The following is a 72,089-nucleotide window of genomic DNA, read 5'->3' as shown; positions in this document are numbered from 1 at the left end:
CGCCATTACTTCCACCATGTTGAACCAAAAAGAAGAGTTGAGAACGAAAATCAATATTTCATAAAAAATAATATGTTATAATATATAAATATATAACATGATATGAGTATATAATGTGACATACAAAATATAGATAAAATTCTATAGTAATTCTTTCTTTAGAAATAATTTTTTTTATTGATGCACTAAGAAATAAAATGTACATAGAACAATGTTTCTTTGGTATTGTAGTAGGGGTATTGAAACAATGGGCGTGTACAACTATTGTGGTTCTAATAGATCAAATAGCATAAAATATTAAAAAATAAATAAATAGAAATAAAGTATTTTGAGTGTCTTAATGCCATATGAATCATTACTCCATAACGCAGCCACAAACCAAAGATTATTAACAAAATGCTATGGTATAAAATATAAGAGAAGTAAGCAAGAAGAAATCATCCTAATATAATATTTGAAATAAAAAAGTTGTTACAACCAATGAAATCATGAATTCTTATAATTTATAAACTTGTAGAATAGTTTTATTCTTAGATACCTCCATATCTTTAGTTAAGCAAACTATATTATGTACACCATTAGATATTCATACATATTTTTTTTTTAATTTTAAAAATTGAACGAATATTTCTTATTTTGTTATTTCATGAGATAAATGTAGGGATTGGCAAGTGTAATTATTTATGCTTAAAATGAGAATTGTCATAAATTTACTATATCTTTTATAAAAGGAGAAGGAAAAAGTTCTCAAAATATGTATTATGACATCATAAATTTTTTTAGAGTGATTTAAAAATTTATATCATTTATTTAGATCACACCGCAAAAACTAGAGAAACGGACTCTAAGGCAGGGTTCCCATGGATGGGGCTTAAGATCTGTTTTTAAGGAAGAGGTGATCCCATGGAAAATATATTTTTTGGCTACGAGATTATTTGGAATCTTTTCCAAAAAAATAGAGCCCCTACTTTTTAGCCTTGAAAATCTAAGCTGATGAAAATGGGGTGGGGCTAGAAATTGCTCCACTAGCTTAGGAATTTATTATATTATTTGTCAGTCATTTAATTTTAGAAAAAAAAAACTAAATTTATTTAACACCAATTTACTTAAATTTAGGAGTTCAAGGTTAAGTTGTTTTGGAGTACAAAGTTAATGACATCTTTAAATTTAGGAGCTTAAATTTTTAAGTTGAAGTGCAAAACAAAATTCGTCAGACCACCAACTTAAAAATATTCCTAAAAAATCTCAATAGCTCTAGCTCTATTTTTTAGGAACCCCCCTCCATGGGACCCCAACCTAAGTGGTCTCTAGCTACAGAGAAAACTCCTCGAAAAAGTTTTGGTTCAAAATAGCTAAGCTCTTGAATGACACATAAATCATATATTTTGGAAGTTTTTTGTCCAACCATGATAAGAACTCCACTTCCTCTGCCCAAAATCTTGTTCTCATTGTACCAATTGTCCTTTTAGATTGGGCATAAAGAAATTGTGATCTATGGAATAGACTCTATGTTCTTTTGCCAAGGATATGTGAATTGGGATTTCTAGTTAAAAAATGGAATAACTCTTTTGTGCTTTCAAGAAATCTAAGGCTCATTAGGTTATGGAATTCCTAATCTTTGCTTCCTGTAAGTAGCCATGAAAACCAGCTAGAATAGATTTGGGACGTCGAGGGAGCATATTTAACCATAAGATGTTTTGTAGGTGAACCTACCACCAAGATCATATGCAAATCAGTATCCTTGGAAGAAGATTTCTTATAAGAGTACCTACTACAAATACAACACAATAAATTATAGGACTTTTATTATTGGATGTTATTATTTTGAAGGAAATAAGAGTTGGAGCATGATAGAAGGTAGGGTATGAGTTACTAAAACCTTTCCATATATATTTGGTTTTTATTATAGATTTATTTTTAATGTTTTACTGAACATAGTTTTTCACTACACATCAAGTTCTCTATTTTATACAAGTGAAAAAATAGTAAATTACGGATTATTTTTTTTAACAATATCTATGCATTAGGTATTGATGTCTTTGTTTCAATAAAAAAAATTGAATTTCAATACACAAATTATTTTATGCATAACAACATGTACACCTATGTCTATATTATAATTAATTTAAATTAAAAAATTAATTAAAACAATGCAATAAAGCATTATGAAACAAAATGAAAAGCACTAAATATTGGTGTCAAAAATATACATTTAAAAAATTAAAATTTTATCCCTTTTATAAGAAATTTATGCATGGTGACATTAATATCATTTTAAAAAAAAATTATTTACTTTTAAAAATAAGTTATTGAAATATATGTTAAAAAAATTAATATTGTTTACTATAAAAAAACAAATTATTAAAATTTTTGTGAAAAATATTATAATTTAATTTCAAATTTAAAAAAAGTATACATGTTTAGAATCTATAGAGAAAATCCCATAAAACCAAACATCTTCAAATTTTTAACAGTTTAGCTACTATATGTGTTAGAAAGTGAAGATTTAGTTGAGAATGTTGATTTCAATTTCCTATTTCAACCAAAAAGTGGGACTCACTATTGTGTGATTACCCTCTATCAACCTATCCCAAAAATACATTTTGAAAGGGTACAATTTTTGTAATAATATGACATCCCTTCTCATTTCATAGTTTAAAATATCCAAATGAACAATCTAAACTCTTGAGTAAGGAAATATAATTAGGCAATGAGAAAGTTAAAAAACTGAATGATTCAAGTCTTCTACAACAATTGTGATCAAGTATGCTATGGTATTCCATGTTGCAAGAATACACTAACATGTTGTATGACTTCTTGAGCATCACATCAAGATTTGTGTGAGATTCTTTCAAAAGATTTCATACTTGAGATAATATCTCGTCATTTTAGCATTTTGTCATTTGTTTAGTCTTTGTCCTTATAAGGCCATGCATCCTATCACATTGCCAAAAATTATGGATGTGAGAGAACTAACATAGGGTTTGATATAGGCAAGCCTCTATCAACATAACCCTTTTCCCTATTTTATATTTGTGTAGTTGTAGATCCAATATTAAGAAAGTTACAAGTGAGTAGAGTAGACAATAACAAATAGTGCCAGAGTATAAAATATCAGTTCTTAAGGTAGCAAGGGAGGTCTAAGGATGGGCAAAACAACCAAAATGAAAAAACTTGGGAGCTCTCTCTGACTGTCTCTCATGGCAGCATTTTGCTAGCTGCTTTTGGCCAGACGTTCCTCGTGTGTTGCTTGTCTCCCTCTAGTTTTCCTATGGCTGAAGCTGGGGGCGAGGGGGGGCTTTACAGGCTTCCCAACTGGTTGGGTCCCATATCGTTGTTGCACATGACTGCCATGCTTTTCAAGAGAACCCTCTGATGGCAAATTATTCCTATTTCCCTTCTTCTCCTTAGTACCGTTTTGACCTTTTCGCAGAACTTGAATCTTTGACTTATGCGAGGAAACTCCAGGGTGGAAGCCCTACAAAGATGGGGAAATCTTCTGGCAGTCTTGCTCCTCAGGATAAATGTGTGGTTAGTGCACATCAAGTGGAGGTACCTGATGTGTTAGTTAACTCAACCATTGTTGAACTTAGCCTCTCCTTGGTTGGGAATTTCTGGGCATTTCGTCCTTGATGCAAGGACTTCGCGGGGTCATAACTTTTGACTTGGTTGTCTGATTGGGCTGAAATTTTACATGGACATAAATCTTGAGGAGTTGATTGGATTGTCGATCTTTTCAAAAAGGTATTATCATTGGAATTTCGATGGTCGAATCTAATGCTATGGTCACTGGTCTTTTTAGTGGTGGTGCTGGTGGTTTTTAAGGATCCTTTTAGTTTCTATTGCTATCTTGGTGGGCCTAAGGCCAAAACTTGGTATTTCTGTGATTTTTGAATAAATCTTTACCTCTTTGTAAAAAAAGATTCTATAAAATTATGTTGTCCTTTCAATGAAACTAATCAATAAAATTTGCAAGAAAAATATTTTGAAACCCTAACAAGGGATTATTTTAATAGAAATTAGATAAATAAAAACCTATCTTCCTCTAGTTGTTATTGAAGAAACAATTGCCTACAATGAAAATGATCCCTGCCATGTTTTCTTTTATAAATGTATGCAAAATGTGTTTGTGTAGACAAGCCACATGAAATTGGGAAAAACCATCCTACAACCATAGATATTTTGCAAACGACACCTATATGTTTGTGTCAAGAGAAAGTTTAATGGTTTAACCAAAAAATAATTGCCATAAGAATCTTAGGGTATACACCTTATAATGCATCTCTTGTGATTTTATTGGACAATTGTTCACTCTTCCTTTTTTATATGAAAAAACAAAGCTATCTTCTTACTAGAGCACAAGTTTAATTGAAATGAGAGGAACCAATACCTATCTTCCTATAGTTCTTGAAGGCATAGTTGCCTACTATAAAAAGGATTCCTTGCGTGTTTTTTATTACAAATGTATGCAAAATGTGTATGTTTAAACAAGCCACGTAAAATAAGGAACTGCCTTCCTACTGCCGCAAATATTTTATAGAAGACACCTATATGTTTGTGTGTCACAATAACATTTCATGATGTAACGAATAAAAATAATGTCATTAAAAACATAAGATATACATCTTATATTACATTTCACATAATGTTATTAAATAAATATTTTTTTTTAATGAAAACCAGAACTATCCACAGCAAAAACACCAACAAACAATCATTGTTTTTTTCATCCATATTTAACAATTTACAAAATTAATTAAAACGAGAAACATTAGGCTTCACCTTTCATATTTCAACAAGAACTAATGACAAAATTGCTTAACCGAAAAGATTAGTTCCCCACCTTATGAGCAGGAACTTAAAAATGTAGTGATATTAAATAAAGTAATTATTTAATATGCATGGAAGAAGTAGAGCTGGTCACGTTCACTTGTTGAAAAAATTACTTATAGAAGGACGGTGAAGCAACAATTCAGATCACACCTCAATTGTGACTACGCCAAGTTTATTTACTGAGGACTTTAAACAGCGGAGTATTGGGAAATCAATCACGCTAAACAGTGACTTATATTGGGATGAAAAAGCAAGAATTCAGGTCACACTTTAATTGCGACTATGACAGGTCTATTTGCTGAGGACTTGATGACGGTAAACACTGACTAATCAAGTGTTTTTCATGGCATTTACGAACTTTCTGAAGTTGATATTAGACGACCCCCCTTCTCTCACAGCAGTCCTTACCATATTCTTCAGCGTACTCATTTTTTCACTTATCTCAGCACCTTCCTTACTATCTAATAACCTCTCGACTATCTCCTGGACCTCACGTTTCTCTATAATCCCTTTCATGTTTGCATTCAAAGTCAGCCCGACTCTCCACTCTTCTAATATAAAGGAGCTGTCTATAAACTGGTCTGCAAAATAAGGCCAACAGATCATTGGAACACCCATGGTGATGCTCTCAAGAGTTGAATTCCACCCGCAGTGCGTGACGAAGCAGGCTACAGAAGGATGGGACAAGACTCTTAGCTGTGGAGACCAGGACACAAAGCAGCCAAGATGTTTTGTGCGTTCCATGAATCCTGACGGCAGCACTGCAGGCTCTCCATTAAGTAGATCACACCGCAGAACCCACAGAAATGGTCTCTGAGTGGCCTCCAGCCCCAGGGCAAACTCCTCCAACTGTGTTTGGTTCAAAATAGCTACGCTTCCGAATGCAACATAAATCACAGATTTCGGAAGCTGTTTGTCCAGCCATGAGAGGCACTCAACTTCCTCTGTCCAGAAGCCCGTGCTCATTGTACCCATTGTCCTTTCCGATTGGGCATCAAGAAATTGTGAAGGAATTAAGGGACCTATGGAATAAACTTGATCTTCTTTTGCAAAGGATTTGTGAATTGGGATTTCTAGTTCATTTACAGTATTGGTAAAATGGAATAGCCCTTTTGCGCTTTCAATACATCTAAGGGTCATCAGGAAAAGAAAGTCCTGATCTTCGCTTCCTGGAAGGAGCCATGGAAACTGACTAGAATGGATTTGGGGCGCCCAAGGAACGTATTCGACCATACGATGATCAGTAGGTGTACCTGCTACAACAAAATCAGAAGTAAAAGGTTGAACAATATTCCTTTTAAAGAGTACTACAAATATAATACACGAAATCAGTGGTTTCTTACCTTCGGAAGTTATAATTCCGGAAGAGATAAGAGTTGGAGCATGATAGAAGGTGGAGTATGAGGCAGTAAGCCCTGTCCAAAAGACAGCTCTTGATATATCCAAGTGCTGGGTTGCCTCTAATACCCAGTAGGCTGAAATTAAGTCTACAATCAAGCAGGTAACAGCCAGTCCCTCCTCCTCTTGGATCTCATCAACCAGTTTACAAAGTAAAGGCCCACAGGTGGCCTCCATTGATCTCACCATCTTCGAAAACTGATTTCGACTTTCATGAGGACCTAATCCATCAGAGATCGACAATAATCGAATACCGATTTCTTGAGCCTCTCTGACTAAGCTCGACTCTTTGTTACTATTAGCTCCTACCATGCGTTCGTGTTGATAGTCGGTGTTAACAAACATAACAGCAAATCCCTCCTCGACTGCAAGCTTCTTCGCTAGCTGAAACATGGGATTTATGTGGCCTTGTGCAGGAAACGGGACCATAACAGCAAGGAGCTTCTTGTTTAGAGTACGACCCATTTGCTGTTTCACCTCAGAAAACTAGAATTAAGAAGAAATTGCAAGTAAATATGAGCACTAACAGTACTAATTGGAGAATAGAATGCGGGATGCTGCTCTATATAAGGCTTTCAGCACAGTATAAAACAAAAGCATATAAAAGATACTTCGGGACGCACTAGAAAGGGCATCTTGAGGGGTCGCTGAATAATATTTTAAGCGCTTGAATTTCAGAAGGATTTTTGGAAAATTCTAAATTATTAAGACAAATGGATGCCTCGTTGAAATGAGACACGACATCTAGGGATATTCGAAGAAATGTGTACCGGTATTGCAGGCTGAATACCGTAAGCAGCCAAAATTCTTGATAATTCTGGAGAGTATAGATTATAAAATCTTTTAGGGTAAGATTCTCGTTACTTACTAAGTAATCATAGAGCAATGATTTGTGTTGATATTCATCTAAACGCATTGAAAATATCAAATAGCTAAAAACATTCGGGTGACGTCCACTTATGTCCCAGGTAGAGTTATTCGAGAGTTGTCTTAGTTTTAGCTCTTGTCCTTTCAAACTTTAATATAATAACGTATAGATCGAGTTTTGGCATCGTCTTTTATTGTTATATATAATAATTGATTTTATGATAATCTTCGTCGCCTTTTGTTTTCTCATTTATGATGAGTAATTAAAGTTAAAAAGTTTGCATATGAACAAATATGTACAGACACATTTTATTAAAACAAGAGGAGATGATGGTGGGAGATCATATGGAATTGTAGGGAACAAAACTTATATGTTTAATTAATTTAATATATAGATGTTAATCAATATATGATTTTAGTGTCTAGTTAAGTATTTTTCTGTAAATTTATTTATCTGAAATTTAAATTTATAAGTTTTTATTATAAATTAGTTATTTCACAATATTGTTAAGATTGTTTGTTATTTATTTTACAGTCTATTATAATTTAATTGCATGTAGATGGTAGAATAATTATTAATTTTTCACATCCAAATAAAATTAGATCTAGAGTAAGGTTGTATTAGGTCTCATTTAATTAGATGATTCATGCACATAATTTATTTACTCCATTTTATTTTACTAGATATCAAAATTTTGAAAAAGTGGATTGCACAAATATAAAAGAAATTGTTGTTGCACACATGCTTAGATATTTTTCCATGACTAGATATGCATCTAAACCATTGACAAAGTTATCTCTACCCACAATCAAGACATAAATCTAATATCTACCATATGCCATAACTCTATTAGGGATACTTGAATTGCACATGGATGATTTGAGTTCTTATAATACCTCCTTTCTCCTCTATTTCTTTAATTTTTCATTTATCTATAATTTTTTTTAATAGTCTTCTCTTTTACTCTATTCATGACGTAATGAAATTTATTGCCTATGTTAGGAATCACTAATAGCATCATAAAGGACCCTTCATGAAACATAAGGCTTGTTTTCTTAGAATAATAATGAGTCAGTAAAACAAACTAGATTGCATGTTGTGAAATTGGTTTCTATTCAGTAAATAATTGGTAATGCATACTTCATAGTATTGAAATAATATAGATAGTCATAAAAAACAAGTTAAGAAGTGGTTTAATATCTCTTGTCTATATAATAAAAAGGTAGACTAATAAAATTAATCGATGATTCCCAAAAATACACAGTAAGGTTTCTTGAGAACACAACAACTACATGCAAGATTCAATAGAAAAGAGAGAGATCAAAATGGATAGAAAATAAAATAAAGATAAAACAAAATAGGTAGTTTGACACATGATAAATAATAGAATAAAGTAGCCTAAATTAATTGTGCACTATGCATGGGAGGACCTAGAAATGCTTGTTTTAATGTTATTCTGCTTCTACCTTTTATAAAGGTTCAATGATCATAAAGTTAATTAAACTATTTGAAGGTAGGTAGAAATAAAATTCATTTAAAAGGGGATATATTTTCTAAGAAGGATAAAATTGAAGATATTAATATGTAAGAGTGGACCAATGATCACTAGACTTTTTACATAAATATAAATTAATCCCTAAATTATTATATCAAGAGGTAAGAATAATGCCCCTTTTTTTTAATGGAAGCATGAGATTTGGTCTTTGGCCATGGTCTAGATCAATATACCCTACATAACCATCAAAAAAATTGGGATGTGACCAAAATATTGATGTCTTATCCTAATGCTGGGAAAATGGAAGATAATATAGAAATAAAATAGTGCATGGAAGAGTAAATACTAAATACATACATTCTTAGAACCAATGTAGAGCTTAGAAGCTTACAATACCATAATAAAAAAAATGTACACACATAATAGTATAATAATAAGGAAATAATTAAATTATAAAACCATTGGACAACAACTACTTACATTAAGTGCATTGGCCACTCAACTGATATTACACATATATAATATCCTTTTGAAAAATTATATAGACTCCCCATATATCAATAAGGAGGTCAAGATAAATATCTAAAGATAGGTTCAAAATATAAAGTTCTAGTTACCCAACTTGAGAGTTAGAGTTTACCTTAAGCTCAATACTGCCACTATTAGAAACTACATCTAAACTATGAATGTGCATGAAAATGAGTATTTAAATTTAAATAATAACCATAATGATGTACATTGCCCCCAAAAGAAAAATTTAAGGATATATTAATAATTTGGTAAGTCTAGTGCTAATTTTTTTTATCTTATTGATTGTTGGTGTCCATTTTATAGCCTATTTGTATAACTTCATTTTTCCTTGTAGTATAAAACCTTTTATCAATAGCTCAGTAGACTTTTATTCAATACATCATGTAAGATAAAAGTTAATGGCATTAAATATTATACAGGTTCTCAATAAAGCTTCAAATTTTAAGGTAATACTGATCCTACAAAAATTTAGAACTATTTTTTTTGAACTTGAATCATTTCTTGATGATATCATGTTACATCCTTAAAAAATCTAAGATTTAGTGCTCTAGCACAAAGGAGGCCATAAAATATTCAATTTTCTTATACAATGGGTTATTTATGAAGATCTAAATAGTTTGAACCATCTTGTTGAAAAAAATTCTCTTTGTTTTTGCCTTGTAATGACTTTATTTCTTCTTTAGTTGACTCTATTTTTGTTTCCAAGTTATTTTTCACTTCATTAGACTATTTATTAGTTGATCTTAGGTTTATATTTAGGTTTCTAACCATCGCAATAAAATATATTGGCTAACCATTTTTTTCATGAATATTATTATATTACTAAAGTCAACAACATTTATTTTTATCTGATGGGTTGTGGCTTCAGTTCTTCTAAATTATTTTATAATACTTCAATGATTACCTGATCTACATCTATATTAGTCCTAGTAGTTATGAGAAAATATTTAAGTTGCACGACCGTAAATTTAACACCAATCAATTTTTTCTTGAATTTGTTAGTTTGGAAGTCATTTATTTATATGGCACTATGTACTACCTCTACCACTTAGCTTTCTAGTGCTTTCATATTCACCTACACAATTTTTTTGGTTATTTTGATAAAACCTTATCGACTCTAGATGCAAGAGAGTTAGGACCAATCAATCAAACTACATGCTCAATGGGAGAAAAAGGTGAGAACTCATATAACTGTGATGCATGCTCAACACTACCAACTGTAATAAGCTCTCTACTATGCAAATATTTGATGAGAAATAATTCAAGGGTGAGCTCAACATTCTTACTCATTACACTATCAATAATTTAGTAAATGAAAAAGAGGTTGTAAGATAATGAAGGGAGACAAAGGACATTATTTAATGTACCACCATCAACTTTAATAGAACCATTCCTAGAAACACTCATGTAATTATTATTACCGATCAAAATGTGTATAAATGTGCCATCCTCGAAAGAGGAGAAAATACCCTCAGATGATGCCATATGATGAGAGGCTCCCAAATCAAGAAGCCACTTGCTAGACTAAAGGTGAATTTATGTAAAGAGAGCATGGAATTTTATCTAGTATTCACCTCATGCCATAGAAGGACCCAGAATCTCAAGGTCATGAAGGGGTAGAAGAGGATGCACTAGATAAAGGCGAATGAATATGATTCTTTTGAAGAATATATTTTAACTCATATACCTACTTTGTAGAACAATGATGTTCATCATGTCCTATCCTAGTGCAATAGGCATACTTAGGCTTGTACTTCTTAGATGAAGACCTCTTGGAAGAGGAGAAATAATTTAAAACTTATGCATGAGACTCTGAATCTAGTTGGGTAGAGCGTAAACCTAAATGATTCTTCTTCCATTTTTTCCTCATAGATGTCTAAGAAACCAAAACCTATGATATGGACCCAGATACTAAATCAAGTTATGTCAACTTTGCCTATTACTGTGTCAGGTGCTCACAAAACACCTCAAATGAAGGCATAGTGAAAGTGGTAACCAAATAATCCATGGTGGGATACAATGACAAAGAATTGAAAGAGTCCTCAAAGCTTTGGAAAAATCATAAAAGATGCACTCTTTGTGAACCTTGTCGTTCCCACGACCTTGTAAAAGTGGTCTGATCATTAATTTGAAATTCTCCAAAAATTCCTCAATGGAGAGGAATGAATTATGTACCAATTATGTCATATCTCTCTTGAGTTGAAGATCACATAACTAATTAATACCCTCAAAAATCTCCTCAAATTTAAGCCACCTAGCCCTACAAGTGTTGCATGAATCAATATGGAACTAGAGACAATTTAAAACACGGATGCCTATCAAACCCATAGCCTCATCCATCTTGTCCCTATGCTAAAGGATCTCAAATGGAATTGTCTAATTTGGTTGGGTCTCATCTAAACATGACCATAAACCCCTAGATCAAAGAAAATAGTCACCTTGGTCTTCTAGTTATGATAGTTATGGGGTGCATGTTTCTCAATATAGGGTTGTACAATTGGAATTGGTTTTAAAATTAGGAAAAAGGTAGGATAGTATGTGAATCTAAAAGATGATGATTCTACCCCTCCATAGAAAAAAAAAAAAAAAACCCTTTTACAAATTTTAAGCTAATAAATGATGAAGTAATAAATAAATCTTAACTGTATGGGTACTTGATGAAAAACTCTAGAAAAATGGACCTAAGATATATGTAAAGGAATCCACCAAATTTCCAATATCTATTCGTTTGCAAAAAAAAGGAGTCTAGATGTACAAGATATGGCCCCATCAGTGAAAAACTAAAGATCTAAATTCATAGGACTATTACAAAAAATTGGAGAAGAATAAATAAGAGAAGCCTATACCATTAAGTTAGTGCTAGAATCAATTTTCTAATGATATCTCGTTTGCACAAGTTCAAGCCTGTATGCCAACATTATGGCCAAAAATCCACATGCGGGTCAAAATGCAAGAGATAGGGCTTGAAGAGGCCTATTTGGCATTGGAATTGCTAACATTGACATGATGTCAACAAAAAGATGTCAAGATATTCCATTTGACCTTCTAATTTGGTGGCTAACATGGTGCTTACTCAATGAGTTGACTAGACACAAATGATGATGACATGGGGATGACGTGTGATGATGTGGCATAATTTAGAATATTTTAAATAAAATATTTCTTGTACAAACATAAGGCTACATGCATAGACATACAAAATGTAAGGAGACTACTGTAAAAAAATTCATGCCCATTTTAAAAAAATATTTATTTTTTAATTTTGTTGAAAAAACTGATTTTTATTTTGCATGATTTTGTAGATTGGGAAAAAGTAAGCCACATTGAAAGGCCTTTAGAAACCTCTTGGGGAATCACTCTATCTACCTCTCCATTCAAGATAAGAATAAAGTACACTAGTTGTTAAGTAACAGTAGATCACACGTTTTTAAATATAGAATAAAAAAAGGTACATCATACAAATATTCTAGTGACCTTTCTTAACTCTCTACCTGAGGACACACATGAAAGTTGTGGATGATAGTGCAATGCACTCACATCTCATATAGACAAAGTACAAAGCTTGTTTCTCCAGAATACAAAGCAATTAGATATAAGTTTTAATATGTTTTGAGTGAAATAAATAATTAACAGAGAATAAAATAGCTATAAATGAGATATAAAATACAAATGAAAATAAGAAGATGATACAATGTGTCCACAAATGAAGCCTCTAACAAAGATAACACTTTCTTTAGCAACCTATATAGAAAATAGAGAGACAAAAATGTTGTGGTTGTGCTTTAGAGATCTACCATAGTTAGAACCCCTTCTTGAAAGTGTAAACACAAGGAGATTATGCAGTCTAAGCCAATGTATGCTGATAGTCAATGAGTGTGGAAAAAATATTGGTGAAATTTGAAAAATAATTAAGAGACAACTTCTCCCTTAGTGTGGGCTGCATATTTTTGATAAACATCCTTTGTAATTCACTATCTTGTAGGGTAGAGGGGATCTTTATAGATATTTATTAATATAAAGAGATAAAATTTATAATCCTTTTGTTCTGATTTTGCTTGTAGTGAACAAGGTCTTCTATAGTAATCTTGCTTCCAAGTTTTTCCTGAATCGACTTGCAAGAGGCATTCATAAGTTGATCAAATAATTTGATAGAATAATTCTGGTAATGAACTATACCACTCAAGTGTGGTTTCATGAAGGGATCGAGAGAATAGTTTCAACAATACAAAATACAAGTTATGATAATCACTACAAATAGTCATGAAAGAATCAATATGAACATTAGGATCTAGTGTAGGAGCACCCACCTATGAAGGCATGGACCAAGAAAAAGATGATTTTCTATTAGATATAATAAATTTAATAAGACACTATGGGTCATTTTTTTTTGTAACTCAATGTCCTAGGAGTGTGACAAGTTTTCCCATGTTGGGTCAAATTGTCATCTAGGGTCGGGTAGAGAAAATTGAGTCAATAATGGTCACAATGGTCTAAATTGAGGGATCAAGTGACCACAAATCTATTTGAGTCATTTTTTATGTTTTAGAATCAAATGTAATCATTTTGGGGGACTATGATAGTCTAGAGTCTAAGTTGGTTGAATTATGTAAAAGTTGTCATATTGTCAATTTGTTGTCATGACAATTTTGCACTTTTTGTAAGTTGTGATTCTCCAACGGTCAGTCATTTTGAAAAAAAGTGGAGGAGGTTGTGGTCATTTGGGAAACACCTTTAAAGGCCCCAAACACTGAATAATTTATGTTGGTTGAGCTGGTTGATTTGGAAAGAAATTGAAGCATCAAGAACTGTTGGAAACTCAGAAAAATCATCTAATTTCTGTTGATTGCATATTGAAGGTGGATTGGAAATAATTCTCATGGCACAGATCCTGTAACTAGTTTGTTTTACCTTTGTTTCTCATTTGGTGTGAATTCATGAAGGGATCTTGTCCCCATTCTACAAGAAAATCTCTATCAGATAGCCTAAAACCCTTAAACCCTTGGGGTTTGACTACAATAATGGGTTTTGGCCTATCAATCCTTAACTAAAAAATTTTTCATTATAGGAGATGATAGGCCACTGTATCATATGTAAGTACCAAAATCCATTAAGAGGATACAATAGGGAGAAGAGGATGGAGAACTAACCCTAGGTCTACCATCTCTATGTGACAGACTGGTTTGATGAGTGCAGTGCGTGAGAATTGAGTGGTAGAGCACTGGAAAAGGGTTTCAATATGGTAGAAGAGTACTTTTGAGGTTTACATAACATTTCAAGGTCAGCGATGGTCACCCTTTAGGATAACCAAACACGTTTGTGAAAGGCGTTCAGTCAAATAGGTCTAATAGCCCTATTAGGTATGTTAGTGTAGTACTGGTTGGAATATCTGCAAGTTGGTTCGATACCGAAAACTGAGATATTTTTGATAAATCCCAAAAGGGTATCTGAAAATATAACTTGTTTTCTCATATCCTAAGGGTGTCAAAATTTATCACCTGATTCCTTCACATGGAGGCCTAATTGTAATTGGTTCTAGTTGTGGGCAAGTGAGACAAATTGATGTTCTGGTGAGTCTAAGCCGTGAAATCCTATTTAATTTGTGTTAATGTGTTGTGACAACACCCCTCCAAGGATCCTTGTGTTGAATTGGTCTAGTGGGCCATTCAAACCCTTAAGCCTAGTAATAGCCCACTCATTGTATATATGCAAAGTTGTGTGTAGTCACACAAGAACTTGAGAAGTCTTAGCTATTTGTAAGTGGACATAGTGCAGCCTTTGGATCTCCCCAGGTGTTTTTTGGTAATATTGAGCCATTGCTTGACTTGGTGTTATGTAAGGATCTTTGGAATCAGGGATTACCGGTTGAGTCTGTGAGCCTTAGAATTTGGTTGGTTCAAGGTTACCCTCCTTCTCCATTATATTGGTCAAATTTAAATGCCCAATCCCCCTTTAGGGATAATAGTGTTCAAGATACTCAATTCAAGTGAACTACAACAATACTAAGAAAGAAGCAATGATTGGGTGGCAACAAATGTAGTAGTGGTAATCCTAGTTCTACAATTGTCCCATATTCTACAAGATAGTGTTTAAAATAGAATTGTTAAGTGGGAGAGGCAAAGGCATGACAATTAGTACTGTGCTTCTAGCACGAGTGCTAGGTTTAGTACCAACACCTGCATCAACACTGGTGAAAGTAGCCTATGTAGTGGAAATAGAAGTAGTAGAAGTATTAACCATGTCAATATATCAGAAGAGAATCTGAGAAACATTAGTTCCAAATATAGTGCCACCTGATGATGAATCAATAGTAGGCCTAGTATTTATCATGTACAGTAACACTCTAGGGATAGCAACACAAATCTATGTGCTAGTGGTATTAGATTGACTATCTATGGTGCTAGCCTCAACAAGCGGTACATGAGAACACATGATCATAAATAGAGCCCCTAAGAACTCCAGGACCTTTATATCTAAGATAATAATACCTCGAAAACTATTAAGCATAGAGTCATCTTGGAGAGGAACTTCTCTTCATTTAGGAACCCTTTGAAGTCCCTCGGGCTCTCCTCCAAAGAATTAATATTATCAAAAAAAATTGTAAGAGGAAAATCTTGATCGATAGCAGGAGAAGATGGAAGAGGTGTATTTGTTGGGGTATTATTCTAAGAGTTTGGTTGCAATCCAGATGTAGAAGATCCCCCTATGGTTATTCTCTTAACAGGATACGAAGAAAATAAATCATTAGGATCAGGTACCTAGGAACATCATGCCATGATAAGTGGGACTATCACAATTTAGTTGAATACTCAGTGTAGAAGTTCTCCTCACAACAAGTATAAAGGTAGTTTGGATCATAAAGCTCATAGATGAACTCTACAACACTTTGACAACTTCAAATGACTGTAAGGGAGAAACCCAACATGAGTAATAAAATGTTTATGTAACTAAGAAAATGTTAAAGTACTTTGAAACTAATTAAACTAAATACAAACAATCATGTTGGGTTCAACGAAATGTAGAGGGGCAGGTGCAAGATCATGATGGGCCAATTAGGCTCTTAAGTGGCAATGAAAATCAGAAAAAACAAAGTTAAGCAACTTGACGTAAAAAGTTGAATAAGTTACCAACATTATTTCAAAAATATATAGCAATAGAATTTGTAGAAAATTAAATATAGTTTCAAAGATACTAGTTATTTTCTGAAGAAAAAAAATCTATTTGACAAAGAATTGAAATTTGAATGCAGTGGTACTAAAATTTTGGGAAAAAGATAAGAAGTAGGTGTCCTAACCACAGTGAAATCATAATTAGTTTTTTATAAGATTTAAGATATAAGTAGAAGACTGATGTCTTGATGTGACACATTTTTTTTTGTATATTTTTGGAAATAAATAATTAATTATTATTTTTTATAACTTTTTAATAATATAAAAAAGTTGTATGTCTAACCACCATAACTTGGTTAAAACTTTATGAAATTCAATTTATTTATTCAATCCTATAGTATACAAAGTATAAAATGTGATGCATGTTTCAAATTCAAAAAAATGTGATGTCATTTGAAAGTTTAGATATTTTTTAATTAGCCTATCAATCAAGACTTTAGTTAGAGTATCGCCACATGTTGTCCATTCATGATCCTGCACATACCTAGAGGGGGAAAAATTGAACCACACTAAAAGGCCTTTGGTAACCTCTCGAGGAATCACTCAAGCTACCTCTCCACTCAAGATAAGCACAAAGGATGATAACTATCAAGTACTAGTAGATCACAAGGTTTTAATTACAAAATTTGAAAAGGTACGTCATAGAGATCATTTGGAGTCCTTCATTAACTCACTATATAAGGACACACAAGTAGATCATGGATAATGTGCAATGCACTGTCATCCCACGTAAATAGAGCATAGAGTTTTGTGTCAAAGAATACAAAGCGACTGGATGTAAGTTTTAATGTTTTATGAAAGTTAAATATTTAATAGAGATTAAACTAACTATATATATGAAATAAAAGACAAGGTAAAGGAAGAAGATGATACAACGGGCCCATAAATGTAGCCTCCAACAATTATATCCCTTCCTTTAGAAAGATACACATAAAACAAAGAGACAAAAAAAATATTAGGGTCATGTTTTAGAGCTTTGCCATAGTCAAACCCACATTTTAGTGTTTCCGCCTCCAAAGATAGGCAAGATAGATTTAATGGATAAACCAACATGAATGAGATACAACATAAATGAGATACTAGATATACTATGGAGATAGATAAGATGATAAATAGAAAGACAAAAGGTAGGAAACTCCCCTTCAACACCTAAAAAGTGGATCTAGATTTCTAGAGAGAAGAAGCATTTAACCCTCTTGAAACACAACTTAGTGATTACAATGGTGATGGAGTCTCAAGCACAAAGTAATTAAGAGAACCAAGAGAAAGATTCAAGATGTGAGAGAGAAAAAAGACATGTGAGAATGCTTCTAAGATTAATTAGATTGCTAGAGAGATTAATTTGAATGCTAGAGAGATTAATTTGAATGTTAGAGAAATTAATGTGAGTGCTAGAGAGATTAATTTGAATGATAGAGAGCCCAAAATAAAGCCTAGAAAGGAAAGATACACAACTCAGAAGTGAATCTAAATTTGTTGCATGTTGTAGGAGGTATTACAACCTCTACCAATTGTAGGCGTAATGCTCCAATCATCACCTGTAGATTAAATTTTTGTGGGATGCTAGTGCAATGTGCGGATGTCTTGATGGCACATAGGTGTCCATAATTCATATAGTTAATAGGGCTCGAGAAAGGAAAAAACAAAGGCTGACAAATCAATCTAAGTAGGCAAGTGAAAAAAAGCTAAAAGGGTTCTCTAATCAGCGTAAAGCGAACCTGTGCTTATGTAGCATGAAATTGCATAGGGTGTAATTTATGATGTTACAAATTTATTTTCTGGTGCATTAAAGTTTTTGATGTCTATTTTTTATATGGATTCCGTACTTCTGCATGAACTTTTGTATGCCTAAAATATTTTTGCCTCGATTTTAACTTTCTCTATTTTGACAATATGATATTTGGTATTTAGGTTTCTAGGTGTGGTTAGTACATTTTTATGTCTATTTATCTCTAAAGTACCCACATTTTTTGTTGGCCCCTATATTTTTCCTTAATTTGTGTATGCAATTAGATTAATTAGCCAAAAAATCCAACTACTTATATTTTTACAAAATGATAGCCAATCTATAGGCCTTGGGATGTTGCAAACATGATGGAAACCTTCACTTGAGCCCAAACTAGACAAAAGAATATTTCAAAGTTGGATCCCTCAAGATTATGGATAGTGAATAGTGGATCTACTCCAGTCTCATGTAGAAGTTAATGATTTCAACATCACAAGTCAACAAAATTTTGCAAACACACCACTTGTCACATGGGGAAATCAACAAAAGGATAATTTTCTCAATACAACCTCAAAATTTTGTATTCATTTCATACAAAGATATGATTACAATGGTAAATAAATCCTTATGACAGGATGAATGAAACCCTAGATGAAAACCCTAATGGAAGATTAATTTAGCTAGTGCCAAGTGACACAATCATTATGAATGAGACAACTTAAGCTATTATTAGCCTAATTACATAAAAGAAAAAAATACCTAACTTTAGCTGAAGTGAATAATGTAGTAAAATGACCTAATTAATTAAATAACTAGATAAAGTGTCGTAATTACTTCAACATATAAAATACTCCCAAAATTCATTTTTAGTATGAATTTAGAGAGTAGATAATTTGTCATGTAAAATTTTATGTATTTTTAGAAAAAAATGCATCATTATAATACCCAATTTATCAAGAATTGCATGTAATGTGAAAATAATAGTGTAGAATGGTTGTTTTGCATATTTAACCTTAAAGGGTACTTTTCACTTTCTAAAATTTGAGATTTCTTAAAATAGTGAATTTTGAAGGTTTTATAATTGTGAATTTATAGATATCTTATTTTTTTATGTAAATTCAATTTAAATATTTTGAATTTGAAAAGTGAGTTTGAATATATTGAAATAGAGGAAAAGATGTCTCCCCTGTCAATTTTTGTATTGATTGTGTTGAAACTATGTTTTCTAGTTTTTGAGAAAAAAAAGTATAACATAATTTAACGCATTTTTTTACATGCCACATTTGAATTCTTCATGATTGTGATGTACCTAGGATGTGGGTTGACAAAGAAAAGTATGGGAGTGGATCCCATTATGTCCATGATCCAAATTGGCTCATTGGAAACAACATTGGGTAGTCTCTTAATGAAGCATAAATCAATGGAACTTAAAGGTAAAATAAACCAAGATAACAGATGCCCCTTTCATGCCTAGAGTTCTTGTCAAGGCTCATGATGTATGTGGAACACATGAATTTTCATCGAGTGTTAGAAGCCATATAAATTATATTTGTGATTAAACTACTTTCCCCTCTCTAGGATCTATTTCTTTTATCCTTAAGTCATTTTCGATGTTTAAATCCATTGGTGATTGTGCCCAATGCGATTGCTTGGATTATGCAATTGGTGATCATGGTCAATGATGATATCTTTGTGTTCCTAAATTGGTGAATATGACCAATTTGAGTGTTTATTTTTATGCCATTGGTGTGTGTTCCTAATTAGGAACTTATATTTATATCTTGATGTTCTTGCATGCATTTTTTCATGATTTGTAGGAGCATATATACTTTGTATTTGGAATGCATATAAGTATGTTTGTAATGTGTTTGGTGTGAATCCTCTTAAGATTGATGTGACCATCTACTAGAAACATATGAGTGGATCTTTGGTCTCACAAGGTTGGTTGGCAAGGACAACACTACTAAGGATGAAGACTAAAGATGGTATTACTAGTAGTAATTGAAAAGGTATAAATTTTTTAATATAAATAATATGAAAATAATGCAATGCAAGATCTAAACTCAAAATCCACACAATCACTAAATGAAGCCTAAGATATATGCATTTAAACCAAATGATAAACAATAATACCAATAGATAAATCATAGGGGGTCCATAGTATGTTGAGTTTTATTAAGTGCTTGATATGTGGGTTTCTCTTCAAAGTAGCAATTTTGATAACACAATGATAGGATGGTGATGGATTAAGCTTGATAATGGATTATTGAGAGATTCTACCTCTCTATCTTGATAATAATAATTCTCAAAATGATGATAGTTCTATTGATCTCATTAAATGCTAGGGGAAATGAATGAATAAAGGTCCTATTTATCTGCTTCTCAGATCACTTGATCTATGTTAGAGATTAAATGACAAGATTAGTGGATAAGAAAATTTGAAAGAGGATGGGACCTATAACGCACATGTATTGATGAGGTGGAAGGATAGGGAAGGTGTACAACCATAGAGGAACAAAATAAAACATCATCTTATTAATTTGAAGTGGGAAAATTAAATAAACTATTTGAATTTATTTAATTTTTGAAGAAGTGTTAGCCAATTAAATAATTATCAAAATTTATTTAATTATGGGATGAAAGTTAATTCAATGATAAAAAATTTTAATTAATATTTGAAGAAAAGAGGTAAAATTAATTAATTATAGAAATAAAGGATAATGAATTAAAAAAACAATAGGAAATTATTTAATTAATAAAATAAAATCAACCTTAATTATAAACTTAAAATAATTATTTGTTTATTAAGGATAGAAGAAATATGATGAAGATGACATGATAAAAAGCATTGGTCAAATTTATATGTCTATATTTTGCCCCTCTTTGAGGAAATGTCTTTTATGGTATTGTTTCAATGAAAAAGATAATGGTAATATGCCTCAATGTTAGGATAGAGGTGGGATGGATGCCCCCTCAAGAGATAGGTGAGTAAAATAGTTTGATGGAAATCTCATTATAGGAAAGATAGGTTAGCAAGGAAAAAGGACAAGGAAAAAGGAAAAATAAAGGCTTAAGAGAATTATAAATAGGAAAAAGGGGACTCAATGGAGCTCATTTGCAATCTAATAGGTTTGAAATTGAGATCTCTAGAGTGTAAAAGAGAAAGAATATTTTCAGGGATGGTGGGTGTCATGACGGAAACACGTTGATTTAAATGGCTTTAGGTCTATAGGTGAATGACTAAGGTAGGTACATCATTAAGTTCCTATTACTAACTCAATTTTAATTTTGCATTTAATTTATATTCTTTAGGGTTTAGCTATGAAATAGGTCGAGGAATGCGGATGGGGAAAACTATAGGGTGGAATTTTCCAAAATGTCTCAATTAGTAGAGATAGTAAAATTGTCAAATGTAACCCAAATATTATTATTTCTATGTCTCTTATTAGCATAAGTGAACAAAGGATTTTCTAGCTTAATGTCCATAATGTCCATGATGAAAGAATATAAAAATAATTAGTCACCCCTTAATTTTTTAAGGCTAAAAAAGGGAGTTAAAATCCACTACTACCATTTGTCCAAACTTTTATAGTTCCTTTTGTACAATCATATATCCTCCCATAAAAATTTCTAAGACATATAATATTAGGAGAATACAAATTAGAAAGAATGCCACAAGAATCATTAGAAATTCTATGTTTAAATATAAAGTTAAGAATAATCCTATGCAAAGAAATTTCAATTTCCACATGGCGATAATCCATGAGAATTCATCAACATCCACAATCTAAAATTTCATAAAATATATTTTTTTTTTGTAACAATAAAAAAGAGTTGATGTTCATTTATGATTCTTGCATTAAAATATCAAAGTTAATGTCACTGAGAAAATTCATTACATTGTTATGCATGCCAGGGGATATTATGCCTACTAATGTTAAATGAAATATATTCTTTTTTTGGGAGCGTAACATCTCTAGAAATTTGTATATTGGCAACTTATTAGGTTTCCTCTTTCAATTTGATTCATCTATGACTTTCTTCACAAAATTTGAATTCATGCCTACATCTATTGATTTTATTGATTCTTTATATTTTTTAGTGGCTTTATCCTTTGCCATCTTATGCTAGATGAGAAGATGACCACTTGAGGAACTACTAGAATTTGTGCACTTATCCATCTTTTGTAATGAAAATCCTTCTTCAATAATGGTATTTGAAGAATCATCAACCTTTTGATCATTTGATCTGTTGGACCTCTATTGGGGATTGACCCATCTATGATTTATTTTCCATTAATTAATTTTAAACATCTCATCCTTGAAAGAGTAATTAGTTTTTTAGGGATTGACCCATGAGAGAGGTGCAATTTCTCCCTCATCAAGGATATGGTTTGTGTTTGTTCATGTTACTTTTAGGACATTAGGGGAGGCTTATTGCTTAGTGAATGGATCATACCTCTTATCTCTAATTTGTATATTTATTTGTACACTATCTCTTCATTCCTTTGTTGCTTGAGGATAGTCATTGACCAAGTGACTTAGTTTCAAACAATTTTGGTAGAATAAGGAGAGGTTCTAATAAAGAATGTTTCACTTTCGGTTTTCAAGATTTTATTTAAATCAAATAAATGTGGGAAGAATCTAATCTAAGTATCATCTAGGTTGGCACAACATTCAATAAATACTAGCTTATTATTATAGCTTTTCACATTATGTGAATCCAGAAAATGATCAAAGAGATTTGTAATACTAATGATAATTTATTCATTCCAATATTCTTATGGGAGATCAAGGAGCCAAATATAAGTTGAGTCTTTTGAGCATAGATATCTATTAAGTTTAAATCCAAGTTACCATTTATCGAGGGAAAGCTCCCTCTAAATTCTTAGTAATCTCAACACAAAATCCACACTAACATCCTTGCAATATGTTTATGGAAATAATAATAGTTTATATAACAAATATTTTAACTATTTATCTTAGCAACTTGATTTGTTTTTACAATTTTACATATTTACTTTCATATCCTTCTAAATTTGTAATTTGACAAAATGAATTAACAAATATTTTAACTATTTTTCATAACAACTTGATTCTTTTTTCACAATTCTACATATTTACTTTCATATCCTTCTAAATTTGTAATTTGACAAAATGAATTAACAAATATTTTAACTATTTTTCATAGCAACTTGATTCCTTTTTTCACAATTTTACATATTTACTTTCATATCCTTCTAAATTTGTAATTTGACAAAATGAACTTTGGGATTCTCTATCCTTTTGAATAAAATTAAATAATATAATTTTATCCTTTTGAATAAAATTAAATAATAAAATGACGAACGTTATTTCAAAATAGCTTATTAAGATAATAAAACATGAAATTATTGAAGTTCGGACTGTCTGTTATCTCTAAAACAAACGATTAGGTAACCAGAAAAATAGCTAATAAAAACTAAGACCAATCTGGTATAACTAACTACGACATAAACGGACATAAAAGTACTTATGTTTTATTTATTTCATTCTTTCGATGGAGTTAACGGTAATATCCCTCAATGGAAATCACTGTGGAATAACTAATTCGTACGTAACGCGAATCTTTACATGAAATGCATTTTAGTATCTCGTTCCCCGAGAAACATCGACAATTTTGACAGCTTATATAAACCAGTATCAGCTCAACGTTCAGCCATACTTGGCTCTAGTTCTTATTCTTCTTGCTGATTTATAATTGCAATTTAGTGTTATTGACATTGGCAATGGGTCATAGCTTAAACAAGAAGCCCATCGCGGTTATGGTCTGTTTTCCTGCTCAAGGCCACATAAATCCCATGTTTCAGCTGGCCAAGAAGCTTGCAGTCGAGGAGGGATTTTCTATTGCGTTTATTAACACAGACTATCAACACCAACGCATGGTTGCAGCTAATAGCCACCAAAAATCGAACTTAGTGACAGAGGCAAAAGAAATCGGTATTCGCTTACTTTCAATCTCTGATGGACTAGATCTCCATGAAAGTCGAAATCAGTTTTCCAAGATGACGAGTTCAATGGAGAGCACCTGTGGGCCTTTACTGTGTAAATTGATTGATGAGATCCAAGAGGAGGAAGGGCTGGATGTTACCTGCTTGATTGTAGACTTTATTTCGGCTTCTTGGGTATTAGAAGCAACGAAGCACTTGGATGTATCAAGAGGTGTCTTTTGGGCAGCGCTCAATGCCACGTACTCTACCTTCTATCATGCTCCAAGTCTCATCTCTTCCGGAATAATAACTTCCAACGGTAAAAATCCAGTTATTTGGTGTGTTATATTTGTATTAGGTACTGTTTATAGAAATTTTCAGCAACATTTTTGCATCCGATTTTGTGGTTGCAGGTGTACTTACAGAACATCGTATGGTCGAATACGTTCCCTCGGCGCCCCAAATTCATTCTAGTCATCTTCCATGGTTACTTCCAGGAAGCGAAGATCAGGAGTTCCTTTTTATGATGACTCTTAGATGTATTGAAAGTGCAAAAGGGCTATTCCTTGTAAGCAATACTTTCTATGAACTAGAAATTCCAATTCACAATTCCTTTGCAAAAGAAGATCAAGTCTATTCTATAGGTCCCTTGATCCCTTCAGACTTTCTCGACACCGATTGTGAAAGGTCAGAGAATAAAATTAGCACAGGCTTCTGGACAGAAGAAGTGGAGTGCCTGTCGTGGCTAGACAAACAGCGCCCGAAGTCTGTGATATATATTGCATTCGGAAGCGTAGCTATTTTGAACCAAAAACAGTTGGAGGAGTTTGCGCTGGGATTGGAGGCTACTCAGAGACCATTTCTGTGGGTTCTGCGGTGTGATCTACTGAGTGGAGAGCCTGCAGTGCTGCCTTCAGGATTCATGGAACGCACAAAACATCTTGGCTGCTTTGTGTCGTGGTCTCCACAGCTGACAGTTTTGTCCCACCCTTCTATAGCCTGCTTCGTCACGCACTGCGGATGGAATTCAACTCTTGAGAGTATCACCATGGGTGTTCCAATGATCTGTTGGCCTTATTTTGCAGACCAGTTTATAGACAGATCTTTCGTTGTAGATGAGTGGAGAGTTGGGCTGGCTTTGAATGCAAACAAGAAAGGGATTATAGAGAAAGATGAGGTCCAGGAGACGATTGAGAGATTATTGGATGGTAAAGAAGGTGCTGAGATTAGGGAAAGAATGAGTACGCTCAAGAATATGGCAAGGAATGCTGTGAGAGAAGGGGGGTCGTCTAATATCAACTTCAGAAAGTTTGTAAACGCCATGAAAACCACCTGATTAGTCACCTTTACAGTCATTTCTTTCCCAGTTTAGAGTCCGTAGTAAATAAATCTCGGTCATACTGAGAATTAAACAGTGATCTGAACTGTTGCTTAGCCATCTTAATATAAGTAATTTCCAACAAGTGGCACGTGACTGGCCCTACTTCTTACGTGCATATTGAATAATTACTTTCATATATATCGCTAAAATTCTAAAATATCAGAAACCATGGAATGAACCAGGGAATGAGTTATCATCCGCCGGAATTTTGAACGAGACTTATATTTTTTTCCGACAAAATCTTGCGGCTTACATGAACTTAATTGTACAAAGTATATTCTCGACCACCAAACTAATTAGTCTACTTTTTATCACAAGTTAACAATCAATAATAACAATATGGGATCGGTATGCTATATGCATATATAAAGGACCTTTATTAACTACAACAAAGTTTATATAATTAATCCTTTACGCCCTTCTACAAGTTTATTTTTGTTTTGCATGCAAAATTAACAATGTTTTTAAAATGAAGGTTTCTAAGGAGGAGGATGAATAATGATGATGATAGGAAGATGATGAAATAAATGATGGATGAAGAAAAGTATATAAAAGTGATGAAAAAGAGTTGAAAGTGATGAAAGAAATGAAGGTGATGAAAGATATGATGAAAATGATGGAAGAAATGGATACACAGAATTGAAAATTGACAAGATAATAAATAAATTTGTTTAGAGATAATTTGTTATGGTAAATATTGGCAATAGTCTCACACAAGAATACATTCCTCTCTTTAATAATAAAATTTTTTATTGTTAGCAAGAAATATAAATGATACGAACTAAAGTTTTGTACCCAAAGGATTTCTAATATTTTAGGCTTCTACACTAGACTTAGTCCTATTGAGACATCAAGGAAAGGTATCCCATATAGACTATCTTAGTTGTAAATAAGAATAAAATATCATATACACATCACAGACAAGAAATCAGAATTGTTTGTATCTTATCTATCTCTTATCTATTCTTGTTAATAGATCTTTCTATTTACTTATATCTACAATAGAATACATGGCCATTAGATGACATCCCTAAAGTACATTCTATTTTTCAATACCCTATTTTAGAACCTTTTTTTTGGTTATTTATTACATATCTTAGAATTGGTGTAGGTTTATGCTATTTTAGGCCATAATTCTTTCCTCTTCAAAACCTTGAATTGTTAGATAAAGTCAACCTACCTATGGAAGTAGATGCTTGCATATAATTTTAAGGTATTTGAAGTTATTAGCTCATTGTTTCTTTGTAGTTTGCAACTATTTGAGGTGTATGTGCAACTGTGTAAGCTGACTCTCTACTTTTGGAAGTGAATTTGGAATCTATATGATTTTAAAAATAATTTGGGAATCTTGAATCATGCCAATGATATGTGCTAGTTGGATCTTGACAAATTCTCTTAGCTATCTAAACTCTCTCCAAGATCTATCCTTCTACTCTTAGACATGTTAGTATTAGTCGTGTAGGTCTTTTATTTATATTGTTTTTGTCCCATCTACATATTTAAGGGCATCATACTACTGTGCTTCTTGGAGGATTCTTACCTCTAATGGATCTATTTGATTTCCTAATGAGCCAAATAAGGTTGGACATTGTAAACAAATTTGATATATTTGGTTGATCTCCACCTTTATATTATTAGTTCTTGTGAGTTGTGTCTCTATGGTAGTCTAGATTATAGCACATCGATGTCTTGCTTCATCCTCATTTTCTTTCTAAAACTTTGTTGGTACTTCCTACTTGATCTTATCTTTTTGTAGAGCTAGGTCTTGGAGTAGGTCATCCATCAACAACCTAATATTTTCTAAATTTAACTAAGGGAGGTTCCATTTCAGGTAACGGTATATGCCATAAATGTCAATAGTGACCTCTTCCACATGTTTAGTAGTTTGTATGTGCTACTTCAAAACATCTTCTTTTTCTTGAGATTATTGATGGAAGATAACCCCTAGCTGGAACTTTTGTAAGAGAGACATGTTCTCTATCCAATTGATGGTGAATCACTAGAATATGGAGAAGTTGACTCGATACCACTGGTTGTAGTTGTTATTGAGCCAAAAATTTATTGATATTCTCCATAGTGGAGGTTGTCGATCTAGCATCTATCTGGGGTGGTGGGGGAGCCACAACTTTCTTATGTTTTCTCTTCGCTTCTTCACGTAATTGGTTGTAGGCCTTGGTAGTGGCCTCTAATATCTCTATATACACTTGTTGGATTATCTTCAGTTTGTCAAACTTTAACTTATCAATCCTCTATTATGCGATCTGATGAGAACCCCTCTACATTGACCTGTGATCCGTTTCCTTGAGCTAATCATTCTTTTCCTGTCTGTTGTAGATAGATTGTTCTTATTTGCGGGCATACATTTCAGATCGTGCATTTGATATTGTTAGCTCATACATGTCTTATTGTTGATGCTTGATTTTCTCGTAGATTCATTGTTTGTCAAGGACTTCATCATTGAGGTGGAGGGATTTGTTTAGTGGTTTAGATTTTTATGGTGATTTATATCGAGTGTGGACACATTGGCCTACTACGGGCTGCCTCCAATCTCTCACATTTTCATTTTGCCAGATCGCATCTACTAGCAATCTGTGTCATATTTACTGATCTGGAGAGAGCGATCCGTTTTCAAAAATCTAGTCTCTCTTATCTCAGTCCATTGGCCCACCTCATATCATGTAGTCACTTTCTTCTTGTAAATCTTATGCGTTGTGCATCATATTAGTTATGGGAAATGCCATTCATTTAGGCACGACTTTTACTATTCATCGGCATCAAGGATTTCTCGATTGCATTATTGTGAGCTTAGGCTCTCGAAGCACTCATTGGCTCACGCACGTGCTATGGTTTCTGACTGTCGTGTTGTGTGTTGACGCAGACTTTGTGAACCTACTTGGTGTGTGAAGTGTGGTAACAAGACTTTTGTTATCTGGTTTTACTTTGTCAGCGCAGGCGCCTGCCAAATCATAGCTCCTATCTAGACCTCATCTTTTGCTGAAAATCAGGCTTTATAGGTTTTTATTCTTTTTTTTGGAAGTTCCTGTATTATTTTGATGAATATATCTTTGTAATGGGTTTTTCATTTACTTTAGAGAAGGGGAATTATAGACAATATGATTTTATGATTATTCATCTTAATGAGCATGATTTATTGTCATATTTGTGTAATCAAGTTTCTTGTCCTAACATAGCTTGTGAGATTAGTACTTGGAAAGGTCATATGACTTGAGTTTTTAAAGTTATTTTTTATAATGTCAATTATGACATTTTAGAGTTACTTATTCATTTTGAGTGCCCACATGCTCTTTGGACTCATATTTGAGAGGTATATGGTGATCATGACACTCTACCATCTCTCGCTGATTTTCTTCCTGATTCTCATGTGCCTCTTCATTTTTTAGAGCCGATAACCCATGTTTGTGATCCTATGGAGGATCTGGAAATTTTAGATGAGATTGTTGATGCATCAAAGATTCTTGATTATTCATCAAAGATAGTTGATTAGCCTTTTCTTGAGACTTCCATCATTCCTAAGCAATAGGTATCTACTTGTCTTCTTGATTGGCATTTCTACTTACCAAAAAATGGTTCTTTCTTTGTGGAGTCTCACATTTTAGATTTGGAAGACACATTTCAAGGTTGAACTCTCTTATTTGATGATAGTTGTGGTACAATTGTCGTCACATCTTATTTTTCTTTGGAGCTTGTTCAAGATCACTTCCTAGCGATTCCTTGTTTGTCACCTTCTATTGTGATTGAGTGTGTGACTGATTTGTTCATGGCATCATCTTCCAAGGTCTTGGTGACACATAAGTAGATTTAAAAGACATCATCATTATACATTTGGATTCCACTTTCTATTTCCTATCCAGAAAGGGAAGCATTCCTATGTTTACACTTGATGTATCTTTTTCCCAAAGGGAGAAATGGTGTTTGTAGGCATTTGACTATATTTTATCTTCAAGCGCTTACCATTTTTACACGATATTCTTCATTATGGTGAGGCTACGTCGTCCCCTTTCTTCCTTCCTATGGGGGGAATCATTGATTCTATATACATGATGTATGTAGTCCTTGCGGGGTGTGATTTAGTCATCCATCCATGCATCTTGTTTCTTTTTTGTCTTTTGGAGAGGATTTTTGTCCCATGAGGTTTTCTCCTTTTCTTTGTTTGTAAGAGATCATTTTCTTTTTACATGGGTACCTAATAGGGTGATATTGTTAGGATCCATAATGCATAATAATTTTCTCCCTATGTTGCACTCAAGGGGGGCTATTAGAGTATATATTATTTACCCTATATGCTTAAGTCCAACCTAATGATAGCTGCCATTCATTATTTCCTAGGTTGCATAAATATTTGAGCATATTAGTTGTTAGGTAGTTATACTTACCCTACCTACTCTCGTACCTCATTAGTGCTCATATCCTTTCTCTTTCCTTTATAAGTAGAGATCCTTGTATATTTTACTCATCTCAATTCATGATTATTTCTGCTGAAATATTTATCTTCTCTCCATGAAGGTTTATTTTGTAGGTTGTGGGTCCTAGAGTGGAGTCTATACTTCAACAAACACAAGGAAAGCAAGCACATAAAAAAAATCACCATTATTACAAGAAACATGGAACCAATGAAATACTTTCATTTTCTGGGATGGAACTACCATTATGAACTTATGAGATAGAAAACCAACACCCAAATAATTATTGAGCATGAACCTATTACAATGTTCTATTGCAACCCAACTTAAGAGAAGGATGAGGGAATCATATACCTCAAATATACTCCATGACACTATTGATAACTCATACAAAAACTATGAAAACCAGCACAAATGGTGGAATGGCTAGGAGCCAACACCCCTCAACTAGATGACTCAACCATCATTTTCTAGATTAATGAGTAGGATGAGGGTAATCACCTCTTCCAATATACTCAAAAACCAATTTAGAAAAAATCTAAACATAGATACAATCCATCGAATGAGATTTCCTTACTATGAGGTATAATCCCTCCGCCAATTAGAATGATGATGGATTGCTTCTAACAAATGGCATGCCTTCCAAAATGAATGGGTGCCATAAATACTCAAGTATGACACTTTTTCATGAAGAAAAAAGTTGGAAGACCTACTCTAGAAAAGGGTGGAAATTTTATTTCTAAAGTTTTGTCGAGAAATAGCTAGAAGACCAAGCAAATGATGAAATAAGAAAAATAGATAACCAAATGATACTAGCCCACAAACAAGACACTAGCACCTAGGTAGGGCTCTAGCTTGAGTGTATACAAGTCAAGGTCTACTAGATTTCTAGTCCATTACTAGTGTCCAATTTTTGTGCTAGATTTTTAGGTACACAATATTATAGTCCTAGTTCTAGCACTACTATCCTAGCTAGTCAATAAATCTAGGCCTATTTTTTCTCCACAAAATAAGTACTACACTTTGGAACCAAATAGAATGAACTACAACATAGCCATAAAAAGACAAGTTACTCACATCACACTAGCCTACAATGGAGACAAGTCCCAAGGGCTAGGGAGACCACAAGAGACTAAGATAATACTTACTATAGACTATAGTGATGAATTATATTTTAGATTGAGAGGATAATTGTGATTATCTATATTCCTATTAATCTTACTCACTTAAAAAGTGAATTTGACAAACTAAAAGAAAATGCCTTTATGAGTAAAGGTGTTTTTATATTTTCCAATTCATAGTATTGAGATGATTTATTTCATGTGACTATTAATGTTTTTATAGATATAGTCATTATGCAATGGTTTGAAATAATTTACAATAGGATTTTACATTTGGTAGCTATTCTAGGGGTGATTCTTTTCATCACTTCTATTTTAGGGTTCTAGTTACCTATTCCTACATCACGACTTATCATATTCTACTATTACAACAATTGATTTTCTACATGCATAGAAGTTTTATTATTTAATGTGTTGTGGCATTCTGTTGGTAACTAAATTCTTTTTCATTTTCTTCCACATCATAGCTTATTTCCTTCACCATTAGTCTTTTTATTGTTGAATAATCTATTGGATGTTCTTTCATAGTGTAGCAATGAATCTTTTGTCATTTTTATTCAATTCAAGAATGTACTTTTAATTCTATATTGCTTGGTTATTTCTTTGTATTGATCTAGCAATAGGATGAGTTGTTTCTTTCTTATCCCAAACATGTGATAAAATATATGTCTTGTTTCTTTCCAATGGCCAATAGTAATGGCTATTGTACTTCAGAGAAAGGAAAAAGGAAAAAGTTGTTCTAAGTTAGAGTAGAGGGGAAGAAGGGCAAATGGGAGTGGTGTAAACTCTATTTTAGCAAAGTTAAGAGGAAAAATGAAGAACCCTTGAGGGAAAAGTAAGGGAATGAGAAGAAGGTATTGATGAAAAACCTCATAGTGAAAGAAGGGTTTTATTAATAAAATTTATATGTGAGTAGACAAACATGATATATGAAAAGATAAAAACTCTTAAGTGCACAATGCATTTTTAGACATACCAATAGATCATTTATATAAATCACTATAATTCTTTATATTTTTGTATTCAAATTATATGTTGCTATAAATAACTAATAAATACATTATATTTTTTTATATTTTTACATTTATTTTACATATAGATGTGTTGAAGGTGTGTATGCTATTGGACTATGCCATCTTTTAATTATACTCCTTGATCTAGATTGTATTTACATGGACCATCAACATCACCCATTATAATCTAAACAATGAAAACAAGATATAATCAAGACACTTCAACTATCTCAAATCCGACCGACATCTTAGACCACGTAAATCTTAGACCAGCTTAGGCAAGCCGTTAGGTTAGACCGACCATTACATATATTTTTCAAACCAATAACCATCCGCGACAAGTTCTTCTTGACCAAAACGATTGGATATTTTTCGTTGACAACGTAGTTATATTTAGTTATCTCCATCTTTTGTTTACAGTTATTTTCTCGTCGTTCAACGATTCAATGTGCTTCTCAAGTTTTAGTTAGCATGCAACGTTTTTCATAGTCTTACGAAACAATTGTTTTGTCTTCCCAAGGTAAAAAATTGATGCTCGTTGGGACATTCTCTTTTTGGAGTGAAATGAAAGCATGCTAAAGTTGTAGTAATATCCTTCGGTGAAACCGTCGTATCTGTACCGAATGAAACTGAGATCGCAATTCATAGATATTATTCCCTTCGATAAGAAGAAGAAAGTCTGCCTTAGAAACTAAGGATGCGACTGCTACAAGAGGCCATCTCAGCATGGTGAGCTAGGAAGAAAAAGATTATAATAAAGTGTTGCGCTGCTATTACCGGAGTTGCTGCTTGAGGAAATGCGGTAGGTAGCTTCATTGAGAAAAATACAAGCTAAGATTAATACTAGAAAGTGGGAAGAAAGAGAGGCATGCGGCCAATTATTCCAAGGGATATCTCCCTAGAAGCACGTTTCCGTAGATGAAAACAATAAATTAATTTGCCATTGTCTATCCCTTCATCAAACATGTCTGTACTGATCGCCTTGCCTTGGAAGTCGACGTGAATCTGCCGTCGTGCAAACATTCCTTGCCTCCCCCTCTTCTCTATTCTGCTTATAAATTCGGCGATTCCTCTCACATCAGAACCACAATCATTGTTTGTTTCTCTTTTGTTGTATGTTATCTGATCTGACCTGATCCGAATCTATAGTAAAAGAAGAAAGGTATACCGATGGCGAGTAAGAAGTCTATCGTAGTTGGCCTTATTCTTTCCGTTCTTTCTATTGTGGCTAGAAATGCGACAACCGCCATTAGCAATGGAAAAACGGAACTGAAGTTGGATTTCTACAAAAGAAGCTGCCCAGAGGCGGAGAAAATAGTAAGAAGCACCGTGGACAAGTACATATCTAGCGCCCCCTCCTTGGCTGCTCCTATTCTAAGGATGTATTTTCACGATTGTTTTGTAAGGGTGAGTAGCAATTCCTTAGTATATTTTATATTAAAGTTTACCGGTCGCGTTTTGATTTTCATTTTAATGCAATGCAGGGATGCGACGGGTCTGTGCTACTGAATTCAACGAACAAAGATGCTGAGAAAGACGCAATTCCAAATTTGAGCTTGAGGGGATTTCAAGTGATTGACGCTGCAAAGGCAGACCTTGAAAAGCAGTGCCCTGGCGTGGTGTCTTGCGCTGATATTCTTGCCCTCGTCACCCGAGATGCAGTGGATATGGTATATTACTAGAACTTGTTTTTTTGTCTTCTCAAAATTACAACAAGCTTTCGTACTATTTGATAGATCATAAACTGAAATTACTTGTAACACATCATCTGATGTTTGTATGGATAGATTGGAGGGCCAGTGTGGAGAGTTCCCATGGGAAGAAGGGATGGCGTTATATCCCTGAAGAAAGACACATTGACAAACCTGCCATCTCCCTCTGCAAGCTTGGAACAACTTAAGTCCTCTTTCATTAAAAAGGGCTTAAACGTGAAAGATTTGGTTGTGCTGTCCGGGGCTCACACTATCGGCACTTCCCATTGCGGACCCTTTGCAACTAGAATCTCCAAACCTACAGACCCTTCCCTAGCTGAGTCATATGCGAACAAATTGAGAATAAAATGCAAGCCTGGAGACAATAAGAGCTTAGTAGAGATGGATCCTGGAAGCTTTCGAACATTTGACAACCATTATTACATCAACTTGAGGAGGAAACGAGGACTTTTTGCATCAGATGCTGCACTTGTCACGGATGCTGAAGCAAACTCTTTCATAAACTCTGCACTAGCATCTTCAAGTTCTAACTCTACTAGTTGGTTCTTTACTGAGTTTGGAAGATCTATGGAGAAGATGGGTACAATTGACATCCTCACTGGGAATGCAGGACAAGTCAGACGCCACTGCGCTTTGGTCAATTGAACTCATATATTATCTAATTTGTTTACATTGTTATATCATTGTACGCTTAGTAAAAATTCATTTGCCTTCCATCGATATGATTAATTAAGACCATGTAAACCCAACATGCTCTTGTAAGTGAATAATAAACAATGAGTTATTGTTCCCTTTAGTGTGTTTAGGCATGCTAAATTTTTATCAACATCTTTTATTTAAAGGCAATTCATATTTGTTGTGAAAATTGACAATATATGATATAAAAGATGTGAAAAAGGAAAGTTTTTGAAGTTGCGGATGGACATGATTGTAGGTATTTATTGTGTGTTCTTGTAACATATCAGTTTCACTTCTTTTAAAGTTTTAAGAATTACATCTTTCATAATTATGGTCTTCATTACATATAGATTATATTTAATTTGTCTATTAAAGATTGTATATTAGTTGTTAGAAGTATAATCAAATTAACTATTCATTTAATTACATAGTTAAGGAAATCATTTCATATTTTATATTAAATATGTTAGGAAAAATTATATATTTTTTAAAGAAATTGAATAAATGGACTATATTTCAATTATTATGATTATTATTGTTCTAAGTTTATTTTTGTTAATCAAAAGAGTGCAATTTAATTAATTGATGATAATTCTTAAGGATAATAGTATCCTACTTGATTTCACCATCCATCGATATTCAAATATTCTAGAGATGCACTATAAGGGATGATGCTTGGATTCTATCCTAAGTAATTTTGATAAATAATAAATCTTAACCCTTTCTTGTGTAGTTTCGTAAGTTATTGCATACTTAGTTTGGAACCACTTTGGCAATTGCACATGATTTATGTCTAGTCGTGCTTTATTTTGGTACTATTTTCATAAACTTGGCATGTTCTTTTATTCACAACCATTTTTATTATTCAATTTTCTAGGACTAGGGCCCTAGGCATCCCTATCTAGGAAAATTAGATCAAAATTTGAAAATATTAATGTCAACTATGTAAATAGAAAAAAATTGCCTTCCTCTGTTGGGCTTACTCAAAAAGTAAATGCAAAAAAAGTGTAAGTTTCATATAAATATAAATCCTTCTCTCATTTCTAAATCTTAGTCTTCTTAGTGCATTCACAAGCACATTCAATTAAGTAATTGAATTACATATTTCAATCAATGAGTGATGTATTCAAGCATACAACTTTCATACAACAATCATTATCAACTACATTATGTTTTGAAAGCATGCACAAACATGTTATAGGGATTCATATTAAGACTTGTGTGAGAACTCATGCCAAGAAATTCATACTTGAGCTAATATTTATCAGCTCAACATTTTTATTATTGTTTAGCGTCTGCCCTTTTCAGGATAGGCTCCTTTTTATCATCATATTTGTTGTGTAGGTGGGAACATCAACATAGGGTTTGAATTAAGTGATCCCCTATATAGCACAACCCCTCTTCTATGTTTTACATGAGTGTAGGTTTAGATTTGATAATGAAAGTAGTACAAGAGAGTAGAGTAGAATATTATATGTTATGACGAATTTAAAACAAGTAAAAATTCCTAGAATATGACAAAGGGTGCCCTGGTCCTGCTTTGACCTAGATATCTAGGAGACAACACTTTTGATTCTCATGAGTAAATTTTTTCTGACCTATGTTATATCTATGCACCTTTAAACAAGAGTGCCAAACATCCATGCCTAATAGTTTTAGCTCCAATTTTTAGATCTAGGTTCCTCTGCATATTTGTGTTCAAGATTTGGCTTACTATGTCCATTAACAAGGAAAAATGTTAGCTCCTTACAGAATATATGTCATTATTGAATAATTTATAATTCATTTCTTATTGTTGGAGGTTATTGAAGTGAACTAAAATTTTATCACTATTTTCATTGTATACTTTTTTGAAAGTTTTTTGTACATATTTACATATGTTTGTTTTCAGTATATGCATATATCCATATCTATTAAAATTTTGAATATAGAATGTTGGTCATTAAAATCCGTAAATGCCTATAACTTGTGTCTATATTTTATAATAATATAATGATAGCTACCAACATCTTCTCAACCACATTAGAGATATTGATTCATGTTTTAAAAATTATTTTTATATAGTATCATAGATTTGTGCTTTGCATGAAAATTCACCATATAACTACCATGTTAACATTGCTCATATAACAAATAAAAAAATTATTAATATTGTAGACTAAAATAATAAAAAAATATAGAGGATGTTGTGATTCAACAAGGATATGGTGAAAAAAATGGCGGTCTCCATGTAGGTGGTATAGTAGGAATTGGAGAAGAAGAATTTTCTAAATACAAGAGAGCTGAGAAGGAGGAGGATATTGTTAGTTTGTTGTCTAGGTCTTCTAGAAAAGTGATAGTTAATGGTACTCCAAATGTGGTTCTCTCTTGAGAGGAATCTACTAACGGGGAGTTTTCCTTCTTGGACTATATTGATATGATCAATATAGAGTAGTGCATCATGATGTGTTCGATTCTTTTAACAAACCATTATGTGGTTCCATGGTATTATGGTATCTTCTCCTCATCTCTAATATTTTTTATTTGGTTTCTATTCTTCTGGTTGTTCTTGGTCATTTAGTTTTTAGTAGAGTCAGCTCATAAGTTCTCTCTCTTCTACTTGATGTTTTCTATCTAAAATAGTTTAGGTTGTATCCAAATTTAACTAATTAAAATATTGTTCATAAAAATAGAGGATTTTCAAAGGAGGTGTTTCCAATTGCTTCATGGCCATGTATATCCAAAATGTCATTCTTTCAAAACTATTCACAAAATCCTTGAATCTAAGGGAAGTCAAAATATCTGGGGTGGAGTTTATAGTGACTAAGAAAGTGATAGGGGAGGCTACTTTGATAATCCTTAAAGGGTTTAAGGTCTTGAGAGGTGTCACAAATATCTAGATAAGGAATTTATTGAGGGTTTCCTTAGTAAGGGAGAGAAACTAATTCATTTTCAAAGTGTCTGTAAAAAGAGAGGGTTTTCCTAAGCATTGGAATAAAGTAAGATGGCATGTAAACAAATACTTCACTTTAGAAGGATGTTTTGGCACATCATCCATAATTAATATTTTCCTTTGTTAGTATATTTAGGGATAAGAAAGATAATAATATTTCCTTTCTAAATTGTATGTTCTCTAGGATCCTCCATTATCACTGGGTACATTGTTCACCTACATCAAGGATTGATATACTATCTTTACCAACTCTACCTAGACATAACTCCACTACATACTATATTTCAAACCAATACTAGAACCAAAGAGGTTATAGATAAATATGTTTCAAAACCTTCTATTTGCTTCCAAGAAAATACATAGAATTTTAACTAGTCTAGAATTGGTTTCCTCATATGATTCCACGTAGAGGAAAATAAGTTTAGACCCCCCATGGATACCCAACAAGCTATTATGAGAAGGATAAAAAAGTTAAGGTTCTAGTTAAGGAGCTAAGAATTGCTTCTAAACAAGCCAACATTAATTTAATGAGGCCTCTAGTTTTGAAACATCCTTGAATAAAATAGGTAGAGAGTAAGGAAAAATGTAAACTTGAAGACTCAAAACACTTGGAATAGTAGGAAAAGAAAACAAAGAAGACCCAAAATGAGAAAGGGAATGAATGAGGATTTGGATGAAGAAAATAATGACATGTAAAATGTATTAAAGAAGAGAATCTCACAAAGAATTGTAGTAGTTACTAGCTAGGAAAGAATATTAAGAAAAGATATGGATACTAAAATATTAGATAGAGTTAATTTTAGAATATTGTAATGATAGTGGAAGTGAAGAATAATACACTACCCACAAAATCATATCGAACATATCGCTTGAAGATATCTCTGACTCATACTGCAAACCCAATAAGAAGAATGCTTTGGAAATCAACTTAGATTTTGTTGTCCAATAATATATCTAACTCTCAAAAACTTTATTAAGAATAAAGATCATTGAAGTTAGTGATGAGAAGGATAGTAAATACTTCCAAGAGGAGATTCAAAGAAATTAGAAGAAAAAATAGCTTTTAAATAGTAGAGTTTCGTAATTCAAGGACACTATATTTAGGCTTCTATCTATCACTAAAGAACTTATGTATTCTAAGGGATAGATAGAAGAGACGACACATAAAAGAAAAAAAGGAGCTTAAGAAGATCTATAAGATTAAAAATTCAATGAGGGAATTACCCTAGACAAGTAGAATGAAATAAGAAACTTGGTGGTGGATGAGTAGAACACTTTAAATGAGCCTCAAATATTGGAAATTTAACAATTCCACCTTTCCTTTTCATCCTTAATTTTTTCTAAGCTTTGTGTTATAGTTCATTTTGGTGTTGCATTGTTGTAGAAACTTCTTGTGTTATTGAATTTTCTAATTTCATGTTAGAACTTTGGACGAGGGACTCTTTTTCCCTCTTATCTAATAAAAAATATTATTCATAAATATAGTATTTGGTCAAATTAATTTTTTATATATAAGAATTACTAATATTGTGAAAAAATGTGAAATAGGCTCCATATCAATTAGAATATATAAATGGTAGATATTTTTAATATAAAATATTTATTAATATTATGTTTATCAAACATCACAAATTATGTTCTTCTCCATATATAGTGTGCATTTTTTTTTGCAAATGTAATCTTTACCCTAGAGGTGCAAACTAGAAACCATTTTCCACTGTCTTATCATTTCAATAAGAGAACAACCAATTAGGCTTAGCTTCAATACTCAAGCAATGCTAAACATAATGACAAATTATTATTTTTAATTAAGTCGACTAAATTAGATAAGAAGATGCAAGGACTTGGTTAAATGATGAAGATTTTATGAGATTAGTATAAAATGATGGATACATAACAAAATGCTAACACAAAAGTACAGATTTAGTAATGAGATATAGAAAGGAACCTATTATTAAAATCTATAGCTGAAAGTGTTGGTCAAGTGTCATAGGTTCCTTAGACCTAGAGGTTCTTCCATTAGTTGAAACATTAAAAATTCTAGATTAAGATACTCTATAGATTATTCCCTCCAAAATTCAGCCAAAAAGTGTTGGTCAAGCATGCAAAAAATCATAGACCTAGGATTTTTTCCTATTCAAAGTCTAAAATTATATGTCTCAATATACTCTCCACAATCTGACAACCTTGGACTATTGTATTTGTAGCAATCTTCAAGAAAGTGTGTTTTTATAATTTAGTCTTTAAAATTATATGAGCGGATTTGTGACTTCGGGATCTGCAAAAACGATTTTTTATTTTTGAAAAAAGAAATTCAAATTGATGAAAAAATAGCCAGAAGTTGAATCTAGCAAAAATGCACAAAAAGTGGCCTTTTTGGTGCCACATGGTAGGCCACATAGGATAGTTCAGTCGAACTCAGTTTGATCGAACTACCCTTAGTTTCAACATTTCAAACAATTTTATTTTTTTAATGGTGGCTTTTCAATTAAGGGAGTTTGGCCACACTCTTAGTGCCATGGAGGCGCCACATGGTGCCACACAACTGAGAAGTAGTCTGACCGAACTAAGTTTGGCTAGACTCAATGTGGTCGGACTACCCTCTATTGGCCCAAAGTGTGACAAAACTCCATTATTTTTCCCTTTGGATTTAGAATTTTACTTTAAAGATTTTAGTTTTTTATCAATTTTCATTAAAGGATTAGTTCCAAACTCAAGGTTTGACTAAGGAAAACCCCTATTAACCCAACATAATGTTTCATCTCTTGTGTGTGAAATTTCTCTTCTATAGAGAATGTATATAGATTAAAAAGGTACATTCTAAGATGAAGAGAACAAAACTTTGAAGAAGTGGAAAGTCTTTGACACTATGGTATCCTAATATCTGACACTTTTTAATGAAATTTTAGGAAGACACACATAGTGATATCCTAATCCCGAATTCGGTTTTGATATCCAAATATAACACTCCAAGGATACTAATGCCTAAATACATATTATAGGACTTTTGGGCTAAAATTTCACACACAAGCTCCTTTCTAATTCTTATTTCCAAGTTTGTAGTTAGAGTCTACATGTCTAATCTAAAGTTCACTATTTATGTTGATTACTCTTACTTTTGCATCATTAACCATAGTTCTCAAATTTATTTATCAAATGAATTCAATCAATCAAAAGAATAATCAATTAGTAGCACCCAACTCAACCATTTGGTTTGTAGTTGGATGTATTGATTATTCATAAATGTATTGATGTGGTAAATTCCTAGTTTACATGATTTGACCAGTGGATCTCATTTATGCACATTATAGTATGCATATTATTTTATCATAATCTGTAAAGGATAATTATTCTAAACTATAGTCTATAATATAAGTAGAATTCACAAACATTTATAAGCCTAAAAGAGCATTAAATTTATTGGTGTATGCATTTAAGTTGTACACAATTTTTTAAGTTTACTTAGCAATAGGTAATCTTCTAGATCTATAGTTGTATATTAGCTAGCAAGTTAGGTATAACATTTCTTGTGCAAGAGTGATTATACCTATTACTTTTACTGATTGGGACATTTTTCCTCATTGCCTTTTCAATGTTGAAGAACATGGTTGAAGGGTGAACTCACAAAGTTGGTTCCCACTTTTTGGTACGTCCTAATTTTTGATGAAATCATACATTTTAAAAAAAATATATTGATTTAAGCTTTAATAGGTCCCATTTTAAGTAATTAATTTAAGAGAGTTAAATCAAAGCTCTTAGATAAAAATTTCTTGAATAAAACCTCTCTACTTATAAATCATACTTGCAATGGAGTCTCCTTTGCATGTATCAAATGCTAATAAAAAACCAATTTTACATTAGCTTTTGGGGGGTCAAATTAATTCATTTAAATTTTTTTTTTTTAAAGTATTTAGTCCTTATTATAATATTTCCAAATAGTATAACTTTTAATATATTTAATTTCATTAATATATTTTTATTTTATTTCTTATGAATGTAGGTTTTTCACCAAACATGAACTTCTTTGTTCAATGCATTGGGAAAAATAGTAAACTAATTCAAAAAAATTCTGAAAAAATATCTATGCACTAGGTATTGATGTTTTCTTTCTAACAAAAAAAAGAAAATTGAATTTTGATATATATAGAACAAGTTATGTGTTCAAACGTACACCTATATCTAAATTATAATTAGTCGAACTTCAAAACTTAATAAAATAAAAAATATTCAACATATCACTATCAAACCAACTGCATGCCCTGGGTATTGATGTTACAAGCTCATTTATAGAAAAAAAATTATGCATTTCGGGATACACATCACTCTTAAAAAATGTTGTTTTCTATAAAAACTACTTTTTGAGGGAGATAGAAAAATCAATAAAATTTTATTCAAACAAATTTGAAAAATATATATTTAGAATCTACACACAAGATGTTAAAAATCACTACTTTATATCATCTTCAAGTTCTTAATGGTTTAAAAGTTATAGGTGTCGAAAAGTGAAGGTTTTTTTCAAAATATTCATATAAGTGTCAAAGTTGGTCAAAAAGTGGGAACCAGTATTGTGAATTCACCCTGAAGAAATTACTTAGAATATTATGATTGCTGAGTTTCCTTTGTATATGATGTGCCTTTTCAATGTGTTAAATTATTATCAATGATTATTTCTTATGTGAGTAATTGTGTAGCCTATGTGAGCATAATTGTTGTGCTATTGTAGTTGCTCCTTATAGTGTGATTACATAAACCATTTTATGGAAGGGAATGATGACAATCTAAGAAATTTTACTCAAGAATTGTGTACAAGATTATCAGTGATTCATTTAGTTGTGAAATAGATGATATATTATTTGCATGATTAATTTATAAAATCAAATTTGTATGGTAATTGTATTATAGATGAAGTTTCAAATGTGAACCCATGATTATGTATATCATATTGAGAAAGGGTAGTATGCCTTATTTTCCATTTAATACACATTATAATTGTTGTTTCCATCATATCGTCACAGGAGCTTGAAATTATTGCATGAAGTGTGTCTTGAATTAGTTTTCTAAAATCTTATCTCATTATATTGTGAAATACTTATTCTAATAAAGGAAAAATATATTTTATCGATGGAATGGAATATTTGGTATTGGTAAAATATTTTCTTTCTAAATTCTAAACTATTTTACATTAAAAAAATAGAATGAAAGAATAATGAGCTACACAAGAAATGGAAAAATAAATGGAAAACAAAAAAACTTCTATAACAGAGCTCCCATGACCAAATGATTTATCCTAAACTATGGAATCCCCATGTTTAGTCATGCACACATAAGTAACCCTAGTGTGTTGCAAAGAAAACAAATTGGGAACATATTTTATACTCCATAGATCAATAGTTTAAGATACATAATTTACTAATTCCATAGTTTATTGGGGGACATTACAAGGATCTAGTATGGAATCCATAATTTGGGGAACTAAATAGGCAGGAGAACTTTCAAATCATAACAAAATATCATTTTGGAATAAAAATAATATCCAAAATATGGCATGTGGGTTGAAATAGTGTTGTAGAAAGAGCTTAAAGAGAGGGATATGAGCTATGACTATAACATTAAGAGAAAAATTATCCATCTTAGTTGGATCAAAATTGGTATTACAAAAGGCCAAAAGATCACTAAAGATTCATCATCATTGGAGAGAGAGCCACATCTCTCTAAAGTGTAATCATTATTCATATAATAAATAAGAATGTCCTCAAGGAGAGGATTATTTCACGATATAGAAGATATTAGAACCTTTAGAGTTTGATATGTCATAAGAAATGTGTCATATAAACACATCTTTCTGATTGGAAGTTGAATCTCTCACAATCATGATGCTAAATCCAAGACATATAGTAAAAAATATAGAGAATATTATATAGAGATAATGAAAGAATTAAACAATATTACATATTTTGAGTCTAATTTATGTTTTACCCTACTTTTTTTTAATTGGTAATAATAATGTATATTATTATATTGAAATAAAAGTTTACATTTAAGAATTATAAAAAGCCTAGAATAGATTCATGCACCACCAAGTAAACCACCCCCTTACAACCGCCATGCCTTCATTACAGACCCATAATTACTTTGGCATTCTTTTAAAATTTTCCAGCATTGCAACATTCAAACAAAAAAGAGCATGAGGAAACCCCCAATAGCCACTACAACCAAAAACCCATACACCCCTAACCCTAAAAGATTCTACCACTAGAGTAGACACCATTATCTACACCACAGACAAAGACTAGAGAACTCACAAAACCCATAGAGATTCATGACAGTTTACACAATAATAATAAAATAAAAGAGAAAAAATACAGTAGCCCCCAACCACCACCGCACCGTGCAAACCATAAATAGGGCACGTCTGGAGAAAAGTCGCTTGACCCTTCATCCACATTTCCCCATCCACCACCACCGCACCGTGCAAACCATAAATAGGGCACGCCTGGAGAAAAGTCGGTTGACCCTTCATCCACATTTCCCCATCCACCACCACCGCACCGTGCAAACCATAAATAGGGCACGTCTGGAGAAAAGTCGCTTGACCCTTCATCCACATTTCCCCATCCACCACCACCCATCTCTAAACCATTAAAATATTTCATCTCCTTGTCCAGCTTGGCCCTCCTCTTACCTGATGCCTTTCACTTACCCTTCACTTTTACAGTCTTCTTTGTAGTGCCACACATTGCAAAGCCACCTGCCATAGGGCACCGATATTCCAACTCTTTCTCTCTCAGATAAAGATTTAGTGAGTACCAACCAATTGCCACCTCTTCTCTACACTCATCTCCATCCAAACCAAATGGCCAACATATGCAAAGGACCAATTCACATAGTTCATGAATTTCGTTTATGCCCAGCCCTTCCCCAACATCAAATCTAACACCCAACATTGCCATCTCCAAGAGCTCCATCAAACTGCCAAGCCAATCATCCTCCACACACTACCACATGACTTGAACCAACATATCCACATTCTCCCATTTCTAAATGATGGTATGGTGAAAGAATAAGGATCCGGTCCGCTACTGAGAGGAGGGGGGGGGGGATCAGTAGATAGAAAACTGCATAGACTTTCACCAATCTCCAAATCAACCTCTCTAAGCAAACTCTAAACTAACTGGTTTAAACAATGAACTTCAAATGCAATATTACAAACAAATTAAACCGGTTGACTATTATAATAGACTAATAATAAAACATCTCTGAAACTCACAAACCATTTAACTGAATCATTCAAACACTTTACTAAGAGTAGTTAAAACATATTTCACATTGTTGTCGATTAACATAACATATCAAAGTAGATTAGCAGTTAAACAATTCAACCACAATAAACATATAACCACAAAAACATTCACCACTTGACACAATATTTTTTACGTGGAAACCTAAATGGGAAAAAACCATGGTGGGGATGAATACCCACAAGTATTCTGAACTCTTCTGAAGTTCGCCCTGTTAGGAGCCAAGCCTATTAAAGCTTTACAAAAGTCCTGTTAAGAACATATCCTATTAGGGACCACCCGGTTAAGGGATTGACTATAATGCCCTATTAGAAGGAATACCCTATTAGGAGTAAACTTGGTAGAGGATTTTAAATCCAAGATAATGGACCACCTGGTTAGAAGATTTGAATAACACTAAGCTTGTTAGAGCTTACCCAGTTAGGGGATTTCACTGTTGTAATTGTTAGAAAATAATAGGGGTTTGATGATCTCTTTGAATAGCACTACACTTGCTTGTTCAATTTTTTTTCATGCTCCTATCTGCCTTTACACAAACTATAGATACATCATTTGGTTCGGCAAGCACACTCTCGTACTCTCAACTACAAATTGCCAACACTTCAACAAAATAACTCATCGACCTTTTAAACAAATCAATAGGTTGGTAACACATCACAAACCTAATTCTCATAGAGATTACAAACAAATCGGTTTAAGTATGACCATTGGATTACATAACAATCACTACACATCATTCAAGATACCCTTAACTGCTCCTTGATCACCACTTCATCGAGCTTTGTAACTCATCATGCGGTTTCCATTACATGCAATGAACTTTCTCATTCCCAAGACAAAAACCATTCTCTCTATGCACCAAAAACCATTTGAAAGTCTTCTCATACAACATGCATACGTGGCATAATCATTACCACTCATCATTTGATCATAAACCAATACAACCGATTCACCAAACTTCATCGGTTAGGGTTTATCATATCAATAGGTAGGGTTTACTGGTCCATCTCTCCATTTCATAGCAATACCAGTTTCATCCACAAATTCACCTATCGGTTGCAGTTCCCTTCACTAGCTCTTCCTACCGATTAGAAAACAACATTATAACAAAATTATTATCAGTTAATTGACATCATTGACAACATAACATTTCATTAATGCAATCTTCATGCAAATGCCAAACATCTCCCCCTTTGGCATTGATGGCAATACAAGGATCAATACCCTTGATTGCTATGATTGTGAATAGGAATCCTGGTTTACATTTTACCATGTATTCTCCTTCAACTGAGTCTCCATGTCTTCAGCTAGTAACTGGCTATAGATCTTCTCTCTGTCAATCATACAATTATTCTCACCATTTATATAGTTCTTCTCCCCCTTTGACAACAATTACAAAGTGAAAGTAAAACATGCAATGTCAACCTTCACTGTTAAGCATCGTCAACCTGCAACTTGATGCTCTCCCTATGGAATAAATCCACTCTACACCAATCCTGGTGTAAAATTCTGCAAGTAGCTCTGGGACTTATGTATTCTACATCATGCTCAATTGACCTCATGTAGGGGTACTTGACCCCTAACTGACTTCTAATATACTCAAAATTAGTCTTAGGCAGAGGTTTAGTAAAGATATTTGCAAGCTGCAAAATGGTAGAAACATGATCCAATAACATATCTTTACTTTGTGCTTTTTCAATTCAATATGCTTGGTTCATGCATGCAAAATAGGGTTCTTTGAAATATTTATGGCACTGGTGTTGTCGCATAACATCTTTACCGGTTCTGTAAACTTCATCTTGAATCCTTTCAAAATGTGTCTCATCTAGATAGCCTAGGTACAATTCATATAAGTTGCAACATACTCAGCTTCACCAATGGACTATGATATAAAACATTGCTTCTTGTTGCTCCATGAAACTATTCTTCCACCAAGAAAGAATGCTCCACCAGTTGTGCTCTTTATGTCACAACATTACCTCCCCAGTCTGCATCTGTATACACCTTCAAGTCAAAGTTACCTACATACAGATACCATAAACCATAGTCAATGGTACCTTTCAAATATGTGAATATCCTCTTGGTTGCTATAAAATGTGTTTCCTTTGGATTCTTCTGAAATCTGGAAACTAGACCAACTGCATGAGCTATATCCGGTCTGCTGTGAACAAGATAATGCAATTTCCCAATCATTGACCTATACTCATTTTCATCAACAGACGTGGCTTCATCCTCTTTAGACAATTTACAACTTGTAACCATTGGTGTCCCAACTAGTTTGTAGTCACTCATTCCAAATGTCTTTAATACCTCCTTCACATACTTAGACTATGTGATAAAAATACCACTCTTCATTTGTTGTATTTGAAAACCTGTGAAGAATTTTGTCTCTCTCACTAGAGACATTTCAAACTCATTTTTTATCTCATTTGCAAAGTCATTGCTCATGTTATCATTTCCTCCAAATATGATATAATCCATAAACATTTCACTAACTAGTATCTTATCTCCTTCAGATTTGAGATATATATTGCTATCTTCACTAGTTCTTTGAAAAACTATCTTCATCAGGTGTGAATGTAACCTCTCATACCATGCTCTTGGTGCTTGCTTCAAACCATATAGTGTCTTGTGCAATTTGCATACCATGTCCTTCTCATATGTCAAAGAATAACCATCTATCTGCTCAATGTATACTTCTTCCAATATCCCATTCAAAAATGTTGACTTCACATCCATCTGATATAATTTGAATCCCTTATATGCTACAAATGCAAGTAAAGTCCTGACACCTTCCAGTCTAGCAATAGGTGCAAAAGTCTCACTATAGTCTTCTTCTTCTTCTTGTACATAACCTTTGCAAACTAATCTAGCTTTGTTTCGGACTACTACTCCATCCTCATTCAGTTTATTACTTGATACCGAATTAGTACCTATCACTATTTTATTCACCGGTCTGAGTACTAGGGTCCATATGTTGTTCTTCTCAATTTGATCAAGCTCCTCCTCCATTTCTTTAATCCAATAATCATCTCCAAATGCTTCCTTAGCAGTTCTAGGATCAATGGTAGAGATCATGCAAGAATTTTCTCTGATTCTTCTTTTGGTTAACACTCCAGCATCTTTATCTCCAATAATCTGGTCAAGATTGTGACTGAGTCTCATATACCTTGGAATGATATGATCATTATCTTTAGATTTTTCTTCTTCATTATCATCATCTTCTTCTGAATCTACCTGTTCTGGTTGAACTGGTACAACAACATTCTTTTTACCAGTTTCACTGGTTTTGGTTCCACAATCAGAATGCAAGGATCTTCATCCTCTTTCTCCACATTGGTTTCCCCTAAGACTTTAGGATACTCATCCACTCGAACATCAACACTCTCAATAATTCTCTATGTCTGGTTGTTGTAATATTTGCAGGCCTTACTCTTGGTGGAGTAACCAAGAAATATACCTTCATCACTTTTAGCCTCAAACTTGCTAGCATAGTCACCTCTCTTAATAAAATTTTTACTACCAAATATCTTAAAATAACTGACATTAGGTGATCTACCATGCCAATATTCATAAGGAGTTTTATCCTTCCCTCTTTTTACCAATATCTAGTTCATAGTGTAGATAGTTACGTTGATAGCTTCTCTCCAAAAATTTTTTGCTACTCCTCCTTGTATCAACAACATTCTAGCAGCTTCAACAACTGACCGGTTGTTCCTCTCTACTATACCATTCTATCGTGGTGTCCTCGGTACAGAAACATGCCTTTTGATACCATTTCTTCACAATATCTAGTGAATTCGACTAAAGTAAATTAACCACTTTGATCAGTCCTCAAACACTTTATCTTCTTGCCACTTTCCTTGTTAGCTAAAGCCCTGAATGTCTTGAACTTACTAAATTCTTCTATTTTATCCTTCAAGAATGTGACCCACATCATTCTTGAGAAATCATTAGTGAAGATCATAAAATATTTGTCACCTTGAATACTTTTGGTACTTTTGGTCCACAGAGGTCTGTATGAACCAAATCTAACAAATGTTTCGCTGAAAAAGATTTTCTCTTAAAATTTGAGGATGTCATCTTTCCCAACTAACATTCCTTACATAGAACATTAACCAGTTTGTCCAACTGAGGCAAACTTCTCACTGTCTTGGACTTGCTCACTTTAACAATGTTATCAAAATGTATATGACAAAATCTCCTATGCCAAAGCCAACTATCATCTACTTTAACAATTAAAAAGTTGTTGACTTTAGGATTCAGGTGAAACAGTTTACCTTTAGTCTGCTTGCTGGTTGAGCAATCAGTTCACCTTTGCTCCCATAGATTTTGCACATTCCATTCTTAAATTCCAATGGATAACCTATGTCATTAAGTTGAGCAACACTCAAAAGACTATGCTTTAATCCTTCAACCTAGTAGACATCATATGCACTACTCTTTCCATTAAGAGAAATAGTTCCCTTACCTTTTAGCATGTAGGGTGAGTCACTACCATATCTCACAACTCCTCGATCAAAATCCTTCAAAGTAAGAATTTTTCTCTAGTCACTGATCATGTGGTGTGAACAACCACTATCAATGATCCAATCATTAGAATTATCCATGTGAGAAACTAATGCTTTCTGATCAGATGTCTCCTCTTTAATGGCTACAAAAGCAATGTCTTCATTAGCATCTCCCTTAGATTCCTCATCAGTGATACCACCATCAACTGCAATAAGACAATCTCTTTTGCCTTTTGCCTTGTATTTCTTAAACTTATCACTCTTGTGCTCATTGTCACCATTAGGGTAGTTAGTTGCAATGTGTCTAATCTTGTTGCATGCAAAACATTTCAAAGGTAATTTACCTCTGTACTTATCGATTCCTCTGGGCAAACTCTTGGCCAACAATGCTTCAAGCTCAACCAAACTCTCTTCATCATCAAATTCTCTATTGGATCTAGATTCATAACTGTGACTGACATCTCTAATTTTCTTCATAGAAGGGTTAGAAACTGAAGCTCTAAATGTAGATTCAAATTTCTAAACACTACCATCATAGCCATTTAATTCAAAAGAAGCAAGCTTGCCAATGATGGAGTCAAGGGCTACCTTAGTTTTGTCAATATTTTAGCTCCTGAATGGCTGCAACTTGGATAGCGTAGACTGGTAGAAGGGTTTTCAACACCTTACTAATTACTGTGGCATCTTGTACTTTACCACCAACACTCTTGATCTCACCAACTTTCTCTTTGATCCTCTGACCATACTATTGTATATGCTCACCTTCAACCATATGCATGTCATCAAATTTTCCTCTTAGACTCTCTTCTTTGGCAATCTTCACATGCTCATTACCACTATAGATCTCTTCAAGTTTCTTCCATACCTCATAAGAGTCTCTAGACCATGGGCATCTACATACTCTCCATCAGACAAAGAACTGATAATGGCCTCCAATGCTTGATTTTTTTCTTGTTTCTCTTTCTTCTGACCATCAGTCATAATCATATTAGGTGAAACATATTGAGTACCAACATGTTCCCAGTATTGACTTCCTAGACTCTTGATATAAATTTTTATTTTATCACTCCATATTCTGTAGTTCTCTCTATTAAACTTTGTACCTTCTTTCTTCATCATGCTCTACAAGATATTTACCTCAAGTTGTTAGGCTTAGACCTTAGAGCACCTAAATAGCTCTGATGCCAATTGATGGTATGATGATAGAATAAGGATCCGGTCAACTACTAAGAGGGGGGGGGGTGAATTAGTAGATAAAAAATAACAAAAACTTTCACCAGTCTCAAAATCAACCTCTCTAAGCAAAATCTAGACTAACTGGTTTTAACACTGAACTTCTAATGCAATATTACCGACAAGTTAAACTGGTTGACTGTTATAATAGACTAATAATAAAACATCTCTGAAACTCACAAACCATTTAACTGAATCATTCAAATACTTTACTAAGAGTAGTTAAAACATATTTCACAATGCTACCGATTAACATAACATATCAAAGTAGATTTAGCAGTTAAACAATTCGACCACAATAAACATATAACCACAAAAACATTCACCACTTGACACAATATTTTTTACGTGGAAACCCAAATGGGAAAAAACCATGGTGGGGATGAATACCCACAAGTATTTTGAACTCTTCTGAAGTTCACCCTGTTAGGAGCCAAGCCTGTTAAAGCTTTACAAAAGTCTTGTTAAGAATAGATCCTATTAGGGACCACTCGGTTAAGGGATTGACTATAATGCTCTATTAGAAGCAATACCCTATTAGGAGTGACCTCAGTAGAGGATTTTAAATCTAAGCTAATGGACCACTTGGTTAGAGGATTTGAATAACACTAAGCTTGTTACAACTTACTCAGTTAGGGGATTTGACTGTTGTAACTGTTAGAAAACAACAGGGGTTTGCTGATCTATTTGAATAGAACTATACTTTCTTGTTCAAATCCTTTTCATGCTCCTATCTGCCTTTACACAAATTGCATATACATCATCTGGTTCAACAACTACACTATCATACTCTCAACTACAAATTGCCAACACTTCAACAAAACAACTCATCAACCTTATAAACAAATCAATAGGTCGGTAACACATCAGAAACCTAATTCTCTCATAGAGATTACAAACAAATCAGTTCAAGTATGACCATTGGATTACATAACAATCATTGCACATCATTCAAGATGTCCTTGACCACTCCTTAATCACCACATCATCAAAATTTGTAACTCATCACGCGGTTTCCATTACATGCAATGAACTTGCTTATTCCCAAGACAAAAACGGTTATCTCTACGCACTAAAAACTATTTGAAAATCTTATCATACAACATGCATACGTGGCATAATCATTACCACTCATTATTTGATCATAAACCAATACAACTGATTCACCAAACTTCATCGGTTAGGGTTTAGCATATCAACACTTGTAGGGTTTACTGGTTCATCTCTCCATTTCATAGCAATACCAGTTGCAGTTCCCTTCACTAGCTCTTCCTACCAATTAAAAAACAACATTATAACAACACTGTTACCGGTTAATTGACATCAATGACAACATAACATTTCATTAATGCAATCTTCATGCAAATGCCAACACTAAAACCCAATCTAGGACCATGATCACCACAACTGCATTTACCCTGTATTTGTGCATGGTCTTGTGGAAACTCTCCCCCAATAGCATTGTCATTGTATATGGTGAAAATGGATAACAACAATATTGAAAGGTTAAATGAATTCAACCACTAAACCCTAGCCCAACAACAACAAAGATCCACCATAACATATGAAGATTACCTAAGACAATGCAAATCAAATGAAATCACAAAGATTATACCATCACATTTCCAATAGGGTTTGAATCTCCATTCTTCCTATCTCCATTGATCTTGCTTGATATATTTGCTCTCAGATTTTATGTGCACAAGAGCTCAACAAAGAATGGAAATGTGGTTCCAAGTAGGATCGCATGTAAAAGGCGTAGTGTAGTCGAGTGCGCAATTGAGTTAGGATGCATAGATTGATTGATTAGGGTTGATAATGAAGGAAGTATCCTCTTATATAGAAGACACTATATGAAATGGAGGGATAAGATTAAGAGGTGTAAAAGATAAATGGTCTGCTATGATTAGAGGGTAGGTAGAGGAAATAAGAAAATAATGAGAGGGTAGGTAGTGTATGAATTAAGAGATGAATGACATGTGTCATAGGTAGAAAAGGTTAATGAATTAATTAAATAAATAAAGATTTATTTAATTAATAGAAGAAGTGGGATTAATTAAATAAATAAGATATTTATTTAATTTAGGAAAATGATTATTTAAATAAATAAATGTATTTATTTAAATGAGAAATAAGGCTAGAAGAGGATAAATGAATTAATTAAATAAATAAAGATATATTTAATTAATAGAAGAATTAGGCTAAAGTAATTAAATACATAAAATATTTATTTAATTAGATTGGACAATTTTAGGTGTCTACATTTTGCCCCTCTTTGAAACAATGTAGCTTGTCGTGTTGTTTCAAAGAAGATGATATGAAGTGATACAAAGTTGCTCCAAGATGGGAATGATATGCCCCCTCGAGAGATTGGATGAAAATGTCTGAAAATATCGCAGACAATCTCTCGATAAGAAAGAAAGGCTAGAATGGACTGACCAAATAGGATAGAGTGACAGAGTCACGGGATAAAGAAGATTGGCTTTGGAGACGAGGGCTAGGGCTAGGGATAGGGTAGTCTATAAAATAGACCACGAGGGGAATACATCCTCATTGTCATCCACACATCCAAGAGATCAGAGTGCAGAGAGAGAATAGAGCAACAATAGTTAGCAGCTATGGCATTGGTGCATAGATTCGATCGCGTTCGCCAATTTCAGAGGCCAGCTGACGCAGGAGAGCTAGTAAGTACCACAAAACCTATCCCAAAAATAGTAAATTACAAGTTCTCTATTTTATGCAAGTGGAAAAATAGTAAATTACGGATTTTTTTTTTAACAATATCTATGCATTAGGTATTGATGTCTTTGTTTCAATAAAAAAATTGAATTTCAATACACAAATTATTTTATGCATAACAACATGTACACCTATGTCATTATTATAATTAATTTAAATTAAAAAATTAATTAAAACAATGCAATAAAGCATTATGAAACAAAATGAAAAGCACTAAATATTGGTGTCAAAAATATACATTTAAAAAATTAAAATTTTATCCCTTTTATAAGAAATTTATGCATGGTGACATTAATATCATTTAAAAAAAATTTATTTACTTTTAAAAATAAGTTATTAAAATATATGTTAAAAAAATTAATATTGTTTACTATAAAAAACAAATTATTAAAATTTTTGTGAAAAATATTATAATTTAATTTCAAATTTAAAAAAAGTATACATGTTTAGAATCTATAGAGAAAATCCCATAAAATCAGTCATCTTCAAATTTTTAATAGTTTAGCTACTATATGTGTTAGAAAGTGAAGATTTAGTTGAGAATGTTGATTTCAATTTCCTATTTCAACCAAAAAGTGGGACTCACTATTGTGTGATTACCCTCTATCAACCTATCCCAAAAATACATTTTGAAAGGGTACAAATTTTGTAATAATATGACATCCCTTCTCATTTCACAGTTTAAAATATCCAAATGAACAATCTAAACTCTTGAGTAAGGAAATATAATTAGGCAATGAGAAAGTTAAAAAACTGAATGATTCAAGTCTTCTACAACAATTGTGATCAAGTATGTTATGGTATTCCATGTTGCAAGAATACACTAACATGTTGTATGACTTCTTGAGCATCACATCAAGATTTGTGTGAGATTCTTTCAAAAGATTTCATACTTGAGATAATATCTCGTCATTTTAGCATTTTGTCATTTGATTAGTCTTTGTCCTTATAAGGCCATGCATCCTATCACATTGCCAAAAATTATGGATGTGAGAGACCTAACATAGGGTTTGATATAGGCAAGTCCCTATCAACATAACCCTTTTCCCTATTTTATATTTGTGTAGTTGTAGATCCAATATTGAGAAAGTTACAAGTGAGTAGAGTAGACAATAACAAATAGTGCCAAAGTATAAAATATTAGTTCTTAAGGTAGCAAGGGAGGTCTAAGGATGGGCAAAACAACCAAAATGAAAAAACTTGGGAGCTCTCTCTGACTGTCTCTCATGGTAGCGTTTTGCTAGCTGCTTTTGGCCAGACGTTCCTCATGTGTTGCTTGTCTCCCTCTAGTTTTCCTATGGCTGAAGCTGGGGGCGAGGGGGGGCTTTACGGGCTTCCCAACAGGTTGGGTCCCATATCATTGTTGCACATGACTGCCATGCTTTTCAAGAGAACCCTCTGATGGCAAATTATTCTTATTTCCCTTCTTCTCCTCAGTACCGTTTTGACCTTTTCACAGAACTTGAATCTTTGACTTATGCAAGGAAACTCCAAGGTGGAAGCCCTACGAAGATGGGGAAATCTTCTGGCAGTCTTGCTCCTTAGGATAAATGTGTGGTTAGTGCACATCAAGTGGAGGTACCTGATGTGTTAGTTAACTCAACCATTGCTGAACTTAGCCTCTCCTTGGTTGGGAATTTTTGGGCATTTCGTCCTTGATGGAGGGACTTCGCGGGGTCATAGCTTTTGACTTGGTTGTCTGATTGGGCTGAAATTCTACATGGACATAAATCATGAGGAGTTGATTGGATTGTCGACCTTTTCAAAAAGGTATTATCATTGGAATTTCAATGGTCGAATCTAATGCTATGGTCACTGATCTTTTTAGTGGTGGTGCTGGTGGTTTTTAAGGATCCTTTTAGTTTCTATTGCTATCTTGGTGGGCCTAAGGCCAAAAATTGGTATTTCTGTGATTTCTGAATAAATCTTTACCTCTTTGTAAAAAAAGATTCTATAAAATTATGTTGTCCTTTCAATGAAACTAATCAATTAAATTTGCATGAAAAATATTTTGAAACCCTAACAAGGGATTATTTTAATAGAAATTAGATAAATAAAAACCTATCTTCCTCTAGTTGTTATTGAAGAAACAATTGCCTACAATGAAAATGATCCCTGCCATGTTTTCTTTTATAAATGTATGCAAAATGTGTTTGTGTAGACAAGCCACATGAAATTGGGAAACACCATCCTACAACCACATATATTTTGCAAACGACACCTATATGTTTGTGTCAAGAGAAAGTTTAATGGTTTAACCAAAAAATAATTGCCATAAGAATCTTAGGGTATACACCTTATAATGCATCTCTTGTGATTTTATTGGACAATTGTTCACTCTTCCTTTTTTATATGAAAAAACAAAGCTATCTTCTTGCTAGAGCACAAGTTTAATTGAAATGAGAGGAACCAATACCTATCTTCCTATAGTTCTTGAAGGCATAATTGCCTACTATAAAAAGGATTCCTTGCGTGTTTTTTATTACAAATGTATGCAAAATGTGTATGTTTAAACAAGCCACGTAAAATAAGGAACTGCCTTCCTACTGCCACAAATATTTTATAGAAGACACCTATATGTTTGTGTGTCACAATAACATTTCATGATGTAACGAATAAAAATAATGTCATTAAAAACATAAGATATACATCTTATATTACATTTCACATAATGTTATTAGATAAATATTTTTTTTTAATGAAAACCACAACTATCCACAGCAAAAACACCAACAAACAATCATTGTTTTTTTCATCCATATTTAACAATTTACAAAATTAATTAAAAAGAGAAACATTAGGCTTCACCTTTCATATTTCAACAAGAACTAATGACAAAATTGCTTAACCGAAAAGATTAGTTCCCCACCTTATGAGCAGGAACTAAAAAATGTAGTGATATTAAATAAAGTAATTATTTAATATGCATGGAAGAAGTAGAGCTGGTCACGTTCACTTGTTGAAAAAATTACTTATAGAAGGACGGTGAAGCAACAATTCAGATCACACCTCAATTGTGACTACGCCAAGTTAATTTACTGAGGACTTTAAACAGCGTAGTATTGGGAAATCAATCACGCTAAACAGTGACTTATATTGGGATGAAAAAGCAAGAATTCAGGTCACACTTTAATTGCGACTATGACAGGTCTATTTGCTGAGGACTCGATGACGGTAAACACTGACTAATCAAGTGTTTTTCATGGCATTTACGAACTTTCTGAAGTTGATATTAGACGACCCCCCTTCTCTCACAGCAGTCCTTACCATATTCTTCAGCGTACTCATTTTTTCACTTATCTCAGCACCTTCCTTACTATCTAATAACCTCTCGACTATCTCCTGGACCTCACGTTTCTCTATAATCCCTTTCATGTTTGCATTCAAAGTCAGCCCGACTCTCCACTCTTCTAATATAAAGGAGCTGTCTATAAACTGGTCTGCAAAATAAGGCCAACAGATCATTGGAACACCCATGGTGATGCTCTCAAGAGTTGAATTCCACCCGCAGTGCGTGACGAAGCAGGCTACAGAAGGATGGGACAAGACTCTTAGCTGTGGAGACCAGGACACAAAGCAGCCAAGATGTTTTGTGCGTTCCATGAATCCTGAAGGCAGCACTGCAGGCTCTCCATTAAGTAGATCACACCGCAGAACCCACAGAAATGGTCTCTGAGTGGCCTCCAGCCCCAGGGCAAACTCCTCCAACTGTGTTTGGTTCAAAATAGCTACGCTTCCGAATGCAACATAAATCACAGATTTCGCAAGCTGTTTGTCCAGCCATGAGAGGCACTCAACTTCCTCTGTCCAGAAGCCCGTGCTCATTGTACCCATTGTCCTTTCCGATTGGGCATCAAGAAATTGTGAAGGAATTAAGGGACCTATGGAATAAACTTGATCTTCTTTTGCAAAGGATTTGTGAATTGGGATTTCTAGTTCATTCACAGTATTGGTAAAATGGAATAGCCCTTTTGCGCTTTCAATACATCTAAGGGTCATCAGGAAAAGAAACTCCTGATCTTCGCTTCCTGGAAGGAGCCATGGAAACTGACTAGAATGGATTTGGGGCGCCCAAGGAACGTATTCGACCATACGATGATCAGTAGGTGTACCTGCCACAACAAAATCAGAAGTAAAAGGTTGAACAATATTCCTTTTAAAGAGTACTACAAATATAATACACGAAATCAGTGGTTTCTTACCTTCGGAAGTTATAATTCCGGAAGAGATAAGAGTTGGAGCATGATAGAAGGTGGAGTATGAGGCAGTAAGCCCTGTCCAAAAGACAGCTCTTGATATATCCAAGTGCTGGGTTGCCTCTAATACCCAGTAGGCTGAAATTAAGTCTACAATCAAGCAGGTAACAGCCAGTCCCTCCTCCTCTTGGATCTCATCAACCAGTTTACAAAGTAAAGGCCCACAGGTGGCCTCCATTGATCTCACCATCTTCGAAAACTGATTTCGACTTTCATGAGGACCTAATCCATCAGAGATCGACAATAATCGAATACCGATTTCTTGAGCCTCTCTGACTAAGCTCGACTCTTTGTTATTATTAGCTCCTACCATGCGTTCGTGTTGATAGTCGGTGTTAACAAACATAACAGCAAATCCCTCCTCGACTGCAAGCTTCTTCGCTAGCTGAAACATGGGATTTATGTGGCCTTGTGCAGGAAACGGGACCATAACAGCAAGGGGCTTCTTGTTTAGAGTACGACCCATTTGCTGTTTCACCTCAGAAAACTAGAATTAAGAAGAAATTGCAAGCAAATATCAGCACTAACAGTACTAATTGGAGAATAGAATGCGGGATGCTGCTCTATATAAGGCTTTCAGCACAGTATAAAAGAAAAGCATATAAAAGATACTTCGGGACGCACTAGAAAGGGTATCTTGAGGGGTCGCTGAATAATATTTTAAGCGCTTGAATTTCAGAAGGATTTTTGGAAAATTCTAAATTATTAAGACAAATGGATGCCTCGTTGAAATGAGACACGACATCTAGGGATATTCGAAGAAATGTGTACCGGTATTGCAGGCTGAATACCGTAAGCAGCCAAAATTCTTGATAATTCTGGAGAGTATAGATTATAAAATCTTTTAGGGTAAGATTCTCGTTACTTACTAAGTAATCATAGAGCAATGATTTGTGTTGATATTCATCTAAACGCATTGAAAATATCAAATAGCTAAAAACATTCGGGTGACGTCCACTTATGTCCCAGGTAGAGTTATTCGAGAGTTGTCTTAGTTTTAGCTCTTGTCCTTTCAAACTTTAATATAATAACGTATAGATCGAGTTTTGGCATCGTCTTTTATTGTTATATATAATAATTGATTTTATGATAATCTTCGTCGCCTTTTGTTTTCTCATTTATGATGAGTAATTAAAGTAAAAAAGTTTGCATATGAACAAATATGTACAGACACATTTTATTAAAACGAGAGGAGATGATGGTGGGAGATCATATGGAATTGTAGGGAACAAAACTTATATGTTTAATTAATTTAATATATAGATGTTAATCAATATATGATTTTAGTGTCTAGTTAAGTATTTTTCTGTAAATTTATTTATCTGAAATTTAAATTTATAAGTTTTTATTATAAATTAGTTATTTCACAATATTGTTAAGATTGTTTGTTATTTATTTTACAGTCTATTATAATTTAATTGCATGTAGATGGTAGAATAATTATTAATTTTTCACATCCAAATAAAATTAGATCTAGAGTAAGGTTGTATTAGGTCTCATTTAATTAGATGATTCATGCACATAATTTATTTACTCCATTTTATTTTACTAGATATCAAAATTTTGAAAAAGTGGATTGCACAAATATAAAAGAAATTGTTGTTGCACACATGCTTAGATATTTTTCCATGACTAGATATGCATCTAAACCATTGACAAAGTTATCTCTACCCACAATCAAGACATAAATCTAATATCTACCATATGCCATAACTCTATTAGGGATACTTGAATTGCACATGGATGATTTGAGTTCTTATAATACCTCCTTTCTCCTCTATTTCTTTAATTTTTCATTTATCTATAATTTTTTTTAATAGTCTTCTCTTTTACTCTATTCATGACGTAATGAAATTTATTGCCTATGTTAGGAATCACTAATAGCATCATAAAGGACCCTTCATGAAACATAAGGCTTGTTTTCTTAGAATAATAATGAGTCAGTAAAACAAACTAGATTGCATGTTGTGAAATTGGTTTCTATTCAGTAAATAATTGGTAATGCATACTTCATAGTATTGAAATAATATAGATAGTCATAAAAAACAAGTTAAGAAGTGGTTTAATATCTCTTGTCTATATAATAAAAAGGTAGACTAATAAAATTAATCGATGATTCCCAAAAATACACAGTAAGGTTTCTTGAGAACACAACAACTACATGCAAGATTCAATAGAAAAGAGAGAGATCAAAATGGATAGAAAATAAAATAAAGATAAAACAAAATAGGTAGTTTGACACATGATAAATAATAGAATAAAGTAGCCTAAATTAATTGTGCACTATGCATGGGAGGACCTAGAAATGCTTGTTTTAATGTTATTCTGCTTCTACCTTTTATAAAGGTTCAATGATCATAAAGTTAATTAAACTATTTGAAGGTAGGTAGAAATAAAATTCATTTAAAAGGGGATATATTTTCTAAGAAGGATAAAATTGAAGATATTAACATGTAAGAGTGGACCAATGATCACTAGACTTTTTACATAAATATAAATTAATCCCTAAATTATTATATCAAGAGGTAAGAATAATGCCCCTTTTTTTTAATGGAAGCATGAGATTTGGTCTTTGGCCATGGTCTAGATCAATATACCCTACATAACTATCAAAAAAATTGGGATGTGACCAAAATATTGATGTCTTATCCTAATGCTGGGAAAATGGAAGATAATATAGAAATAAAATAGTGCATGGAAGAGTAAATACTAAATAAATACATTCTTAGAACCAATGTAGAGCTTAGAAGCTTACAATACCATAATAAAAAAAATGTACACACATAATAGTATAATAATAAGGAAATAATTAAATTATAAAACCATTGGACAACAACTACTTACATTAAGTGCATTGGCCACTCAACTGATATTACACATATATAATATCCTTTTGAAAAATTATATAGACTCCCCATATATCAATAAGGAGGTCAAGATAAATATCTAAAGATAGGTTCAAAATATAAAGTTCTAGTTACCCAACTTGAGAGTTAGAGTTTACCTTAAGCTCAATACTGCCACTATTAGAAACTACATCTAAACTATGAATGTGCATGAAAATGAGTATTTAAATTTAAATAATAACCATAATGATGTACATTGCCCCCAAAAGAAAAATTTAAGGATATATTAATAATTTGGTAAGTCTAGTGCTAATTTTTTTTATCTTATTGATTGTTGGTGTCCATTTTATAGCCTATTTGTATAACTTCATTTTTCCTTGTAGTATAAAACCTTTTATCAATAGCTCAGTAGACTTTTATTCAATACATCATGTAAGATAAAAGCTAATGGCATTAAATATTATACAGGTTCTCAATAAAGCTTCAAATTTTAAGGTAATACTGATCCTACAAAAATTTAGAACTATTTTTTTTGAACTTGAATCATTTCTTGATGATATCATGTTACATCCTTAAAAAATCTAAGATTTAGTGCTCTAGCACAAAGGAGGCCATAAAATATTCAATTTTCTTATACAATGGGTTATTTATGAAGATCTAAATAGTTTGAACCATCTTGTTGAAAAAAGTTCTCTTTGTTTTTGCCTTGTAATGACTTTATTTCTTCTTTAGTTGACTCTATTTTTGTTTCCAAGTTATTTTTCACTTCATTAGACTATTTATTAGTTGATCTTAGGTTTATATTTAGGTTTCTAACCATCGCAATAAAATATATTGGCTAACCATTTTTTTCATGAATATTATTATATTACTAAAGTCAACAACATTTATTTTTATCTGATGGGTTGTGGCTTCAGTTCTTCTAAATTATTTTATAATACTTCAATGATTACCTGATCTACATCTATATTAGTCCTAGTAGTTATGAGAAAATATTTAAGTTGCACAACCGTAAATTTAACACCAATCAATTTTTTCTTGAATTTGTTAGTTTGAAAGTCATTTATTTATATGGCACTATGTACTACCTCTACCACTTAGCTTTCTAGTGCTTTCATATTCACCTACACAATTTTTTTGGTTATTTTGATAAAACCTTATCCACTCTAGATGCAAGAGAGTTAGGACCAATCAATCAAACTACATGCTCAATGGGAGAAAAAGGTGAGAACTCATATAACTGTGATGCATGCTCAACACTACCAACTGTAATAAGCTCTCTACTATGCAAATATTTGATGAGAAATAATTCAAGGGTGAGCTCAACATTCTTACTCATTACACTATCAATAATTTAGTAAATGAAAAAGAGGTTGTAAGATAATGAAGGGAGACAAAGGACATTATTTAATGTACCACCATCAACTTTAATAGAACCATTCCTAGAAACACTCATGTAATTATTATTACCGATCAAAATGTGTATAAATGTGCCATCCTCGAAAGAGGAGAAAATACCCTCAGATGATGCCATATGATGAGAGGCTCCCAAATCAAGAAGCCACTTGCTAGACTAAAGGTGAATTTATGTAAAGAGAGCATGGAATTTTATCTAGTATTCACCTCATGCCATAGAAGGACCCAGAATCTCAAGGTCATGAAGGGGTAGAAGAGGATGCACTAGATAAAGGCGAATGAATATGATTCTTTTGAAGAATATATTTTAACTCATATACCTACTTTGTAGAACAATGATGTTCATCATGTCCTATCCTAGTGCAATAGGCATACTTAGGCTTGTACTTCTTAGATGAAGACCTCTTGGAAGAGGAGAAATAATTTAAAACTTATGCATGAGACTCTGAATCTAGTTGGGTAGAGCGTAAACCTAAATGATTCTTCTTCCATTTTTTCCTCATAGATGTCTAAGAAACCAAAACCTATGATATGGACCCAGATACTAAATCAAGTTATGTCAACTTTGCCTATTACTGTGTCAGGTGCTCACAAAACACCTCAAATGAAGGCATAGTGAAAGTGGTAACCAAATAATCCATGGTGGGATACAATGACAAAGAATTGAAAGAGTCCTCAAAGCTTTGGAAAAATCATAAAAGATGCACTCTTTGTGAACCTTGTCGTTCCCACGACCTTGTAAAAGTGGTCTGATCATTAATTTGAAATTCTCCAAAAATTCCTCAATGGAGAGGAATGAATTATGTACCAATTATGTCATATCTCTCTTGAGTTGAAGATCACATAACTAATTAATACCCTCAAAAATCTCCTCAAATTTAAGCCACCTAGCCCTACAAGTGTTGCATGAATCAATATGGAACTAGAGACAATTTAAAACACGGATGCCTATCAAACCCATAGCCTCATCCATCTTGTCCCTATGCTAAAGGATCTCAAATGGAATTGTCTAATTTGGTTGGGTCTCATCTAAACATGACCATAAACCCCTAGATCAAAGAAAATAGTCACCTTGGTCTTCTAGTTATGATAGTTATGGGGTGCATGTTTCTCAATATAGGGTTGTACAATTGGAATTGGTTTTCAAATTAGGAAAAAGGTAGGATAGTATGTGAATCTAAAAGATGATGATTCTACCCCTCCATAGAAAAAAAAAAAAAAAACCCTTTTACAAATTTTAAGCTAATAAATGATGAAGTAATAAATAAATCTTAACTGTATGGGTACTTGATGAAAAACTCTAGAAAAATGGACCTAAGATATATGTAAAGGAATCCACCAAATTTCCAATATCTATTCGTTTGCAAAAAAGAGGAGTCTAGATGTACAAGATATGGCCCCATCAGTGAAAAACTAAAGATCTAAATTCATAGGACTATTACAAAAAATTGGAGAAGAATAAATAAGAGAAGCCTATACCATTAAGTTAGTGCTAGAATCAATTTTCTAATGATATCTCGTTTGCACAAGTTCAAGCCTGTATGCCAACATTATGGCCAAAAATCCACATGCGGGTCAAAATGCAAGAGATAGGGCTTGAAGAGGCCTATTTGGCATTGGAATTGCTAACATTGACATGATGTCAACAAAAAGATGTCAAGATATTCCATTTGACCTTCTAATTTGGTGGCTAACATGGTGCTTACTCAATGAGTTGACTAGACACAAATGATGATGACATGGGGATGACGTGTGATGATGTGGCATAATTTAGAATATTTTAAATAAAATATTTCTTGTACAAACATAAGGCTACATGCATAGACATAAAAAATGTAAGGAGACTACTGTAAAAAAATTCATGCCCATTTTTAAAAAATATTTATTTTTTAATTTTGTTGAAAAAACTGATTTTTATTTTGCATGATTTTGTAGATTGGGAAAAAGTAAGCCACATTGAAAGGCCTTTAGAAACCTCTTGGGGAATCACTCTATCTACCTCTCCATTCAAGATAAGAATAAAGTACACTAGTTGTTAAGTAACAGTAGATCACACGTTTTTAAATATAGAATAAAAAAAGGTACATCATACAAATATTCTAGTGACCTTTCTTAACTCTCTACCTGAGGATACACATGAAAGTTGTGGATGATAGTGCAATGCACTCACATCTCATATAGACAAAGAACAAAGCTTGTTTGTAGAGAATACAAAGCAATTAGATATAAGTTTTAATATGTTTTTGAGTGAAATAAATAATTAATAGAGAATAAAATAGCTACAAATGAGAAATAAAATACAAATGAAAAGAAGAAGATGATACAATGTGTTCACAAATGAAGCCTCTAACAAAGATAACACTTTCTTTAGCAACCTATATAGAAAATAGAGAGACAAAAATGTTGTCGTTGTGCTTTAGAGATCTACCATAGTTAGAACCCCTTCTTGAAAGTGTAAACACAAGAGTTTGAAGGAGATTATGTAGGCTAAGCCAACGTATGCTGATAGTCAGTGAGTGTGGAAAAAATATTGGTGAAATTTGAAAAATAATTAAGAGACAACTTCTCCCTTAGTGTTGGCTGCATATTTTCGATAAACATCCTTTGTAATTCACTATCTTGCAGGGTAGAGGGGATCTTTATAGATATTTATTAATATAAAGAGATAAAATTTATAATCCTTTTTTTATGATTTTGCTTGTAGTGAACAAGGTCTTCTATAGTAATCTTGCTTCCAAGTTTTTCCTGAATCGACTTGCAAGAGGCATTCATAAGTTGATCAAATAATTTAATAGAATAATTCTAGTAATGAACTATACCACTCAAGTGTGGTTTCATGAAGGGATTGAGAGAATAGTTTCAACAGTACAAAATACAAGTTATGATAATCACTACAAATAGTCATGAAAGAATCAATATGAACATTAGGATCTAGTGTCGGAGCACCCACCTATGAAGGCATGGACCAAGAACAAGATGATTTTCTATTAGATATAAGAAATTTAATAAGACACGATGGGTCATTTTTTTTTTTAACTCAATGTCCTAGGAGTGTGACAAGTTTTTCCATGTTGGGTCAAATTGTCATCTAGGGTCAAGTAGAGAAAATTGAGTCAATAATGGTCACAATGTTCTAAATTGAGGGATCAAGTGACCACAAATCTATTTGAGTCATTTTTTATGTTTTAGAATCAAATGTAATCATTTTGGGGGACTATGATAGTCTAGAGTCTAAGTTGGTCGAATTATGTAAAAGTTGTCATATTGTCAATTTGTTGTCATGACAATTTTGCACTTTTTGTAAGTCGTGATTCTCCAATGGTCAGTCATTTTGAAAAAAAGTGGAGGAGGTTGTGTTCATTTGGGAAACACCTTTAAAGGCCCCAAACACTGAATAATTTATGTTGGTTGAGCTGGTTGATTTGGAAAGAAATTGAAGCATCAAGAACTGTTGGAAACTCAGAAAAATCATCTAATTTCTGTTGATTGCATATTGAAGGTGGATTGGAAATAATTCTCATGGCACAGATCCTATAACTAGTTTGTTTTACCTTTGTTTCTCATTTGGTGTGAATTCATGAAGGGATCTTGTCCCCATTCTACAAGAAAATCTCTATCAGATAGCCTAAAACCCTTAAACCCTTGGGGTTTGACTACAATAATGGGTTTTGGCCTATCAATCCTTAACTGAAAACTTTTTCATTATAGGAGATGGTAGGCCATTGTATCATATGTAAGTACCAAAATCCATTAAGAGGATACAATAGGGAGAAGAGGATGGAGAACTAACCCTAGGTCTAGCATCTCTATGTGACAGACCAGTTTGATGAGTGCAGTGCATGAGAATTGAGTTGTAGAGCACTGGAAAAGGGTTTCAATATGGTAGAAGAGTACTTTTGAGGTTTACATAACATTTCATGGTCAGTGATGGTCACCCTTTAGGATAACCAAACACATTTGTGAAAGGCGTTCAGTCAAATAGGTCTAATAGCCCTATTAGGTATGTTAGTGTAGTACTGGTTGGAATATCTGCAAGTTGGTCCGATATCGAAAACTGAGATATTTTTGATAAATCCCAAAAGGGTATTTGAAAATATAATTTGTTTTCTCATATCCTAAGGGTGTCATAATTTATCACCCGATTCCTTCACATGGAGGCCTAATTGCAATCGGTTCCAGTTGTGGGCAAGTGAGACAAATTGATGTTCTGGTGAGTCTAAGCCATGAAATCCTATTTAATTTGTGTTAATGTGTTGTGACAACACCCCTCCAAGGATCCTTGTGTTGAATTGGTCTACTGGGCCATTCAAACCCTTAAGCCTAGTAATAGCCCACTCATTGTATATATGCAAAGTTGTGTGTAGTCACAAAAGAACTTGAGAAGTCTTAGCTATTTGTAAGTGGATATAGTGCAGCCTTTGGATCTCCCCAAGAGTTTTTTGGTAATATTGAGCCATTTCTTGACTTGGTGTTATGTAAGGATCTTTGGAATCAGGGATTACTGGTTGAGTCTGTGAGCCTTAGAATTTGGTTGGTTCAAGGTTACCCTCCTTCTCCATTATATTGGTCAAATTTAAATGCCCAATCCCCCTCCAGGGGTAATAGTGTTCAAGATACTCAATTCAAGTGAACTACAACAATACTAAGAAAGAAGCAATGATTGGGTGGCAACAGATGTAGTAGTGGTAATCATATTTCTACAATTGTCCCATATTCTACAAGATAGTGTTTAACATAGAATTGTTAAGTGGGAGAGGCAAAGGCATGACAATTAGTATTGTGCTTCTAGCATGAGTGATAGGTTTAGTACCAACACCTGCATCAACACTGGTGAAAGTAGCCTATGTAGTGGAAATAGAAGTAGTAGAAGTATTAACCATGTCAATATATCATGAGAGAATCTGAGAAACATTAGTTCCAAGTATAGTGCCACCTGATGATGAATCAATGGTAGGCCTAGTATTTATCATGTCCAGTAACACTCTAGGGATAGCAACACAAATCTATGTGCTAGTGGTATTAGACTGACTATCTATGGTGCTAGCCTCAACAAGTGGTACATAAGAACACGTGATCATAAATAGAGCCCTTAAGAACTCCAGGACCTTTATATCTAAGATAATAATACCTCGAAAACTATTAAGCATAGAGTCATCTTGGAGAGGAACTTCTCTTCATTTAGGAACCCTTTGAAGTCCCTCGGGCTCTCCTCCAAAGATTTAATAATATCAAACAAAACTGTAAGAGGAAAATCTTGATCGATAGTAGGAGAAGATGGAAGAGGTGTATTTGTTGGGGTATTATTCTAAGAGTTTGGTTGCAATCCACATGTAGAAGATCCCCCTATGGTTATTCTCTTAACAGGATACGTAGAAAATAAATCATTAGGATCAGGTACCTAGGAACATCATGCCATGATAAGTGGGACTATCACAATTTAGTTGAATACTCAGTGTAGAAGTTCTCTTCAAAACAACTACAAAGGTAGTTTGGATCATAAAGCTCATAGATGAACTCTACAACACTTTGACAACTTCAAATGACTGTAAGTGAGAAACCCAACACGAGTAATAAAATGTTTATGTAACTAAGAAAATGTTAAAGTTCTTTGAAACTAATTAAACTAAATACAAACAATCATGTTGGGTTCAATGAAATGTAGAGGGGCAGGTGCAAGATCATGATGGGCCAATTAGGCTCTTAAGTGGTAATGAAAATCAGAAAAAACAAAGTTAAGCAACTTGACGTAAAAAGTTGAATAAGTTACCAACATTATTTCAAAAATATATAGCAATAGAATTTGTAGAAAATTAAATATAGTTTCGAAGATACTAGTTATTTTCTGAAGAAAAAAAATCTATTTGACAAAAAATTGAAATTTGAATGCAGTGGTACTAAAATTTTGGGAAAAAGATAAGAAGTAGGTGTCCTAACCACAGTGAAATCATAATTAGTTTTTTATAAGATTTAAGATATAAGTAGAAGACTGATGTCTTTATGTGACACATTTTTTTTTGTATATTTTTGGAAATAAATAATTAATTATTATTTTTTTATAACTTTTTAATAATATAAAAAAGTTTTATGTCTAACCACCATAACTTGGTTAAAACTTTATGAAATTCAATTTATTTTTTCAATCCTATAGTATACAATGTATAAAATGTGATGCATGTTTCAAATTCAAAAAAATGTGATGTCATTTGAAAGTTTAGATATTTTTTAATTAGCCTATCAATCAAGACTTTAGTTAGAGTATCGCCACATGTTGTCCATTCATGATCCTGCACATACCTAGAGGGGGAAAAATTGAACCACACTAAAAGGCCTTTGGTAACCTCTCGAGGAATCACTCAAGCTACCTCTCCACTCAAGATAAACACAAAGGATGATAACTATCAAGTACTAGTAGATCACAAGGTTTTAATTACAAAATTTGAAAAGGTACGTCATAGAGATCATTTGGAGTCCTTCATTAACTCACTATATAAGGACACGCAAGTAGATCATGGATAATGTGCAATGCACTATCATCCCACGTAAATAGAGCATAGATTTTTGTGTCAAAGAATACAAAGCGACTGGATGTAAGTTTTAATGTTTTATGAAAGTTAAATATTTAATAGAGATTAAACTAACTATATATATGAAATAAAAGACAAGGTAAAGGAAGAAGATGATACAACGGGCCCATAAATGTAGCCTCCAACAATTATATCCCTTCCTTTAGAAAGATACACATAAAACAAAGAGACAAAAAAAATATTAGGGTCATGTTTTAGAGCTTTGCCACAGTCAAACCCACATTTTAGTGTTTCCGCCTCCAAAGATAGGCAAGATAGATTTAATGGATAAACCAACATGAATGAGATACAACATAAATGAGATACTAGATATACTATGGAGATACATAAGATGATAAATAGAAAGACAAAAGGTAGGAAACTCCCCTTCAACACCTAAAAAGTGGATCTAGATTTCTAGAGAGAAGAAGCATTTAACCCTCTTGAAACACAACTTAGTGATTACAATGGTGATGGAGTCTCAAGCACAAAGTAATTAAGAGAACCAAGAGAAAGATTCAAGATGTGAGAGAGAAAAAAGACATGTGAGAATGCTTCTAAGATTAATTAGATTGCTAGAGAGATTAATTTGAATGCTAGAGAGCCCAAAATAAAGCCCAGAAAGGAAAGATACACAACTCAGAAGTGAATCTAAATTTGTTGCATGTTGTAGGAGGTATTACAACCTCTACCAATTGTAGGCATAATACTCCAATCATCACCTGTAGATCAATTTTTTGTGGGATGCTAGTGCAATGTGCGGATGTCTTGATGGCACATAGGTGTCCATAATTCATATAGTTAATAGGGCTTGAGAAAGGAAAAAACAAAGGCTGACAAATCAATCTAAGTAGGCAAGTGAAAAAAAGCTAAAAGGGTTCTCTAATCAGCATAAAGCGAACCTGTGCTTATGTAGCATGAAATTGCATAGGGTGTAATTTATGATGTTACAAATTTATTTTCTGGTGCATTAAAGTTTTTGATGTCTATTTTTTATGATGCAATACAGACATATGGATTCCGCACTTCTGCATGAACTTTTGTATGCCTAAAATATTTTTGCCTCAATTTTAACTTTCTCTATTTTGACAATTTGATATTTGGTATTTAGGTTTCTAGGTGTGGTTAGTACATTTTTATGTCTATTTATCTCTAAAGTACCCACATTTTTTGTCGGCCCCTATATTTTTCCTTAATTTGTGTCTGCAATTAGATTAATTAGCCAAAAAATCCAACTACTTATATTTTGACAAAATGATAGCCAATCTATAGGCCTTGGGATGTTGCAAACATGATGGAAACCTTCACTTGAGCCCAAACTAGACAAAATAATATTTCAAAGTTGGATCCCTCAAGATTATGGATAGTGAATAGTGGATCTACTCCAATCTCGTGTAGAAGTTAATGATTTCAACATCACAAGTCAACAAAATTCTGCAAACACACCACTTGTCACATAGGGAAATCAACAAAAGGATAATTTTCTCAATACAACCTCAAAATTTTGTATTCATTTCATACAAAGATATGATTACAATGGTAAATAAATCCTTATGACAGGATGAATGAAACCCTAGATGAAAACCCTAATGGAAGATTAATTTAGCTAGTGCCAAGTGACACAATCATTATGAATGAGACAACTTAAGCTATTATTAGCCTAATTACATAAAAGAAAAAAATACCTAACTTTAGCTTAAGTGAATAATGTAGTAAAATGACCTAATTAATTAAATAACTAGATAAAGTGTCCTAATTACTTCAACATATAAAATACTCCCAAAATTCATTTTTAGTATGAATTTAGAGAGTAGATAATTTGTCATGTAAAATTCTATGAATTTTTAGAAAAAAATGCATCATTATAATACCCAATTTATCAAGAATTGCATGTAATGTGAAAATAATAGTGTAGAATGGTTGTTTTGCATATTTAACCTTAAAGGGTACTTTTCACTTTCTAAAATTTGAGATTTCTTAAAATAGTGAATTTTGAAGGTTTTATAATTGTGAATTTATAGATTTCTTATTTTTTTATGTAAATTTAATTTAGAAATTTTGAATTTGAAAAGTGAGTTTGAATAAATTGAAATAGAGGAAAAGATGTCTCCCCTATCAATTTTTGTATTGATTGTTGAAACTATGTTTTCTAGTTTTTGAGAAAAAAAAGTATAACATAATTTAACGCATTTTTTTACATGCCACATTTGAATTCTTCATGATTGTGATGTACCTAGGATGTGGGTTGACAAAGAAAAGTATGGGAGTGGATCCCATTATGTCCATGATCCAAATTGGCTCATTGGAAACAACATTGGGTAGTCTCTTAATGAAGCGTAAATTAATGGAACTTAAGGGTAAAATAAACCAAGATAACAGATGCCCCTTTCATGCCTAGATTTCTTGTCAAGGCTCATGATGTATGTGGAACACATGAATTTTCATGGAGTTTTAGAAGCCATATAAATTATATTTATGATTAAACTACTTTCCCCTCTCTAGGATCTATTTCTTTTATCCTTAAGTCATTTTCGATGTTTAAATCCATTGGTGATTGTGCCCAATGTGGTTGCTTGGATTATGCAATTGGTGATCATGGTCAATGATGATATCTTTGTGTTCCTAAATTGGTGAATATGACCAATTTGAGTGTTTATTTTTATGCCATTGGTGTGTGTTCCTAATTAGGAACTTATATTTATATCTTGATGTGCTTGCATGCATTTTTTCATGATTTGCAGGAGCATATATACTTTGTATTTGGAATGCATATAAGTATGTTTGTAATGTGTTTGGTGTGAATCCTCTTAAGATTGATGTGACCATCTACTAGAAACATATGAGTGGATCTTTGGTCTCACAAGGTTGGTTGGCAAGGACAACACTACTAAGGATGAAGACTAAAGATGGTACTACTAGTAGTAATTGAAAAGGTATAAATTTTTTAATATAAATAATATGAAAATAATGCAATGCAAGATCTAAACTCAAAATCCACACAATCACTAAATGAAGCCTAAGATATATGCATTTAAACCAAATGATAAACAATAATACCAATAGATAAATCATAGGGGGTCCATAGTATGTTGAGTTTTATTAAGTGCTTGATATGTGGGTTTCTCTTCAAAGTAGCAATTTTGATAACACAATGATAGGATGGTGATGGATTAAGCTTGATAATGGATTATTGAGAGATTCTACCTCTCTATCTTGATAATAATAATCCTCAAAATGATGATAGTTCTATTGATCTCATTAAATGCTAGGGGAAATGAATGAATAAAGGTCCTATTTATCTGCTTCTCAGATCACTTGATCTATGTTAGAGATTAAATGACAAGATTAGTGGATAAGAAAATTTGAAAGAGGATGGGACCTATAACGCACATGTATTGATGAGGTGGAAGGATAGGGAAGGTGTACAACCATAGAGGAACAAAATAAAACATCATCTTATTAATTTGAAGTGGGAAAATTAAATAAACTATTTGAATTTATTTAATTTTTGAAGAAGTGTTAGCCAATTAAATAATTATCAAAATTTATTTAATTATGGGATGAAAGTTAATTCAATGATAAAAATTTTTAATTAATATTTGAAGAAAAGAGGTAAAATTAATTAATTATAGAAAATAAAGGATAATGAATTAAAAAAGCAATAGGAAATTATTTAATTAATAAAATAAAATCAACCTTAATTATAAACTTAAAATAATTATTTGTTTATTAAGGATAGAAGAAATATGATGAAGATGACATGATAAAAAGCATTGGTCAAATTTATAGGTCTATATTTTGCCCCTCTTTGAGGAAATGTCTTTTATGGTATTGTTTCAATGAAAAAAATAATGGTAATATGCCTCAATGTTAGCATAGAGGTGGGATGGATGCCCCCTCAAGAGATAGGTGAGTAAAATAGTTTGATGGAAATCTCATTATAGGAAAGATAGGTTAGCAAGGAAAAAGGACAAGGAAAAAGGA

The 72,089-nt window shown here is 33.0% G+C and overlaps 4 protein-coding genes across 4 annotated transcripts; 2 read left to right on the top strand and 2 right to left on the bottom strand.

Moving 5' to 3' along the window:
• Nucleotides 1-3,214: 3,214 nt before the first annotated feature.
• LOC131055548 (UDP-glycosyltransferase 85A5-like) lies at nt 3,215-6,696 on the bottom strand. Its single transcript, XM_057990015.1, has 3 exons — nt 6,177-6,696; nt 5,242-6,086; nt 3,215-3,478 (listed from the first exon to the last, which is right to left on the bottom strand). The coding sequence occupies exons 1-3, from the start codon at nt 6,694-6,696 to the stop codon at nt 3,215-3,217; spliced, it is 1,629 nt and encodes a 542-aa protein (XP_057845998.1).
• Nucleotides 6,697-23,784: 17,088 nt separating this feature from the next.
• Nucleotides 23,785-25,321, top strand: LOC131055549 (UDP-glycosyltransferase 85A5-like). The gene is made up of 2 exons (XM_057990016.1): nt 23,785-24,304; nt 24,399-25,321. The coding sequence occupies exons 1-2, from the start codon at nt 23,785-23,787 to the stop codon at nt 25,319-25,321; spliced, it is 1,443 nt and encodes a 480-aa protein (XP_057845999.1).
• Nucleotides 25,322-33,091: 7,770 nt separating this feature from the next.
• LOC131055591 (peroxidase 3-like) lies at nt 33,092-34,278 on the top strand. Its single transcript, XM_057990059.1, has 3 exons — nt 33,092-33,328; nt 33,406-33,591; nt 33,709-34,278. Exons 1-3 carry the CDS (start codon nt 33,092-33,094, stop codon nt 34,276-34,278), a joined length of 993 nt encoding a protein of 330 aa, XP_057846042.1.
• A 21,935-nt stretch (nt 34,279-56,213) lies between these two features.
• Nucleotides 56,214-57,746, bottom strand: LOC131055551 (UDP-glycosyltransferase 85A5-like). Its single transcript, XM_057990017.1, has 2 exons — nt 57,227-57,746; nt 56,214-57,136 (listed from the first exon to the last, which is right to left on the bottom strand). The coding sequence occupies exons 1-2, from the start codon at nt 57,744-57,746 to the stop codon at nt 56,214-56,216; spliced, it is 1,443 nt and encodes a 480-aa protein (XP_057846000.1).
• Between the last annotated feature and the right edge of the window lie 14,343 nt (nt 57,747-72,089).

The sequence above is a fragment of the Cryptomeria japonica genome, chromosome 10, assembly GCF_030272615.1.
Source record: "Cryptomeria japonica chromosome 10, Sugi_1.0, whole genome shotgun sequence".
NCBI classification, from domain to species: domain Eukaryota; kingdom Viridiplantae; phylum Streptophyta; class Pinopsida; order Cupressales; family Cupressaceae; genus Cryptomeria; species Cryptomeria japonica.
This window is presented reverse-complemented; position numbering and strand designations above follow the sequence as displayed.

What these genes read in the sequence shown, in the direction of transcription:
- LOC131055549 (XM_057990016.1), top strand. Translation starts at nt 23,785, where the DNA reads ATGGGTCATAGCTTAAACAAGAAGCCCATCGCGGTTATGGTCTGTTTT. An exon ending in CGGAATAATAACTTCCAACG is followed by an intron (nt 24,305 to 24,398) that starts GTAAAAATCCAG and finishes TTGTGGTTGCAG; the next exon opens with GTGTACTTACAGAACATCGT.
- LOC131055591 (XM_057990059.1), top strand. Translation starts at nt 33,092, where the DNA reads ATGGCGAGTAAGAAGTCTATCGTAGTTGGCCTTATTCTTTCCGTTCTT. An exon ending in TTCACGATTGTTTTGTAAGG is followed by an intron (nt 33,329 to 33,405) that starts GTGAGTAGCAAT and finishes AATGCAATGCAG; the next exon opens with GGATGCGACGGGTCTGTGCT. An exon ending in CCCGAGATGCAGTGGATATG is followed by an intron (nt 33,592 to 33,708) that starts GTATATTACTAG and finishes TTGTATGGATAG; the next exon opens with ATTGGAGGGCCAGTGTGGAG.
- LOC131055548 (XM_057990015.1), bottom strand. Translation starts at nt 6,696, where the DNA reads ATGGGTCGTACTCTAAACAAGAAGCTCCTTGCTGTTATGGTCCCGTTT. An exon ending in CGGAATTATAACTTCCGAAG is followed by an intron (nt 6,087 to 6,176) that starts GTAAGAAACCAC and finishes TTGTTGTAGCAG; the next exon opens with GTACACCTACTGATCATCGT. An exon ending in TGAGTACGCTGAAGAATATG is followed by an intron (nt 3,479 to 5,241) that starts GTAAGGACTGCT and finishes CCATCTTTGTAG; the next exon opens with GGCTTCCACCCTGGAGTTTC.
- LOC131055551 (XM_057990017.1), bottom strand. Translation starts at nt 57,746, where the DNA reads ATGGGTCGTACTCTAAACAAGAAGCCCCTTGCTGTTATGGTCCCGTTT. An exon ending in CGGAATTATAACTTCCGAAG is followed by an intron (nt 57,137 to 57,226) that starts GTAAGAAACCAC and finishes TTGTTGTGGCAG; the next exon opens with GTACACCTACTGATCATCGT.